This window comes from Girardinichthys multiradiatus, chromosome 3 (genome assembly GCF_021462225.1).
Source record: "Girardinichthys multiradiatus isolate DD_20200921_A chromosome 3, DD_fGirMul_XY1, whole genome shotgun sequence".
In the NCBI taxonomy this organism is placed as follows: Eukaryota; Metazoa; Chordata; class Actinopteri; order Cyprinodontiformes; family Goodeidae; genus Girardinichthys; species Girardinichthys multiradiatus.
This window is the reverse complement of record NC_061796.1, coordinates 10,902,804-10,974,892: the sequence shown is the minus strand read 5'-3', so window position 1 is coordinate 10,974,892 and position 72,089 is coordinate 10,902,804.

Sequence of the window (72,089 nt, the reverse complement as noted above, 5' to 3'; positions counted from 1 at the left end):
TAGATGGCCCTGCCCCAAGCAGGTCATTGAGGTGCTAACTGTCATTTGGAGGGACAGAAAAGCAATCATAGCTTTTTCATTACTTACTGTTTTCCCTCCCTCCCCCTCCACATTTTCACTCTCTTTTTACCCCCAGTAGTGGGATCGCCTGACATATTATGGCTTCTGTGATTTAACTGCACTCTTAAATTAAGTGCTGGAATATCAAGCTGTAACTTTAGAAAAATAAACTCTGTGTCAAGAGATCAAATACCCTAGAGGTCAAAGTCATGAACTTGTACTGGCGCTCTCATCAATTTCAAACTTGTATGGGCTTGCTCTGTTTCACAAACACAGGAGGGAGGAGAAGGTCGTAGTTTGATTAGAGTTGTCTAAACACGAGTTTCATTTTGCTTTGCAGTGTTTCTATAGAATACAGTATAATTAGTAATCCAACCGTTGAAGGTAGTGAATAAAATCTGTGTAATAATCAAGTATTTTCATGAATATTTTAATCAATAACAATAAGGGTGCTCTTTCTCTTACAGTACCTTGCAAAAGTATCCACACCCTTTCAACATTCAACATTTTTTCACCTTACGACCGCAAACCTCAATGTATTTTATATACAGATCTACACAAAATTTCAAATATGAAAAAGATACATGGTTTTCAAAATCAAAAAGTATGACTTTCATTTGTATTCATCCCTCTGAATCAACACCTTGTGACACACCCTTTGCTGCAGTAACAGGTTCAAGTTCAAATTGTATTTTTCTTTTTTTTGATGTGTCCATAAATTTTGCACATTTAGAGATTGAAATAGCTTCACATTCTTCTTTGCTGAAACTCAGTCAGATGAAATGGATAGGATTGATGAATATCAACGATCAGGGGTTGCACAGATTCCCAATAGGATTTGAATCTGGAGTTTCATCTGGCAACTCTAATGCCTGAGTTTGCATCAATATGACTTTGCTGTAAGTTTAGGATTGCAGTTCTTTGCTGGATGCTTAATCTTTTGTTCAATCTAAATTCTTTGGAGCCCCTTATGAGCTTTCTACAAGGACTGGCCTTTATTTTGTTGCATCCACTATCCCATCAACTTTCCTGTTCCTAATGAAGAAAATTATCTGCACAGCATGATGCTGCCACCACCATGTTTCACAGTAATGATGGTGTACTCAGGCTGATTTACAGTAATAGTTTTCTGTCACACAGTATTTTCCACGCATGTTTCATCTGACCAGAGCATCTTCTTCCAGTTGTTTGTTGTGTCACCTATTTGACTTGGGGCACCCTTTAATAAGGAATTTTACAACTTTCTTTAAACAATGGCTTTCTTCTTGCCACACCTCCACAAAATGACAGATTTATTGAGTACCACCAATAGCGGTCCTAGTTACTTTTTCTACCAACCGAGCTATGGATCTCCACAGCTCTTCCACAGTTAGGAAGAACCTTTTTTGCTATTTGATTAATACTTTCCTATACCTACTTAAGGATAGCAGATTTAAAAGAGCTAAATACAAATGAACCCCACTGTATGAATTTAAAAACCAGGCACACTTTTCCTTTGACCTCAAAGTTGTGAACTAGCCTATATTTTGTTGGTCTATCACATAACATCGCAACAAAACACATTGTAGGTTGTGATTGCAACATAAAAAAATATATATATTCAAGGAGTGTGAATACTTTTGTATGGCTCTGTATTAAAAAAAATATCAGAATAGTTTATTTTCCACTTTTCAAAATCCCACATCTTCAGTTGGAGATTCTTAAAAACACAACTGTCCTTTGTAAAATTACTTAACTTTAGTCAAAATAAACCAAAAACTACTACAATTTGCGCAATGCATCTATTATTTCATTTTGGTGAAAATCTAAACCAACAAACAACCATTGTGCTTAGAGTGAATGAGCTCACAGCTAGATTTCTAAACTGCATATTTAACTCGTCATCTATTTGCCTTTCATGACATTGTGCTTACACAATTCAGGGAAACCAGACTCATGTGGTGATTTACAGCAAGCACTGCACATTCTCAGAGCCCATGAAAGAAATCAAACTGTAGATCTTTATTATAATGCCACAATTAAACTTATGGCAAACCTCTAACTCACTGGATATCTCAAACTTTCACAGTGTAAGGTAATGGAATGTTGTCATCAGATGCAATAGCTTGGTTTACCTTAATATGTGCAATAATCATTGTATATTGTGCTAAAAGAAATAAAGAATGATCAATAAATAAATAATAACCTTGGGTTTAATGTAAAACATTTACTTATTGTTACGCTTTTTTCTTTATATTTTTCTTGTAATTTTATGTCTTCTCTTTTGTAATTTTTGTCTTTTTCCATTTCTATAAAAAGCCAGACAGAAAGCCTTGCATGGTAATTTCAGTGTACCCAAACCTTGTGTGTGAGTACAAGTGGCAATTAAGCATCCTTATCCTTATCCTTCATTTTCTGTTGCCCTAAATTGGCTTCTTGTTACAATAATAGGTTCCAAAACAAAGTTACAAAGTCATTATTATTATTATTTTTTTTAAAGATTTGTTTTCCAACAGTAAGCACAGAGGAAGTGGAATGGAAAGAGGGGGAAAACATGCAGCACACGTCTCCGGGGTTGGGACTCAAACCCGGGACAGTTGCGCCAAGGACTAAAGCCTCCGTGAAGGGGTTGAAATGTAGCAAATGCGACACATTTGTTTTTCCACTTTTTTAAAATCTTTTTATAGAAAGTGAGTTTTCTAAGAACATGATTAGTCCAAGGAAAAAGCTGCTGATTAGGCAAAGCTGTTTTCTTTCACAGATGCAATACCCACATACAGAAAAACAGGTTGTAGGTTTGCTTCAAAATCTAAGATTTGACCATCTAGTTTTATTAGAAGTACAGAATGTAACTAATATGTAAACTTATCTAAATAGCTAAGCTGATGATTTATGTAAATAACTAGTGTTCCTTTACAATTTCAAAAAGTCTATAAAAGTATTGAATCTGATTTGATAATTTTCCATGTCTTCATAAGGATGAAAAAAAGGAAAAAAGAAGATTGAAAACAAATCAAATTTCCATTGTTCATTCATTAAATAAAGTATGAAAACCAGCATTTCTTAAAAATAGAGTTGTTTTTTTTATATTTGTTTATGTCCACATGATGTCCTTTATATTTAATTTGTGAATCACAGCTTGAGTCCCGTGTAAATTATTGATTGTTTTGAGAACCCACATATAAATAAGCACATGCTCAAAAAAAACAAAAAATATATTACACAGCTTTTTTGCCTCTTGACCCTTCTAGGATTAACATTTTACACTGAACACATGTTTACATAACAAAAAACACCAAACCACCAATGCAGCAAAGCGTTCTTCCTCATTTTGTAACATTTTAATATGTGTGAGCAAATTATCGTTTATCTAAAGCCACAATTACCTTAAAAATAAAGCTCTGCTGCTTTCTTGGATAGTGAAACAGTAGCAGAAAGAACATTTTATTTAATTTTTTTATTTTGTCCAACAAATCATGCTTCACTGACTTGTTAGTGAAAAGTTGTCATGTTTGTTTTAGTTTGGCAAATAGTTTCAGGAATTTTTACAACTTAACCTAAAACAGCATAAACTTAAATTTTTTTAATGTCTAAAATTGAAAGAAAATTCAACTTTGTACTAAATCATTACTTATTAGTTTCAGTTTTGTTCTGGTGTAAATTAAATTGCCTTGTTTAAGGAAACAGGTAATTCAGTGTAACTATCACTTTAACAACAGCCTTCAAACCTTAATCAGGACATCAGTTTGGAAGCAAATACAACACAATGGCAATATGTCATAACAGTGACTCATGATTTTACCAAACTCAATGGCCTTCATTTCCCCCATATTTGTAACAACCTGTGGTAATTTAGCACATGACTGGGATTAAAAACCCCAAAGAGGGATCATTATCCATCTACTCCAAAGAAGTGAGAAAATTGAGGTAATTGAAAACTGAGGAAGCACAGTTTTCTTTCTGTGCTTAGCTGTCAAGCTGCATACTAGAAAACTCTAAACATTAAATTTGGTCCAAGAGTAAAATGTTGTAATTTGTGCTTTTAATAACTTGTAAGACATGTATACCTTGAAAAGTGGAGAGAAGGAGCACAGTCTCTCTGTTATAGGTATTGTCATTTATTGCTCTTGTAAAGGGAATCGGGGCACTTCCATGTCCCAATTGTACACCTGCTATCACATAAAAGGTAGAATGCAGTCAACGGAGACAAGATTAAAGACTTAAGAAATGTAGCTGCTAAAGGTAGAACTGCTGCTCCTGCAGAGTGGTAAAGTGTCCTGTTTGGATTTAATCAATGATTCTACTCAGTCCCACAGCCTTGCAATAACTCTCATCGTCTTATTGGGAACTTAATCACCTGAGCCATTTGGAATTCAGAGGTAGAAGGAATGAGGGTGATGTCACTGCTTCCTTGGGTTACAGTAAACGCTTGGGAACGATGCCAGGGAAACAAAATCGCAGATTATTCACCTTAGCCAGAAACCTTATTTACTTTGGGTGTAATATATACACCCAAGCATATATATATATACATATATATATATATGTATATATATATATATATATAGGTCCTTCTCAAAATATTAGCATATTGTGATAAAGTTCATTATTTTCCATAATGTCATGATGAAAATTTAACATTCATATATTTTAGATTCATTGCACACTAACTGAAATATTTCAGGTCTTTTATTGTCTTAATACGGATGATTTTGGCATACAGCTCATGAAAACCCAAAATTCCTATCTCACAAAATTAGCATATCATTAAAAGGGTCTCTAAACGAGCTATGAACCTAATCATCTGAATCAACGAGTTAACTCTAAACACCTGCAAAAGATGCCTGGGGCCTTTAAAACTCCCATCCTGGTTCATCACTCAAAACCCCAATCATGGGTAAGACTGCCGACCTGACTGCTGTCCAGAAGGCCACTATTGACACCCTCAAGCAAGAGGGTAAGACACAGAAATAAATTTCTGAACGAATAGGCTGTTCCCAGAGTGCTGTATCAAGGCACCTCAGTGGGAAGTCTGTGGGAAGGAAAAAGTGTGACAGAAAACGCTGCACAACGAGAAGAGGTGACCGGACCCTGAGGAAGATTTTGGAGAAGGGCCGATTCCAGACCTTGGGGGACCTGCGGAAGCAGTGGACTGAGTCTGGAGTAGAAACATCCAGAGCCACCGTGCACAGGTGTGTGCAGGAAATGGGCTACAGGTGCCGCATTCCCCAGACCTGGGCTACAGAGAAGCAGCACTGGACTGTTGCTCAGTGGTCCAAAGTACTTTTTTCGGATGAAAGCTAATTCTGCATGTCATTCGGAAATCAAGGTGCCAGAGTCTGGAGGAAGACTGGGGAGAAGGAAATGCCAAAATGCCAGAAGTCCAGTGTCAAGTACCCACAGTCAGTGATGGTCTGGGGTGCCGTGTCAGCTGCTGGTGTTGGTCCACTGTGTTTTATCAAGGGCAGGGTCAATGCAGCTAGCTATCAGGAGATTTTGGAGCACTTCATGCTTCCATCTGCTGAAAAGCTTTATGGAGATCAAGATTTCATTTTTCAGCATGACCTGGCACCTGCTCACAGTGCCAAAACCACTGGTAAATGGTTTACTGACCATGGTATCACTGTACTCAATTGGCCTGCCAACTCTCCTGACCTGAACCCCATAGAGAATATGTGGGATATTGTGAAGAGAACGTTGAGAGACTCAAGACCCAACACTCTGGATGAGCTAAAGGCCGCTATCGAAGCATCCTGGGCCTCCATAAGACCTCAGCAGTGCCACAGGCTGATTGCCTCCATGCCACGCCGCATTGACGCAGTCATTTCTGCAAACGGATTCCCGACCAAGTATTGAGTGCATAACTGTACATGATTATTTGAAGGTTGACGTTTTTTGTATTAAAAACACTTTTCTTTTATTGGTCGGATGAAATATGCTAATTTTGTGAGATAGGAATTTTGGGTTTTCATGAGCTGTATGCCAATATCATCTGTATTAAGACAATAAAAGACCTGAAATATTTCAGTTAGTGTGCAATGAATCTAAAATATATGAATGTTAAATTTTCATCATGACATTATGGAAAATAATGAACTTTATCACAATACGCTAATATTTTGAGAAGGACCTGTATATACAGGGGTAGCCAGTCTTCATTGATTGCCCATTGCACCAGTAAGAGCAGAGTGGGAAGGTTCAATTAGCAGAGTAAAAGCAAAGTTTTGCTCAAAATATTGAAATGCACACAACATTATGGGTGACATACTAGAGTTCAAAAGAGGACAAATTGTTGGTGCACGTCTTGCTGGTGCATCTGTGACCAAGACAGCAAGTCTTTGTGATGTATCAAGAGCCACGGTATCCAGGGTAATGTCAGCATACCACCAAGAAGGACGAACCACATCCAACAGGATTAACTGTGGACGCAAGAGGAAGCTGTCTGAAAGGGATGTTCGGGTGTTAACCTGGATTGTATCTAAAAAACATAAAACCACGGCTGCCCAAATCACGGCAGAATTAAATGTGCACCTCAACTCTCCTGTTTCCACCAGAACTGTCCGTCGGGAGCACCACAGGGTCAATACACACGGCCGGGCTGCTATAGCCAAACCTTTGGTCACTCATGCCAATGCCAAACATCTGTTTCAATGGTGCAAGGAGCGCAAATCTTGGGCTGTGGACAATGTGAAACATGTATTGTTCTCTGATGAGTCCACCTTTACTGTTTTCCCCACATCCGGGAGAGTTACGGTGTGGAGAAGCCCCAAAGTATCGTACCACCCAGACTGTTGCATGCCCAGAATGAAGCATGGGGGTGGATCAGTGATGGTTCGGGCTGCCATATCATGGCATTCCCTTGGCCCAATACTTGTGCTAGATGGGCGCGTCACTGCCAAGGACTACCAAACCATTCTTGAGGACCATGTGCATCCAGTGGTTCAAACATTGTATCCTGAAGGCGGTGCCGTGTATCAGGATGACAATGCACCAATACACACAGCAAGACTGGGGAAAGATTGGTTTGATGAACATGAAAGTGAAGTTGAACATCTCCCATGGCCTGCACAGTCACCAGATCTAAATATTATTGAGCCACTTTGGGGTGTTTTGGAGGAGCGAGTCAGGAAACGTTTTCCTCCACCAGTATCACGTAGTGACCTGGCCACTATCCTGCAGGAAGAATGGCTTAAAATCCCTCTGACCACTGTGCAGGACTTGTATATGTCATTCCCAAGACGAATTGACGCTGTATTGGCCGCAAAAGGAGGCCTAACACCATACTAATAAATTATTGTGGTCTAAAACCAGGTGTTTCAGTTTCATTGTCCAACCGCTGTATATATACAGAATCAGCTTTATTGTCAAATTTTTATAGACAAACAAGAAATTTGACCACAGTACACTTTGCTCTCAATAAGTAATATCTTTTTAAATGTACAGTACTGTGCAAAGGTTTTAGGCAGGTGTGAAGAAAATGCTGTAAACAAAGAATGCTTTCAAAAATTGAAAAGTTAATCATTTATTTTCATCAATCAACAAAATGCAGTGAATGAACAAGACAAATCTAAATCAAATCAATATTTGGTGTGACCACCCTTTGCCTTCAAAAGAGCAATTCTTCTAGATACACTTGCACACAATTTTTGAAAGAACTTGGCTGGTAGGTTGTTCCAAACATCTTTGAGAACTAACCACAGATCTTCTGTGGATGTAGACTTTCTCACATCCTTCTGTCTCTTCATGTAATCCCAGACATACTTGATGATGTTGAGATCAGGGCTCTGTGGGGGCCATACCATAACTTCCAGTAGTTCTTGTTCTTCTTTACGCTGAAGACAGTTCCTAATGACTTTCGCTGTATGTTTGGATTCACTCACTTAGCATTTTGTAAATTGATAAAAATAAACGATCATCATTCATATTTCTGAAAGCATTCTTTGTTTACAGCATTTTTTCACACCTGCCTAAAGCTTTTGTGGAGTACTGTACATACATACACAAATGACTTTACAATAGAATATAATGTGAGATCAAAGTATGCATGGTGTTGTTCTGGAACTTTGACAGTTAATTGTTCATCATGAAAACAGCCTGGGGGAAGAAACTGTCTCTGTGTTGGCTGGTTTTAGCAAACAGCGCTCTGTAGCACCAACAAGAAGGTAAAAGCCTAAACAGTTTGCGTGCAGGATGTGACGGGAAATGACCTTCTGTGGAAAGTGGGTTCATACGCATTCACTGAATGTGATCCCTATCGGTAACCTGATTAGACATCCTAGGGACACGGGTGGTGCACGTTTATATCTGAGAAGCTGACAAGCTTCCCGGCTCACCCAGCTTTCCCCACTCACCTCATTTTATAGAACACTGACTAAATCTTTAACACAAGCAGAAATTGGCACACGCATACACTACATACTCAAGAAAAGGAATCCAAGCAACATTTTGACACTGCCTATGACCATTGTGCCACTGTTATCAGCAAGACCATTCCATGGATGGCTGCCCTAATTGAGAATAATGAGGGTCACATTGAACATATGGTCGCTGTTTTGCTCCCTTTCCCCCCTTCTTCTCTCCTTCCTTCTCTGTGTTTCTGTCTTTCCCAAACTTGCACAGACAAAAGGTTCAGTCAAACTTTGCCTCAGTAAAGACAAAGATCTGTGTGGCCAGTAGAAAAAGGATGTGGAATGTGTTTCTCCTTTTCCTCTGACTCATTAGTGTTTACAAATAATAATAAGGGCAGTGAGAAAATGTTCACCCCACCAGGACAAATAGTGGTTGTTGGAAATACTGGAATAAGCATTATGTTTATATCAATCTTCTTTGTTCTGATGTTCGCTCTTCATTACCAAGGTCCCTGCTGTCAGTGGGAATTTAAGAACAGATGTGCCAGCAGATTTCATCATCATATACCTCGCAGCTGGTCAGTTACCAGTTTGCTGATTGTGTTCAATCTTGCATGTGTATAAGATAAAATACTAAATGGTATTCAACCAAACTTTAAACTGCATTCATTGTCTTTTTGTAGTTTCTACAAAGCAGATAGTATAGAAAATTACTTCTACATTCTCTCATCATATACTTGCCATCCAGACCATGAAATCAAATTAATGTCTCAAGACCTTTGTTTAAATAATTTAACACAGTCATTTTTTAGAAATAATTTATTTCAACATGTAAAAAATAAACGTGGGTGCTGTGATTTTTTGGAATATATGAATACAGTATACATTTAAATATGTTTTTTTTTTACTAGGAAAATAATACAAATGGGATATCGCAAATAAATGTGGAGTTTCTAAAGGAGTTAAAAAGGAAGTGCTTTTATTCTGTAGAACAAGAGGTGTCTTTGTAATGAAGCTAACTTTACAGTGAGAGTGTAAGATGTCACAGATGAGGTCATTGTTATGATACTATGATATACAGTTACAGGTTGTTATTAATCAGTAATAGCCTATGGTCTATGAATGTCCCTGGTTTATAAATTAAATGCACCCTTTCATGGAAGAATATGTTCATCCTTCCACAGAGCACAGCTAACAGTAAATGTATGCTCAATGGTAGCATTAAATACAAACAGCAGAACTTGGAAGCTGTCATTAAACTCCTTTTTCGGCATACATAGTCAGGAAACAACACAAAGAACCATTACATATACAGGGGTTGGACAATGAAACTGAAACACCTGCCATTTTAGTGTGGGAGGTTTCATGGCTAAATTGGACCAGCCTGGTAGCCAGTCTTCATTGATTGCACATTGCACCAGTAAGAGCAGAGTGTGAAGGTTCAATTAGCAGGGTAAGAGCACAGTTTTGCTCAAAACATTTAAATGCACACAACATTATGGGTGAAATACCAGAGTTCAAAAGAGGACAAATTGTTGGTGCACGTCTTGCTGGCGCATCTGTGACCAAGACAGCAACTCTTTGTGATGTATCAAGAGCCACGGTATCCAGGGTAATGTCAGCATACCACCAAGAATGACTAACCACATCCAACAGGATTAACTGTGGACGCAAGAGGAAGCTGTCTGAAAGGGATGTTCGGGTGCTAACCCGGATTGTATCCAAAAAACATAAAACCACGGCTGCCTAAATCACGGCAGAATTAAATGTGCACCTCAACTCTCCTGTTTCCACCAGAACTGTCCGTCGGGAGCTCCACAGGGTCAATATACACGGGCGGGCTGCTATAGCCAAACCTTTGGTCACTCATGCCAATGCCAAACATCGGTTTCAATGGTGCACGGAGCGCAAATCTTGGGCTGTGGACAATGTGAAACATGTATTGTTCTCTGATGAGTCCACCTTTACTGTTTTCCCACATCCGGGGGAGTTACGGTGTGGAGAAGCCCCAAAGAAGCATACCAACCGGACTGTTGCATGCCCAGAGTGAAGCATGGGGTGGATCAATGATGGTTTGGGCTGCCATATCATGGTATTCCCTTGGCCCAATACTTGTGCTAGATGGGCGCGTCACTGCCAAGGACTACCGAACCATTCTTGAGGACCATGTGCATCCAGTAATTCAAACATTGTATCCTGAAGGCGGTGCCATGTATCAGGATGACAATGCACCAATACACACAGCAAGACTGGAGAAAGATTGGTTTGATGAACATGAAAGTGAAGTTGAACATCTCCCATGGCCTGCACAGTCACCAGATCTAAATATTATTGAGCCACTTTGGGGTGTTTTGGAGGAGCGAGTCAGCAAACGTTTTCCTCCACCAGTATCACGTAGTGACCTGGCCACTATCCTGCAAGACGAATGGCTTAAAATCCCTCGGACCACTGTGCAGGACTTGTATATGTCATTCCCAAGACGAATTGAGGCTGTATTGGCCGCAAAAGGAGGCCCTACACCATACTAATAAATTATTGTGGTCTAAAACCAGTTGTTTCAGTTTCATTGTCCAACCCCTGTACATATTAAACTTATAGTAACCTGTCATTAGTGTATACTATAATTGCATTCATTATCCATTTACTCAAATGATCTACACTTAAAAACCTTACCTTCAAATCTGAATACATAAGGTAAATAGTTTTCATGTGTCTTAAGTCCCAAGACCTTGGCTCCAAGTCAAGTCTCAAGTGTTCAGCTTGCGAATCTAAATCACATTTCTGATTCTTAAATCACAGACTACAGTGCCCATCTCTGGTTTAGTGTAGATTGTATTGAATGTCAGATGAAGTCAGCAACTAAGTTTACTATTCTCAAAGCAGTTATCTGATCTGGTAAGACTTTTTTATAAAACCTAGTGGCATGACACCATCATGTCATGACTTTGTTATTTGATATGCTTCTTAAGCAGATATTCTCTATAAGCAGTTAAAACATGTACAGATTTATGTTACATGTGATGATTTAGGCCAATTCCATTGCATTGAGTGGTCTCATAGATGCCAAAATAAATAAAACGACTAAAACAGCTCTTCCACTGGGTAAGTTGTCTCTCATTTTCTCCTGCAATAAGAACTGATCCACTACTTCATAACTGTAAGAACCTATACCATTTTCCATGAAGTTGTCATTGATCCCCTGATCTGTTGATAAAAATAAAGCTAGTGATTGTCAAAACAACAGACATGCATATTAAATTCACTGAACACCAATACATTTTAAGATTAACATTTGCTAATGCACAACATTGGCCTGCTGGTTTATGTAACACATCCTAGTTTGCGATGTCATTCCCAGGACCTCCCTTTGCATGAAATACTGTTCGTCTCTGTTTATATAGGAAACATTCTGATTGGATTTAGATGAGCTAGTAAAGTCACTTTATGAGCCCACTGCCAAACTGCGAATTGATTTGCTGGCATCTCAGTTTCTTGTGTAATTACGTTAGCAGGTTGGATTTATGACTATCATTGACCCGGTTGCATTGTCACTCTGCTTCACAGCCCCTGGATGCACACCGGTCTCTGGTTTCATGTAGAGACAGGTGTAGTCTCAGCATTTGTTGATATGAGGGACACATGTGTGTGCAATAGACACATGCAGTACTGACATTCAAGTATATAGCTCTGGCACTGACGCACAATATACGTGCGGCAGATGTGTGTATATAAAATAAAAATGCACTTCAGAGATGATGGAAAATAAATCTTTCACTGCATAGTCAGACTTAATATGTGGAGCATATGTATTTGATGTAAACTGTATACATAGAAGCAAAGTTTTCAGCCCTTCTGCAGATGCTCATGGGAATGTCTATATGCAAGGGTTGAATAAAGCTAAACGTTTTTAGTGAGAAATGTATGTCAAATACAGCCTTTTATTTATTTGTATCTATCTAATATGCAGTGCTATTATATAGCGATGGAGACATTTGTTGGCACTTTTTGTAAATAGGTGTAGAAGGCCTTAAAATAAATCTGTTGTCAATGTTAGCGGTGGTGAAGAACCAAAGCGGCAACAGGACATCGGCAGGTGCATAGTGGTTAGATAAATTTATTGAACAAATGATGAACTTACAGGACATGAAGGAAACACAGTACTCAGGAATGACAACATGGATTGCAACTATGATACAACAGGGATGGACAAAACTTGATGGAAAACAGGTGGGTGCAATAACAGAAACACAAAGCAAGTGCAAATCATGACATCTGTCTTTTATTCCAACAGCAAAATGTCACTCTAAAAATTACTTAAAAATCAGACAGTTAAATTTAGTACCTTTGTTCAGTGTAACAAAAAATCTCACATTAAAAAAATGTTTTTTTTTTACAAAATCAGCAGTGGCAAAATTATCAGTATACCTTAACATTTCTTTTAAAATAAATGTAACCAAAGCATTTTTATTTCATATTACCTTAAGTAGGCCACAGGTTCTACAAACTACATAGTAAATCATGACTTCCTCTGTCCATGCTGTATAAATATGATGTGTCCATTTCTGGGAAGGGACCTATATTTACTGTATCTTGCCACCACATTATCAGGCGGATGGTAAAATGTGGGTATTTTTTTTTTTTTGTCATAGCTCACTGTCTGAGAACTGTAGCAAAGAGTGGCAACTTGGGGTAACAAAGATTTTTCTTCCCTACTACCAAAAGCCCCTTCAAATAATAATTCTGCAATAAACACACAACCATGAACCCCCAGGTATAAATAAATTTGTCATTTGACATCATACAAGTCAGTCTATCATAAGCCTTGTGTGCTTTCGCACCATGTAGCTGGGATTGCAGAATCAATTATAGGGGTCACACACAGCACTAAGCCCTGTACCCTCAAGCCTACAGTGCTTTCGATAGAGCCAAAGTTGTTGCGTTTGTTGTTGTCATGCTATAATCTGCATCAGGTTCTACTGATCAACATTCTTTGTTTAGACCGACACTGCAGGCTACAACGTATCTGCTCTGTGAACCCTTACAGACTGTACTGCACTGCTGCTCTCTTTGCTGTGTATGTTTTCACACTCCTTTTGTAATTACCCCTTACAGTTCATAGTAATTATGGGTTAAGACTACCTCCGGATTTGTATCAATGTGTAATATGGGTGGATCAACGTTAACCCCCAATTATGTATCAGAATCTTTCAGCTTATAACGAGGTGTCGGGAACACATGTACGAGAAGATGATCTAAAAGAGGCAAAAAAGGGAAAAAAGAAACACCTCGGGGACTTTTACATGGAACCATGTGCTTGGGTCTGATGAGACCAAGACTGAGCGACAAACATTTTTGGGGGGGTCATTTAACATCCTAATAATCAAAAAGAAATTCATAAATAAATAAAAACAGAAATGGTTTGAAAAACATAATGGACATTTCCCCATGGTCATTTCACACAAGATGTAAATCCCTTAGAAAACTTGTTGAGTGACTTCAAGGGAAGCAAGCAAATGAAAGGACCCACAATTATTATTATTATTTTAATTAAGGGATTATTTTCCTTCACTGAATAAACATTCTCAAAACACAGTTGGTTTGAGATCATGTTATGGTAACAAAATGTTCATTAACTTTAAGGGTTTTTCCAGGGATGCTACTAAATGTGTAAATCTTGTGTCTGTTATAAAAATCTCAATAATTTTTTGGTTGCTATAATATTGCTCTAATATATTTGAAGAAAAAAAATAAAGTGCAAAGCTCTATATCAAATCTCCATAAATACAAACAAAGGCCATAAAACATCTCTGTCAAAAGGATAGATTCATCCTCTCAACCTATATAATATTGCTACTGTACATTAGGGCCGTATTGAAAAATTTTTGTCTTCATTTGTCTGACCGTTGAAAGTATAAATGTCCATACAGGCCCTCAAACCACTGCAGGAGCCAGCCGTTGACATTTCTCCACTTTGGAAACACAATGAAATCTGAATATTGCCTCGAATGAGCAGATGCCCGTGGGGAAATAATCCATGGTCCCCGAATAGTCCCTAATTGAATTGTCTTTTACTAAATAGAGTTTCCTCTAATGCATACTCTCATCAGAGAATATGACAGCCGGTGATGCTTCTCATATCTGCCTAAAAGAGCCCCCAGATCCAAGGACCTATTAACTGTATTACCCAACCCAATATGCCTGCCTAAACCCATTACCCTGAACCCTTTGTGTATTTTTGTCACTACATCTTTGCACAAAATCCGAATCAGCTTGTGATGGATGCTTAACAAGACTACACTTTTATCACATATCCTGCTGACCTTCAACAAATTGCTTTGCAAGTTTGCCTCCAAGATGAATGTGACAGAGCTGCTTTCTTAAATGCAGGATCCAGGGTGAAGAGGGGGGCTGTGTTTTAGTTTTTCCATGCTTGTAAGCCCCTAACCTTCACTTGAACCCACGCCATCTGTCAAAGGCTGTTTCTTTGAGGTACAAAATTCATTTCAGTCTTTTACTCAGGCCACTGCAACTGGGGGACTGTGAAGATGGTTTGGCCAATTAGCCAAAGTTAAAAATAAACAAATGACCACCTACTCCCGAAGGAAGAATGGAAATTGTCCAAGCCAAGTTTGACAAAGAACAGGTTGGATACCTGTGTTGTTATTTCTGGATAAGGGCAGACGCTTGTAAAAAGTTCATTAAAATGAAAAATCTCTTCTTGGTGCAAGACCTCTTCCCTCTGCTCCACTTTACCCTCACCGACGTTAGGAAGCTTCCAGCAGTGTAAATCACTTTGACTTGCAAACCCCACTAACACTATGTTCTGAAGCATAATGTATTGCGATCTCTTACCAAAGTAAACAATAGTGTTTTATAAAACAGGAGACTGTTAAATAAGTGTGAGTCATGATGTCTGAGTTTTCCGCTTCACTAAAATACACTGCTGAGATCTAGATATTTTCTTATTGTAACTTGTTTTACTTTTAAAAACAGACCTCAGATCATGTCTGACTTACCATACACTATACAGTATATGTTTATTATGATGTTCCATATGATAGCATGAATCTATATTCCAGATTAAGCATGGGACAGTTTCTTGTTTTAAGGTATATCAAAGTTTTAAGAATTTAGAGTTTTGAAACTGCTTTAATTCCCTATCATACAGTTTCTCCAGTTCAAAGTCCTTTTAGTGAAACACAATAAAGAGTGTTGCAATGATCTGAGTTTTCTCCTGGCTGTATGGAGCATAAAGTAATACATCATTCCCCTGCTTCCTAAATATTACTGTTACTGTTATAATATCATTATAATCATTAATAAGGAATATGTTAGATTATTTTGCAGCAGAATAATATTTGTTGCTTATTTGCTTTAAATGAAATTTATTGGACCATCTTATACATTTTTGTGTTCAATCTTTGTGTTAGTACTGTGATATGAAACCATGGTTTTGTTGCTCAAGGTCATACTACTGTGAAAATTTTGAATCAGCCCGTGGCTATTTTAGATTGAACATGACAAGTCATTTGTAGTACATAATTTATTTATTGTGATTTTTTGCGATATTTTTTTAAACCTCTTTGACCAACAAGAATTTGAATAAAAGATGAAAATCTGCTAAAAGCTGCCGTTGGTGCTTTTTATAGCTTTTTAAACAACAACATTCATCCTTATAACAGCAGGTTTCATGCAAGCACTGCATTCCATGAGTATCTCCACCTTAGTTAGCTTTGGAGAGCTATTCCCTCTCTTTATCGGTGAGGACCCGTGTCTTATCATGACTAATGCTGGAAATTCCTCGCAGAGATAAGTAAAGAAGCTTAGGATTACCCTCTTGACTGAACATTGGAAGGAAGAGGAAGGGATGGAGTGCGCACTACATGTTTATCCACGTGTGTATGTGTGTTTGTGTGTCTGTGTGTATGTGCATATGCATCTAAAGACAAGAGAGGAAGAGAACGCAGGAGAGAGTTCAGCTGGCTCTTCAGTATATTTTCTCAGTCTTGAAGCAACCTCGCCATTAGTGTCAGACGTTCAGATTATCCGACCAACGGAACAGGGATAAGTGGATTGATGAGGTGCTTCCATAAACCCTGGCTGCTACAATGGAAACAGCCTCTGCACTCCTAAAGCAGCCATTTTTTTAGGAAAGGGCAAAAATAATGAGCTACTTAACCAGACCATTCACCGCATTTCTGTCATATTACAGCTGGCTTGTTTGTTTATCCCAGACAGATCTATATTTCACTTTTTTAATTAAATTATTCTGATGCACACTAAAAGCCCTCCACTTAATAACATGCCAATTACAATGAAGACCTACTTAGAATAAATATGAATATAATTCAGCAATTTATTGCTATAAATACAGGAGAGGTCTAGGTCCCTTGACACCCATTGATTAATAATTGGTGGCACAGTCTTAAGGGGCAATTACGGAGAGCAATTTTACATCTTCACTTAAAAGTTCCAATGCAATTTGTCAGAGCAAACACATAGCCCTTACCTCTCTAGATCTAGATAAACAAGTAAATCGAATAGATATACTATGGCATAATGTATGCCAATGTTTAAGACATTGGACATTGTGATTGCAGAATTGATAGATCAGTAAAGTCCAGTGGACCTGTTTGTTTGTGGCTGCCCTTATGATTACCTCCTGGCAATCTATTTCAGAGCACTCTGCTTGATGATGCCTTGCATTTGCATTTCTTTGCCATTTGCATGGGTATGCTCTGAAAACCCATACGGTAATGAATGAATGCATTCTCAATTTGTTAATGGAGCTGGCCTTTGCCACTTGTCCAAATCTAGTAACATATGTTTTATAAATATATATTGATTTATATTTTGGTCATAAATTAGATATTTTTTATACAAAAGTAAAGGGTGTGCAGTGGAACTGAATTAATGAGCTGTCTCCAACAGAGTATTTAATTAGATGATACTCAAAAGCATAATGTATAGGTCCCACTATGGATGGATAGCTGTAAATCTGGATTTGACTGTTCCTACAAAAAGGGACTATTAATAATTAGGTCTGTAGTTTAATAAATTAATAATAATTGCCTGTCACATTTTATTGTGAGAAAATATATGCTTACAACTTAGAGTAGGTAACCAAGAATGATGAGATTGTGTACATGCACATTGGCAACAAATAGTGCACCCTGTAAAAGTATTCAAACCCTTTGAACTTGTGTTATATTTTCTGACGTTAAAATAACTAATAACTTACTAGCAATAAGTTCAATGTTTTTTTTTGTTGTTGTTTTTTTTTTTCAGGTTATATGTGATATTTTGTCTCTTAAGTCCCCAGATCAAAAAATGGAAAGAGTACCTCACAACTGTAAATCTACCAAGATCCTCCACCTCAACTGGCAGCCCAGGAAAGGAAAGCATTAATAGTAGAGGCAGCAACAAGGCCCCTGAAATCTCTGGAGGAGGTGCTACACAGCTCAGGTGGGACAACAGGACAACTATTAGTCAATACATTCTACAAATCTGGCCTTAAAAGACCGGAAAGAAGAAAGCTTGAAGAAGTCCCATTTGCAATTTACCATGACCAATGTAGAAGACAAAGCAGGTAGAGAAAAAAACTATTTTTATGTGAGACCAACATCAAAATGTCATACTTACAGTACATGTAAAATGCCATGCATGTGAGAAAACTAATACTGAAAATCCCTTTGAGCACTGCATTTGTACCATTAAACACGGCAGAGGCAGCATTATGCTGTAAGAAGGCTTTTCTTGATGAGGGACCAGGAAGGAAGTCGGAGTTGATATGAAGATGGATGGATGTAAATACTGTGCAGTCCTGGAAGAAAACATTGTGGTGCTAGCAAAAGAACTGAGAATGAGCAAGGGTCACAATGAAATGTTTTAGATCCAAATATGTTCATATGTATCTGAATGGCCAAGTCAAAGTTCAGGGAAAATTAGAACTGAATCGAACATAAAAGTACAAAATTATGCTTTACAGACACTTTATATTTAGTTTGACTGAGCTTGAGGTATTTTGCAAAGAAAAAGAGGAAAAGCATGCACGTAAGAGTAAGGTTGATACTCTGCTCTATGAAAAAGCCTTTTACTGACTAGACATCAAACTGTTAAATTGACTGTGCTTCCATTGGCAAGGATTTGGGAAACTTATGCCTCATAAATAAAATGCAACCATTTGAAAAATAAAATGCTTTACTGCCTTACACAGTGAGCATTATAAATACTGGAGTTAATCATTCCTCCACTGCAGTCTGTAGTTTGTTTAAGACCGTCCTCATTCACAGCATGTTAAAGATAGCAGCAATAACAGTTTTATTGGCGCAACTGTTAACAACTCCCTTGTCCTCGAACCATGGAGGATGAAATAGAAAAACTGTCCAAAAACTACCAAAGTGCATATGAAAGTTAAACACTTTCCTTCTATAAGCAGTAAACTTCTCAATTTTCCTACATTGGTACTGCAGATGGAAACCTTTAAATGTTGGCAATTTATTTTCAATGGGTTAACAGCAAAACCAACCGCACGTCAAACTTCATTTGTATTAAATAAAACACCTTCGTTATATGAGCCAAGTGAAGAATTCATGACCAAATGATTGATCTAATCAGAGAAATGGGATTTATGATGAACACCACAGAGTTTAAGGGAAGTTTTTAAATCAGCAGTGGGAAATTGCCTTTATAAATAAATGAAAAGGAGATATCCCCTAAAATTTAAGAAGCAAAATCAACTAGAAGTATAAGACCCTGCATTCAAAAGTTGCTATCAATGTTTTTACTTCTGAAGTTTTGCTTTGTAATGATTGTTATTATTATTTAAGAAGAAGAAGAATACATGTATATTTAATATAATAATATTTATTTTGTGGAAAAAAGAATGATTATTAATAAAAATGATTCTGGATAAAGACCAAGACTTCCAACCTCTTCCTAAGCTAAAGCCTACTAGCAGTAATGGCTCCTCTGCTTGTTCCTCTGACCTTCCATTTTGACCCACTAGGCTCAGCTGTTAAACCCAACACCCACTGGATATCACACAAATCCTTAACATCCTTCCCAAGGCCGTCATAAGAAAATGATAATGCTCATAACCATAATTCTAATTCCATTATTTGGAGCCGTGTTGTGGTTTAGCAGGTGGGAGTGAGATGTCTGACCTTGTTTAAACCCATAAATCTAATCTAATCATCCATCATCCAGTCAATTATTTGTCATTTGTGTTATGATCAACTGCTTCGGGGGTCGTGTTGTGTTCCAGGATCTCCCAGCAGTCAATCTCAGTTTTCTCTTTGGGGACTTTGTGGTTGTTGTCCCTAACTCAGTGAGCCAATTTGAAAGAGGCACTGTTTGTTTGCTTTGTTGTTCAGTCATACTTGGAACCAAAAAAAAATACCTAAATGTAGAGATCCTCTAATCACAATTTTGTGGCCAATTTTCGATCTCCATAGCTTGTAAAGTTCTCAACTGCTGATATTGATTTGTCTTCAACGACTGTAATATAGGAAGATATAAAAGCAACATTCACCATATTTTTTCTTGCTTTATGGCTGTGAGAAATAGTTATTTATATATAGACAGAGCAGAGATGACATCACACCATGTGTTTGAAAGAGGAATCACTGTAAAACAAGAGTTTAGTATTTTAAAAGGAAGACAAAAGAATAAAGAGTTTACATTTGAATCTAACCACATTATCTTATATTAGCAAATAGAAAGGATAGCGTGGCTATCTCTGAGAGTGTTTCTCGGAGTCTGTAGATCACTTAATTTAAATTTCCAAAAGGCTGCCAGTAATTCCAAATTCAGCATGATCCATGACAGAGGGTGAAACCTAACCTAAGTCTTATTAGTTTCGACTCTTGCTTTCTTTCACTTTCTTGCAGTCCTAATTGACCCGTGATTCCTCAGACCTTATTTTTTCAAACACCTTACTTACTTAAAATGAGTAACTCTGAGTTTTCTTCTCTCAGTAACAGAATCCACACTGAACAGTTTATTGCCCTCCCGTTAGGGCTTAGGTATGGGGCATTCACTGATTGCTAAAAAGATCAGATTTCTGAGTCAGAAAATCACAATCTCGATTTTATCCCTACCATTTTGATCAGTTTGCACAAGTTTGAGACCTTGTGACAAGCACAGGTCAAATAATTAGGTCATTTAATAAATACATACTTAGGACTTGAAAAACGATCAAACTGATTAGCCCAACTCAGAAAATGGATTTTAACTTCAGTGGTAAATGATGACAAAAACACTCACGTTAATGGCACTCCTGCAATATAATAAAGATGTAAAAGTGTAAGAAACAGTGAGAAAACTGTAAGATCTTTAAATTAGAATTATAAAATTTGATATTTAAATTTCAGATCACAATATACTTATTGTAAAGGTCTGAAAGAAGTTCTCTCAGTTCATTTGGTAACATGAATATACAGTTTTCAAACAGAGTAAGACTTGATTACTATTTGGGCTGTCCTACATCTGAATAACAGTTAACTTACTTAGCATTAGCCACTAGATTGCTGGCAGCTGAGGTGTTCTCTCTGAGGACAAACTATTTTTAAATATCCATTCTTGTGTTGCTATAAAGTCCAACACGAGCTAAATTGACATTACATTTTATCCCCACTTCAGGAAACCTAGTTTATGAAGGAAAACAAAACTTGGAAGTCTGACCAAGAACATAGAGCTTCAATGCATGGAATGTGCCCTATTGCAGATCCACTAGCTCTTCACTTTGGAAACTTGTCAATACGTTCTAATATTTGACAATCTTATGTCAGTTTATTGCCAAGCCCTACTCTCAAATTATGCCTAGTATTTTGATAGCCCTTGCAGTTGTGTATTAAAGAATCAAAACAACACAACCATTGCTTTTACATCTTTTATGTTATTACATTTAAAAGAACTACAACATACATTTTGTTTTTACTTTCTACCTCTGTTGAATCTCATCCCAACAGTTTTCACTGACATCTTAGGGAAAAGCTTTAGTGCACATGGGTTGTAGAATGGTGGGAAACAAGGCATTAAGGAGGGAATATAAACTCAATTGTGGTAATGCTCAGGTGTACAATGGGGTAAGTTAAACAAATGCCAAAGGTGAGTTCAGTTTTCGTCTTTTAATTCCTGCTTTATCTTTGTTCTTCCCCAGACTGTCTCTCAGCTCCCTGTCTGTCACAGTGAAGGGGCATAATAGGCCTGAGAAGATCAACCCATCTAAAGAGGGATTTGGACCCTTTCACCTCTGAAAAATCCAGGCTGGGGTAAGTTATAGGCCTCATCAATTTGTAGGTGAAGTACACCTCTTGAGAAGTGTTAATATTCCTTCCTACTCTTGTCAGGATGATCTCCTCACAAGACAAAAGAAAGGATATTATATATATATATATATATATATATATATATATATATATATATATATATATATATATATATATATATATATATATATATATATATATAAAGAAGACAGTTTCGAACAGAAATGCCTACACTAAAGAACCATAAACAGTACGCAGAGTCTTGTTTGGGTAATATCGCATGGCTTCTTATTAGATTACTTTTAAAGAGTTTAGTATTGAGTATTTTGTCAATCTAATCAGATGGGTTATGATAAACTCTTTTAGAACAATATTGGTTCTCTATTATTTTTCAGTGCAATAAAATCCATAAAGCCAATGGGAGAGCTAGGCCTTAAAAACATTAGCAGAATCAGATTGAAGCTCAGAACCAACATGCAAAATGTACTTATGTTATGAGGGATTGATCAGTGCGTGTAGCTTGAAATAATTAGCATTGATTTCTGGGTGCATAGATGTGTGTTTGGACTATTTCTCCAGCTAGCATGGAGCTGTTAAGCTTTTATTTGCAATTGTTTGCAGTTGATAGTATAAAGTGCACCTAGACTGAATATATTTTACCAATAATGGTATATTTTTTACAGAAATGACAAAAAAATTCTCAAATATCTTTTGATGTATAGAAACTGTATAATAGTGTTTGTTTTATTTAATTAGCAAATACAGTACATGTGCTATTTAAAAAAATAAAATAAAAATAAAAACCAGCATCTCCTTTTTTATCTTTTTATCTGCTCAGATGAAAGTGTGACGATGGCATCCCTTACAAGTATGGCTCTGCTTTAGATGAAGGGTAAATATGTGCCTTGTTCTCATTAATTGAGCAAAACTTTGTTATGCCACATGACTCCTTCCATATACTTATTTCAAAATCTACTAAATCTCGCCTAATTGGGAATAGAAGCCCGGTTACACACGGGTATGTTTTTATTTGTGTGCTTATTTGATTAAAGCAGCAGAAGCTACAATACTGACAACCATTAATCATGATATACTAATTACCAGAAGGTTCTTTCATGTCCTACTCAAAGATGTTGGAAAATGAAGTCCCTTGTCATTTGCTTGGATTTTCAAGGCAAAGGACAAGCAAACACTAATATGGCCTGTCCCTTTCAAAAGGAATGCGCTGTGTGTAAACACATTCCACAGATCCTAACTAGGTGTAAATGCCTTTGGTGATAATTTACTGTATATATAAAGAGGTAAAATTGCTAATTACTTTGCCTACTTTGTTACATGAATCTAAATGAAACCTTTAAAAGTTTACAGTTTTTGTATCCTTTTTATTTACACAGGGACAATGCACAACATTTCATTGACCTTTTCAAAAAGAAAGATGCGAGGTTGTGGCAGAAATGCTAATATCCACCTGTAGTCCATGGACAGGCTGATGGTAATTAAATATAATTTAAATTTAATTTCATATACATATACTATTCATATGAGTTCAATGTTACAACCACAAACTTTATTGTATTTTATTGGGATTGTATGTGATGGATGAACACAAAGTATTGCATAATTGTAAAATGGAAGGAAAATCATGTATGGGGTCATTTTATTTTTTAACAAAAAAAAAAAAAAAAGTGTGGCACTCATATATCTTAGCTTGAGCTATTTTGGAAAGAAGAATAGGCAAAAATGTCTTTCATTTGGCACAGCAAGTAGAGACATTTAAAAGACTTGCAGCATGCAGTTGCACTGCAAGGTGGTTCTAATATCAGGGGCTAAATAAATATGCACACCACACTTCAGATTTTTACTTGTAAAAATTTTGAAAAGTATTGTGCACTGCTTCCTGGTTGTCTGTCATGTAAAATTCCAATAAAATAGGTTTGATATTATGGTTGTAATGTGGAAAAATGCAGAAAAAAATCAAAGGGATATGAATATTTTCACAAGGCGCTGTATATGTTAGTTTTGTGACAACATAGACAATGCTGTGTGAGCTGCACCAGTGACAGAGTGGTCGACATATACCTAAATAAATATAATCTCCCTGTGTTTGATGCAATCAGCGGGGAAAATGCATTTATGAAATAAGCTCTGATTTGTTGGAGGCATTTGGCAGATAGCCAACGGCACTAAAGCAACATAAGCAAGAGTTGTAATGTTGTTTACTGGGACCAAATCGGATAAAAAATGACAAACCACAGTGTCTGATTCTAAAAATTACACTGAGCATTACTGGTTCGATTGCTTTTATTCTTTGCTGGAGTTCCTTTTTTTGTAGTTAGGACATTCTGTGGAATAAGTGGACACAGCCAAGTGGTTGTAGATGGCCCAAAGCATTTTCAGTTCAGTTGATAATTTGAGGCAAAAGAAGGAAATGTTGTTGGGTGAAGTTATTACACTAGAATTAGCTGTACTAATGCAGTACTGTGTGTGTTAGAAAATGATCCACAAATGGCTCATGTCATGATTTAAGGTTTCTCTCCTGCCAAACTTGATACGAAAGCCTTTTCTTTCTGAACGTTGTGAAAACATCTTGTGTTTTTGAAAAGCTAACTGGTTTATGGGATACAATGCGAAGAACATGAGATTTAGCCCCGGCACTAACACGGTATGAGCCAGGCTTTGGTAAGAGCAACAATAGCAGGGCCCCCTACAATATCAAATTTTAGAATCAAGGGTTTATGAGCAAAGCTTTCACAGGACAAGAGGACCTCGGGGCCTTATAGCCTGAAGAAAGGCAATTACTTGTGTAGGTATTATTGTGTGATGGATTCTATTTGTTGGTGACCTGAAAAACATGGAGTACAATATACCATGCCTGTGGAAGCTAGCAGATGTACTGGCCAGGCAGTGCTTTTTGTGTGAATTTTATGTAATCAGAGTGCATTTTGAAGATAAAATAAGGGAGCAAGTCATAAGCCAGATATACAAGTCAAACAAAAAGCAGTATGTGTAATGTGAAAGATGGACAAAATGAGGCTAGAGTTCTCAGTTGAACTGTCTCCACAGACAGGCATTTGTGAATTTTTAGAACTCGTGCTGTTCTGATCTACTCCCTGTCTTGCAATGGGGTGCTGATATGAGATTTTACACCTTGTTGAATAGAAGTTACACCTCAGATGGGGTCATTGGACTTTGGTTGTCCAGTCCACAAGCGTTTTGTGGATCGTACATAGGCTCGCAGTCATGCCCTCCTGGCGACATTGAATGCTTCTAAGAGTTCCTCTGTTCATGTATAACCAGCAAGAGCTGGGTCTGTGTACTCTGCACAAAGTCAGTCTTGTTCCTAGTGTGGGTTGGATCCTGTTTGTGGCGTTCATGGACAGAATTTTGAGGTGTAATAATGGAAAGGAGAGTGACTGTTTTAGGAATCTTAGGGTCTCATGTGGTTCTGTTAGGGTTTTTAAGTCACAGTCTTCCATATGAATTACAGCTGTTAGCAGCTGAGTATGAAACACCTGGGATAAGATTCAGCTCCTCTAATTCTGAGACCTACGTTTTCACCTATAAATACGTGGAATAGTCACAGTCAGGGGTCAGTCTGCTGGTATCTTGGTGTGTTGTTCAAGTAATGGTTGGGTGGAGTGGGAGATGGAAAGATTGTGCCTTTGCTGCTGCGGTTGGTTCTCTGGTCTTTGGTGTAGAATAAAGAGCTTAGCAAAAAAACTAAAGTCTTGATTCTTTAGTCCTATATTCTTACGCTCACCTATGGTCCTGAGATATAGATCATACTGTATATCTAGGCTTACACTTAAAGACTGTGTGTTCCATTATCCAGGAGAAGCTCAGAGTACAGCACCTACACCTCTCCAGGAAGAAGATTTAATTGAGGTATCAGGATGATCTCTGCATGCCCCTCTTTGGAAGGTTTTTATGCAAGTCCCACTGGGAAGAGACCACAGTGCAGAGGCAGAGCTCACTGAAGGGACTATATAACCCTTTTAGCCTGGGAACAGTTTGGCATTCTCCATGGTTTATCTCCTGCTACCCCTCTGACCCAATCTCTGATGAGCAGAAGATATGGATGGTTAGATAGCTGGATGGATGAATAAATCCTTTACCAAGTGATTGTGTTTGATAACTTCCAAGGAACTCCAAACTGACATCAATGTCACTATTTGTGGGCAGCTAGGAAAAGGTTGGTGGCACCCGTCCAATCAATGGAGATGAATTACACCAGAAAAGGTCTGGTTTTGCTGCGCTCCTCTCCTCCTACACCTTTGGTCTGAAATCTAAAACTAATGATGGTAAGTATATTTAACTTTCTCATTATATGGTTGGGTCTTGGATTCATAAACTCAGTAGAAATCTACTTAAATGTAGAGAAAACCACTTTCCACTTTTGGTTTAATTTGGATTAATAACCCAAATTTATTTATGATCCTTTTGGAAATCCTTTTGACACCATCAAATGACCCAGAAAATCAAAGGACACCATTTGTTTGCTAACGCTTCAGGAAGTTCAAGGTGTAAACGAGGAGCAGACGGAGGCGGCACGAGAGCCAAGCAACAGCTGAAACAAACGAGAGACATTTTGCCAGAGAGCGACTGTCACTTTTCAACACATTGGATCAGGCAAGACAAGGGCAGCCCGACAGAAGTGGCCTAGCTGCCTACTCTTCTCTTGAACCTTTCATTTTTCCTCATCACAAGGCAGAGAGATGGGTTCTGTCATGCAGATGGCTGTTTATTCCTCTGAAGTGTTCTGTGCACCCAAATTAACTGTTTGTTCATCCCAGTGATTTAACTTGAGAGATGCAGAAGGAACATGATACACCATAAATATACAACGAGAGTTCTAATGCAGCACGATCTCATGTCATTTTGTGAAATTGTAAAAAAACGTACAGAAAAAAAGCTAAAATTCATCTCATCTATCTATCTATCTATCTATCTATCTATCTATCTATCTATCTATCTATCTATCTATCTATCTATCTATCTATCTATCTATCTATCTATCTATCTATCTATCTATCTATCTATCTATCTATCTATCTATCTATCTATCTATCTATCTATCTATCTATCTATCTATCTATCTATCTATCTATCTATCTATCTATCTATCTATCTATCTATCTATCTATCTATCTATCTATCTATCTATCTATCTATCTATCTATCTATCTATCTATCTATCTATCTATCTATCTATCTATCTATCTATCTATCTATCTATCTATCTATCTATCTATCTATCTATCTATCTATCTATCTATCTATCTATCTATCTATCTATCTATCTATCTATCTATCTATCTATCTATCTATCTATCTATCTATCTATCTATCTATCTATCTATCTATCTATCTATCTATCTATCTATCTATCTATCTATCTATCTATCTATCTATCTATCTATCTATCTATCTATCTATCTATCTATCTATCTATCTATCTATCTATCTATCTATCTATCTATCTATCTATCTATCTATCTATCTATCTATCTATCTAAATTACAAAATTTTTGAGAAAGTTAAATTATGGCATTAACTCAATTCACAAAATTAAGTACATTTTGTACAACAGCAAATGCTTGATTGCATCAGGTTTTTGATGTTGCCGCAGTCCCTTAGTTCCTAGTTATAACTGATCAGTTGTTCACAAATATGTTTTAAAACCCAGAGACTGTTTACAAACATTTAATTTTCCTTTGGGAATAAACAAGTATTTTTTGATTTTGAATTGAATTTACAGGACCCCAGTTCCCCACATCCTATTTTTGTTTTGTTACAGGATTGTTTTTGTTTAGTGTCTGTCTACATACCTCTTAACCTGTGTATTTTGATGCAGTCTTTCCCATTTAATAAAATTAGATATACAACAGGTGTGAGAAGGGTAAATATGTTTGATATACAACTGTCCTGACACAAGTAGGCAACAAACTAATTCATATAGAAGGGCTTGAAATGCCAGAACAGGACACATAAAGTGAATAAATAAATAAATGAATGAATGACTGAGTGAATGAATGAATGAAACCCAGGGATTGTTATAAAAACCTGCCTTGGCCCTACCTCCACCAAAAATGGAGAAAAAGAAACAGACAATTAAAATTTTATTATTATAAATTTTATTTATAATTCTAATCTTTTTATAATAACCTTTGATTTTCATAACTTCATGATTACAATTTAGTCAAGCTTGACAGGTAATCATAAATTTAAAATAGACATACACAACATAGATACATATCTTTAAAATGCGTGTCACATAAAACAAACTAAAACAAACCTAAATTAAAAAATAGAAAAAACACAGGTAAGTGGCAATTTAGGCCCATTTCACAGTTTAGTTTGAGACTGAACTGTTTAAGCACTAATTCATAATCCATAGGCTGCCTGGAGACTCCTGCTAGGGCAGACAAGTACATTCTTCACTCTGTCACATGTTTTACACCACCTTTTTCCTGACCAGTCGATCCGGTCTCATCCAGGGCCATCTCTGTCATTGTACACTATATGTAATATGTCCCAACAGAGCACCTGGGGAACTGGCAATGCTAACACCTGGGACACACACATACACAGCCACACACAGGGTCTCCCATCAGATCTTTGGGTCCTGCAGGATAGAATAACACCCTGTGGAGCTGCTCCGACACCACCTGGGTCTCCCAGCCTGCATGCCTCCCTCCCCTCCCCACTCAGTCCCTCTCTCTCTTTCAGTGCACCATCCCTCTGCTACATGGTCATGTCACTGCCAATCAGGCCCTCCTGTCACTGCACTGCGGTGTGCGCGTATGTAAGGCAATTGCACTGCTTCACCCCTGGAGTGGACACGGAGAGGCAGAGTGATGGAGGCTGCCACCTAACCGCCTCTAATAGCACCTGACACAGCGTTACACAAAACTACAATCTCTCTGCTGCCCAGCTGAGTTTGGGTTAGAACAGGACAAGTGGAGGTAGGGGAGTAGGGGTGACCAAGACTGGGGTTTGGGTGGGGAATCAAACACAAAGATGTCAAACAGATGTGAGAATAATAAGATTAAAAGATGATCCATAAAAAGGAAAAAAAGTATCCAATTAATGTAGATCATGTGCATTTAATTTAAAGTAAATTCACCTTTAACAGCTGCCAATAACATTCCTGATTTATCTCATCTATGCAACGTTTGAAACATATTTAAACTTTTTCCTAAACTCATGAAACCATTTGTCTCGTGCACTTCAAACAAGAGAGGGTGCAGGGCTTAAGTGAAGATGACCCACACTGCCTGACTTTCTTTGCCAACTGACACTGTTCCTGACCCTTGAGCAGATGTTCCTTGTAATAATCTTGCAGTTGAGAGAGGCATGCGCGCCAGGTGGAGATCCCAAGGTCCGCTCCCAAAAGATCCCCCCCCCCGCATAAAACAAAAGGACCTTTGAGGGATCGACTTTCCGCGATACAAAGATCAGGGGTGTAAGAGCCTGCAGAGGGGAATAGTTTTAATACAATTAGAGGTCTTTAGAGACAGGCAGCAAGACTAAGAAAGCAAACAGGCTACTGACTCACCAACTACTGGCATGATTATGATGGACAAAAGGCAAAGATGTTTAGACGGGGGTCGGGCAAGCTTTTTAAAATCACAAATAATGCGCTGTTGTGGCAGGTGTTGAGGTAAGGGGAAGTAAAGAGACGGAAATGAGTGAGCAGTTGGAAGATATGCCATCATATCTGTAAAACTATCTGGGGCTCCTTTTAGTTTTGGAAGGTGGAGGAGGAGGGACAGAGGAAGGCTGGGTAGAGGAAGAGAGGCATCGAGTCAAAGACAGAAAAGAGAGACTCGGGGACTGGAGCCGCCTGAACCAAAGTCCCCTAAGCAAGGGCACAGCTCCTGTTACCGCCTGCTAATGGAGTGGGGCTATTTCAGTAGCATTGATTGACTGCTTTCTTCCTCTGAGCAAGCAACTTTCTCATATCTGGGGAAAATGGATCATAAGCACCCTGGCAAACTAGAGCAGGCCAGCTCAGAAAAGAGGATGATGTTGGCAGCAAAAAAAAATGAAAAAAACTCTATGTCTTTTCCACCCTTCTTTCCCTAGTTCTCCTTCCTCCTCCCTGACTCTGTCTGTTAGCTGGGATGGTGAAGGTAGGGTAGATAGATCCAAAGGAAAGCCAACATGAAATTCCTCCTCAGACCTTTAGGGGGTGCAGTCATTCCACCTTGAAAAAAAAAACTAACCCCCCCCCCTCTGCTTGGACAGAACTGTCAAATGCAAATCCTTCTTGGATGATTGTTTTCATTGTGGAAAGAAGGGGGTAAGCCCGAGGTAACTTTGACAGATTCCCTGAATAAGAAATGGGACAGGACACGAGAATGAATCTGACAGGAATACACAGCTGATTTGATACCAGTGTGGGGCTGGATTAGCAGGTCACAGCCAGTTTTGGTACCAAATTAATGATGGGTACTAATTAATTTGACAGGGTGGGATGAGCAAGGGCAACATCACCCACTACTGATGGAAGGATGGCCTCTTGCCACCATGAGAGTTTCTTACAAGAACGAGGGAGTAGATGGTGTTCATAATTTGTAATCGACATTAAATAAATGTATTTCTTATCTATGTTTTTATATATATTAATTTTTCATAAGAAACATATGTCATTTATACACAAAAACAAGTTTTACTATTTGGAGTATGTCATATGTGCTGGAATACGTGACAATTTTTTGTGTGTAAAGATATTTGGAGAAAAGTACAATGCCGAAATAGAAGACACACCCAATTTATTTGGGATCATTTGCCTATTGGATCATTACATCATTTTATATATATATATATATATATATATATATCTAGATAGCACAGTTTAAGGGATGAAAAGATTGGGGCAACTAGTAATCCTGGGGAGGGCACACCAAAACCAAACTCAGAACGCAGAGAGAAACAATTACACAGAATGAAGTAAAACAAAACGAAAAAAAAACAAAAAACATACACCTAAATTAATAAATAAATTAAATAAGTAAATTAATTTAATATGTACTGTTGAATATGTACTATTAAGTAAATGAATAATTGTTGAAATTTACAGAACCTTCTCAAACAATATAAGACTGTATGGCACATATTACATTATAAACTATTATTCATTTGTATCAAACAAAATTCACAGTCAATGTGAAGTTCAGCACCGTTTGTAATAAATACCAAAAAGATATTTTTGACATAAAAAATGTCAGAGATTTTTGTTTCTTTGTTGTCACCTTCCATTTTATTGTGTGTTTGAACAAAATTAATTCAGTTTTCAAAGAGGAAAAAACAGGGCAAATGTGATTACATTTCAGCAATATAAAGTGGGGAGAAGGAAATATAAATTCTCAAAAGAAAGCTGCCTGTACCTGGTGGACTGTATGAAAAATGTGACTGAGAAGCCATCAAAACGTTTCCCTGAAGTTGAAATTGTATATTTTACAAGCCCAGACAACCACAGCAAATATCTGTAGTGATTTTGATAAACCAGTTAGCAAGTGTGGATCAAACCATTCAAGATTTCAAAGGTGTGCCTTTAAATTCAAAAACTTTCTTATTTATCTTCTGAATCAATTTTCCTCTATTAAGCATTACTGTAAAAAAAACAACAAACAAACAAAAAAAGATACATTCCTGTCACTGTAGCTGCAGTTTTCAAATGTGAGGCCCTTCTTCTGAATATGCAGTGTTCTTATTCTGCACTTGTGAGGGACGTGCTTAATGGGCTTCAACTACCATTGCCTTTGATCAAGTTTAAAGAGGAGCAAAAAGGGCTCTGTAGCTAATGCTGGTCTCTATGGCTTTCTTTGCACCCAGTGCGCTCTTGCTCCTGTACAATCATGCACACACACACACACACACACACACACACACACACACACACAAGCACACAGACACACACACATACCACCACTATCCCTCTCTCACAGGAGCGTTCACTCCCACATGCATATGACCCCACCAACCGTGAGGCTACAAATAGCGAGCCAAGGTGACTCAATCGATCTCTAAACAGCAACACAAGAGACAGATGCAGCAAGACTGACTGAGAAAGTGGGCTTCCAAATAGACAGTCGGCGGGTAACAGGTTTTTGATTTCTGTTCATGACCGTTGTTTAAAGTAACCTTGTAACAGATTGCAAGTACAAAAGCCCATGACAAGAGGAATTTACAGTGCTTGTACATGCTGTAAATATATGAAAAAGACAATCCTGGGCATCTAATTTTATTTTAATTCTTTATGTTTGTTAAGTGCACTCCATTAGCTGTATTTGATTAACGATATCCCTGAAACCCTGCTACTAAGATATAGTGAACCCTTCAGCTTGTTGTGTGCTTTACCAATTCATTTAGGTTTTAATGCTTTAATGTACAATCAACATTAAGAAAGCACTGTCCACCCTGCCTTAATGGCAATTTTGTCAATTTGAGTCCACAATATACACAACCCACAGAGAAAAATATAAGACATAATGCTCATCTCAGAGTGAATCAATAGTAACCTGCTCCCCCCTGGACACACTTTGGTTCAGGTCAGGACTTGATTCTTCAAACATGTAAATTGATTGACTGTCGGACATTGAAAATTGCTTTAATGGTCCTCTTTACAAACGTGATTTGTATTGATTGCATTAGATTTTGAGTTGCTTTGAAGCAAGATTTTCTATTCTTTTTTTTTTTCTTGCAAACTGTAAATGATTGCTGGGCTTATGCTGATATGCTGAGGTCTAAAGGCACTTTCGGCAAATAGAATGATAGTTTTTTGTAATTTGTAATGTTCCTACGTTTTCATACACTGACCAAAACAAACAGTTGGAAGTTAAATCAATAAATTTAGTGCAACAATTTATATTATTAATCAAATAGAGGAACAAAACATCTGAAAAGTCAACAGTTCATAAAGATGGATGTCAACAAGGATGAGCTTTTATTTTTCCAAAGGCCCTAATAATTAACTGTGACTATTGTTAAGAGCCAAGGCATTGGCTGAATATAATCTTTCCAAGAATATGTTTAATGATAAATTGTAAATATGATTCTTTTTTCTTTTATCCTCCTCTGGAAGTATTACTCATTGCAGCTAACAAATAAAGCGTGAACGCGTCTGACAACTGAAACATTATATTTATTCAACATAATTGTGTTTTACAAAACCATTGTCAAAAATTGGAAAGATGTTGTATTTTATTGTATGTTTAGTCAGATCATTTAAATTCAAGTTCCAACTGCTAAGAAGAGGTCTGGCACTGATTTCCCCAAACTGAGCACACCGCTTTGACTTCTCTTAATAAATACTTGAGTCCATGCCTTGCTAAAAACTTTACATTCTGTATTAATCTTTCTTTATTTTTAGCATGGGCTGAGATTTCTGAGGGTAACTTGTTGTTAACTGATACAGAGCCTGCTTACAATGGTACACTGCTGGAGGGCTGTTTGACAGTAGTTATATAGGTATCAGGCAAGAAAAGATGTCGCTTTCAAAGTGAAATGCTGTTTTCAAAATATAAGCAGCCTATTCAAATTTACAAATGTAACTAAAGCATCATGCATCTTCACAAAATATGAATGTGGCCTGTGGGTTGTGACATGCCCAGGTCTGATTTAGAGGATCGACTCTATCACAACAGACACCTATGCTTGGTCTTCCTGGGTCGTAAACACATTACATACAAGGATCTGTTTCTTATATGAAGTCATATCTTTGTCTCCATGTTAAAAATAAAATAAAATAAGAACTGGTTTCTGATAAAAATGTTATTGTAATAGTCAAAACTATTCTGAGATAGTAGCATGCAAACCACAAGCTCTCTCTGCTAACAAGTTTGACTTTAGCCATAGTTCGGTTAAAATTAGCTTTAACACATAGACTTTCTCAACCACATGTTTTACAACTGTGTTTGTCTTTTCCATAGTTGATATATTAATTTATAATATAACCCAGTATAATATGTTAGCCAATAGCTAACATATTATAGCTGAGAATAGCTAACATTTGTCTGAACCAACATCTTTAGTTAGATTCTAATCAAAATATTTAGGTAGAATAATAAAAAAAAATGAAGTTAATGTTGTTTGAATTAAACAATTATTCAATATGTAATTTACCAACTAATATTATTGATAAAAATGTTAGTAATTTTATTGACTAATTCTTAAGACTCTGCAAAATTTATGTTTTAGAGTGTAGATGGATTTAATCTTTACTTCAGTAATGGTGTGCACACCAGTGTTAGATGACTATAGCCATTATCATTCTTAATAACATTTGTTTATTTCTGTCCTTAATCTACAAACGTTAATCTACATAAAACATAAATCTAACTAATATGTTTTTAAAAAGTAGAAATAAAAGGACACATTTATTGAATTCCATATTTTTCACATATTTTGTGAAAGCTTGCTCTGTCCTCATTGTCTGCCAAGTTGGGTAGTGCTCTATTCTGAATCCTTCCACAAGATGAAAACTGAGGACGAGAGACCCTGAGTGAAAGAAAGCAAGAGCAAATGACAGAGAGAAAGGGAAAGACAGGGGAAAAAGAGAGTCTCCAGGGGAAGTGAATGGCTGGAATGCACGTCGGGGCTCGTTGAATAAGCTACACACTGCGCTGGGGGGGGGGGTACTGGAGGCATTGTGTGGAGGCAGCAGGGGTCACAGTGGCTGTGACTGACACCAAAACAACATTTCATGGCAGACGACAGTGGTTTAAAAGCCGCGGCCAATCCTGTACCCACCGACCACACCTCATGTATTGACCAGAGTTTTGGGGTGGATCATGTTTTATTTAGTGTTTCCATGTTGAGTGTGAATTAAAACAAAGCTAATGTTTCAGAAACAGTAAATTACAACCATAACATGTTATAACATGAAAATGTTATATATATATATATATATATATATATATATATATATATATATATATATATATATATATATATATATATATATATATATATATATATATATGTAACTATATATATTTTTTGTGTTTGTATAGCATTTTATATTGGGCCAAGAAGAAAAATAAATTGTTATAGTGCAATAATATATTGATCAAACTTTAAAACATACAACTACAATATGTTTTTGGCACTATTTTTTATTTTGCTCAGGTGGTTGTGCAATATTTTCGCAAAGACACAAAAAAGAAAAATCTTGATGTGGTAATTTGTAGAGAAAAATGTAAAAGCTGCACATGAGGTATACTAGAAAAAAAGGAAGAAAGACAAAAAAACACAAAAAGAAAACTGGACTTGCCCTGCTTCATACCAATATAGTAGCTCTTAATAAACTGCAACAGCTTCATTCTGTAAAATCAAAACATTTTATTTATAGCATTTTTCCATAGCAAACACCAAAACATGACAATGTATATCTTATTACATGTTAGTACATAATAGTGACATGATTTTAATGTTTGAAATAATATTTAACAGATTATCCATTATGAACCACTAGCCGCAAAACAAATTTTGAAACTGACAGCACAACACCCAACCCCTTTCTGCTGAGCCTTGAGTTTTCATTGCTTACCGTCTTGTCATATCAGTTCCCTCTAACAGTGAGTTAGCAGCTTGATGGCATAATTAGACAGCTAACATCTATTTTAGGAGTCTATTGAGCTTTCTAATTAGGAGCAGATTAATGGGCAGTGAAGACGGAGCTCCACAGCAGCAATACCAGTGACCCACTGTTACCTGCAGCTGTGCGCTGCCCAGGGGTGACAAAGAGGGGAGAACTGGGAGACTGTAAACTGCATGTGGTGTGTATGTGTTTATGGACCAGGACAGGGGTCTATCAGCTTTACAATCCAAATAGGTATTTTTGCCCTCAGTCCATCTAAATAAATCTAGTTTACCTGTCAGGAATAAACCTAGAAAAATGTTTAAAAAATAAAGTAAAATATCACTACTTGTAGTCACATTCTGTCATGGAAATTCATTGCAATCAAAATCTGGCCTTTGTTGCTTTCTATAACTAAAAAGTTAAGCCTATCATTTTAAGCCAAAGTTATTAAGAGCCAATGTCGAAGAAGGTCCAAAGAGCCACTTGAGGCTCTTTAGCTGCAGGTTTTAGACCACTGGACTCAGGCAATGAGGGAAAGAATTAGAGATTGAAGGTGGGCCTGGCATGTGGGAGTTTTGATATTGTTATAACTGCTGGCACCATGAGAGAAAGGGATCCAGGGCAGTGTGTGTGTGTGTGTGTGGGGGGGGTGTTCAGAGTCTACCCTCAGGTCCTTTTGAGACACCGTGAGGAATTGAAAGTCTCACTCTGGGGTGCCGAAGCACTAATTCTAATTATCACCAGATTACAGAGATAATAGGGGACCCTGCTGTCAAGAATCTAACACCTCTCTTTCTCAAACTGGCTCTCAACTGCTCTTTCTCCCTCATATATTCATTTTACAGGCCAGCAGTCACTATAAACTCTTGGTAAAAGGTAGTGAAAGTGCTTGGGGAGAGAATGAGGTGCAGAGTGAGTAGTTTTCAGAGTATTAAAGAGTAGGTGAGGAGACTGAAAGAGGGCCAGAACTGACAGGAGGGTGAACAAGAGTGAAAAAAAGAGTTAAAGAGAGAGCTAGAAAGATATCAAGAACAATTTAGTGATAAAGAGAAACTCTCAGGTTAGAGGAAAGCACCGTGGAGCTAAGACTGAAAAAATCCCCGTCTTCTAAGTAAGTTTAAAACACACGGCAGGCTCATCTTAATGTCTGTTACTTTGGTGCCATCCAGCCAATCACATTCTTGACATCTATTTATTTTCGAGCCCATCTCAAGCAAATGCATAAAATAAGTATGACTTTGCAAAAAAACAAAACAAAAAACAAAAACGAAAACTAAAGCAAAAACGTTTTGCTGTTTTTTTAGTTGTGTTTCCATCAGTTAGTGATATGAATTTGAACCAAATTTACAAATATTGTTCTGTTGACAATACAAATAGGCTTATGTGCATCAACTGTTTTGATACTTTGTTGTTACTATTTGGTCTTAGGATATCTGTAGAAATGACTGCAGTTGTTTTAGTGTCAATACTAAGTTAGTAGAAATTGTATGATTCAAACGTAAACAAAAACAGCAAACCAAAATATTGACTAGGAGATTCATAATAAAAATACAACAAATATTCAGTGTCCATAGCATATATTCACATAAATTCAACATAAAAATGCAAAGAGACTTGCAATTACATATCACAACATATTTTCTTAGCTTTAATTTAGACAAATCTAACAAAAAAATCCTAACAAAGCCTTTTGATATATCCACTATTTACATTTTTATGATTTGTTTATCTAATGTGAATCTAAAAATGCAGTGTAATGCCTATCTTTGAAAATATTTATTATGTCAATATATTTCTGTTTATTTTTATTATTATTATTGGAACACAAATGAAGGACATAATGCATTTGGGAATGTAATATGTGATCTGCCAGGATAGAAATGTTTTGCTATGATGTGAGGTATAAGGTCAGGGAGTGTCTCCCTGTGGAGCAGCAAGTTAACTGATTTGGTGCCAAATGGTCTACACCACACTGTTCTGCCAATCTGTTGGAGTTTGGCACTAAAACGCACCTGCAGATATGCTGGAGCCTGTGGTGGGGTGCTTTATCATTGCACACCAATGGACCAAACTTTAACTTGATGAGGCACATTTTTATCATTATTCAGTGAGACTATGAGCCAGGTCCACTTTCTACCACTACACAAAAAAAGAAAAAAACAAAAACACAGAACTTACATTTAGGAACACATCAGACAGAATTATTAAACACATAAAGTCAAATGTCAAGAGTGGTGCACTCACTTTAAATGGCTCTTCATCACTCTGATGGATTTACTGGGCCAGCAAATCCTGTTTTTATTCTCAAATGAATCTGTTCAGGTACCTGATAGAGGCCATAAAGAATGACATATTTATCTTCAGGCTAGGTGGTTTGACAAGGACAGGCAGGGTGAGTTATTACAGTACACAGGATGGGGGCTTCACTGGAAACTTGGCTTCACAAGATGTTTTAGGAGTACTTTACTGTGCACACCAGTAGATTGCCAAAGGACAGTGGTTTGTCTATACAATAGGGGAAAAAAATCTGAGCATTCAAGAAAAAAAAAATCTTATAAAAGCTAGTCAACAAATCATGTATTGGCAAGTTTGAACTTTTCATCCACTGTGCTTTCTTACACTGTCCACATTTGGCACTCCTACGGAGAGATGTTATTAGTGCCATTAAAGTTTATCAGGCACAGTTTTATTTCAAACTGTATCATAAATCAGATCAATAATGGAATCATATACCTGTTTGTAGTTTGTTATGGATCTTATATCAATTTCATCACTGGGCATAACCCAGTAGTCTCCCTTTCTACTCTATAAATCAGTTCCCCTTAATTAACTGAGCTGCACAGCAAGAAGCAATTTAATTTAGAGGATTAAATATTGAATATCTATGCATGTTATTTAAATTTTATGTCTATTCAACATCCATGCAATCTATGTATGTTCCTCTTTCCTGTATTAGTGCAAGGGACTACGGTGGTCACCTAGACATATACAATATTACCAAAGGTATCACTCACCCATCTAAAATATTAAATCAAAGAGCATTAATCATTTCCATTGCCCCAGTTGTATAAAGTCAAGCACTCAGTCATACTGATGGCTTTTACCAACATTTTTGAAAGGATAAGTTGCTTTCAGGACCTCAGTGAATTCCAGTTTGGTATCATGATGGAATACCAACTGTCAACTAAGTCCAGTGACATTTGCCTACAACTAAATACTCACAGTCAAATGTTAGTGGTATTATAACAAAGTGAAAGGGCTTACTAATTACATCAACTAAGTCACAGGGTGAGTTCAGCAGACAGGAGGTGCATATTGCTTGAAGGTTGCCAAGTGGTTCTGCAGTATCAACAACTACAGAACTCCCATTTTCACATGGCCTCCAGGTTAGCACAATATGTAGGAGGTGGTGCTTGCAGTGGTTAAAGGCATACAACTAATGGTCTTTGGACCAGTGCAGATATGTTCTCAGCTGTTGCTAAGAGAACAGCAGTTGCCTCACTGCATTGTGTTTGATGTAACGTTTGGTGCAGAGGTTATGACATGGAGCTATTTTCCATGTGCTGGGTCCCTTAGTTCCAGTGAATTAGCTACTTAATGCTGCACCATATGAAGATACCTTTGATAATTCCATTCTCCCCAACTTTGTGGGAACAGTTTGGGGATGGCCCCCTTCCTGTTCCAACTTTACTCTGCACCAGAACACAAAGCGAGGTCCATAAAGACATGGATGAGTGAGTTTGGTGTGGAAGAACTTGACTGGCCTGCACAGTCATGACCTCAACCTGAAACTCTACCTTTGGGATGAATTTGAGAAGAGGGTGCAAGCCAGACCTTCTCTTCCAGCGTCAGTGTATAAAGTTACAAATTTGCGTCAGGAAGTATTAACAAATAAATCCCATAAACACACTCTTAAGTCTTTTGGAAAGCCTTACCACAAGAGTTTAAGTTGTTATAGTTGCAAAGTGTGGACCAACATCATATTAAACCCACTGGCTCAAGAAAGGGATGTCACTCAAGTTTATGTCTGTGAAGGCAGACAAGCATACACTTTGGCAGAATAGTGTATATACATAACAATTCCTACAGTAACAAATTATTCCAAGTAAAATTGTTTTCATCCAAGTTCAATTAAAATAGACCAGTATAAGTATTATGTAGAAATGAAAATACTGACCAATACTTTTACTGTGAGACATCTTTTTCCTATAGTGATTTTATTCTATGTTTTAGTACAATTTATTCATGCAATAGTAAGTGTGAATTTTGTTAATAAGCCAGTGTTTGTGGGTCTGGTGAACCGGCAGCATCAAATAAGACTCTTAACAGATGTTTACAAGCAATATAAATAACATATATTGTAATTAGTTAACCTTTAACGCTTTGAGTGTCTCGTTACTGAAAAGCGCTATATAAATAAACTTACCTTACCTTACCTTTAAACTTGTTTTTTTAAAGATATTTTTTCAACACTAGAGGACTTTATTTTTCATTCTTCAACAGTAGGCAGACACAAAAGAGGGGCAGAGAAAGGGGGAGAGATTCGGCAAAGGTCACTAGGTCCAGGACTCGAACCTGGGACTGACGCATCGATGACTATAGCCTCTATATATGGTTGCACGATTAAAATAGAATCTTTTTTTAATGAAAAGCAATAATAAAATAAAAATAGAAGTAAAAATAAATAAATATAAAATTGAAGCATGGTTTTTTCATAACTATTCATTTTATTTATTGAACATCATTATAACTTTAACCAACTGAGGTCAGTAACCATATCCTCTGAATAATCCATCAGCACCTTTGAACACATTATGTTTTCATAGCAACTGTACAACATATCAGGGGCAGAGTTTTACTAGAGGTTTGTTGCACATGCATAGCACTTCTTGCACTTGATACATGAAAAACTCGAGTAAGAATAAGAAACACCTGCAAGGAAAGGCATGGAAATGGATTTGGAACATCTCCTCCCACTTCTTCCATCTTTCTACATTTGTGCAATCCACAATCCTGGAATCTGTTATGAAAAGCTCAAAAGACTTGATGTTCTGTATATGAGTAACTACTATATATGGTGGCACTGGTCCCATTCTTATAACACATGCCACCGCAAAGGGGGGCTCAATTCTCTGGGCAAGAAGAACATTCGGTATTACCTTTTTTTATATCTTTTTTTTTTTTACATTAACATTTCTTCACGTGCTTGTTGCTATTGTAAATATTCTGGTCCTACAGGTAACTACTGACAGGCTGGTCCTTTGGCCTGTGTTTGACTTGAAGCTGGCTGACCATCAATCTCATCCTATTATTTTAATTCAATGTACGACACTTTATTCATAATCTTCTTCCTTTGCATTATCATCAAAAGCTTAATTCTCAAACCAAATTAATTTTAAGGCTCTTTTAGCAGAGAATCTTTGGGCCATCTAGATTGGTTGTGATGAGAAACCACTCTGACAAGGCTAGATTTATTCAGCCTCCCTATTTGCAGCTGAGAAAGAAAATAAGAATGTATTCCCACACAGGGTAAGATGTGAAGAAATGTGAGCGCAGTTGCTGTTGGTGCTTGAATGTTGCAGTACTTTTGAAACATTGTCCGGAAATGGGGCAGAAACACAAAACTCACACTTAGACTCACAATCTCAAACACAAACACACACTAACATACACATGCACACAAACACTAACTAACTGGGTGAACAACTTCCGCATTTTTATTTGCACCAAGTCCACTGAACTTGAATCCCCTGTCTGTAATATAAATGTGTAAAGGGGGTGTAGAGTTTGTGGTTACTGAACATGTGCCTTTATATTCTTTATGCAAAATGAATCTGTGTTTGAAAGAAAATCTTAATTTTGTAAATTACCATTGACGAAAAAAATAAAAACAGATTCCACGGACAAATTAATATATTTACCTCCTGACAGTCTACAAAGGTGATAAGAGAAGTCCAGTTTCAGGCATATAACACATCATAAATGCTGTTCTGCAATCAGCATGTTTTTATTAACCTTTGTATGGTCACTTGGTTTACCATATTCCCTGTACAGTACATAAACCACCTCACACAGAAAAAAAGGACATAGAGAAACTGAAACCTATTGTGCCTCATACTTCAGGAGAATGGCACATTTTTCATGTATGTATGTATATATATATATATATATATATATATATATAAATATATATATATATATATATATATATATATATATCAATCAAAGGATTAGTCCTGTTGTAAAGCAATCCAGTGTCCTGTAAAGCAATCCAGTGGCATTCTTTCCTTCCTTGATTTGTTCTGTGGGACTGCTGTGTTGTCTGCTATGGCATGTGGAGCTAGATCTGGGGAGTTAAATGGATTAATTACCTTTAAGGTCCTTTGGCTTCTTTTATTTCACAGGCAAACTCACTAGGGGCTTTTGAAATGCCCCCGTTCCACCATTCCTAATGACATAATCACATAATTAGGTGATTTTCAAATGGAATCGCCACATAAGTAGGCGGTTAATTTTCCTTGAGGCCTATTCATCTGATTTACTGGCTCGCTAGTCCGTACAGCTTCAGTTCTGAGGAAATATTAAGGCGACAGTATGTCTAAAAGAGACAGTACTAAGAATTACAAAAGGCAAGATACCCATATTATTGATTTTAACAATATTTCTGTGAAACCAGTTTTTTTTTGTACAAATATGGTGAATTGTTCACAAATCACAAACTGTGATTTCAAAATATATGTGTAAAATATTCATTTACAGATGTGCCTTTCTTATTCTAATGTGATCCCAATGCCAAAAAAACACCCTTCTTGTGTTATTATAATGCAAAATAGGTTTTAAAATTTTAAACTGTCTCCCTGTTCATGAAATTATCTACTTCAGGTTGCATGAGTCTAAATATTTAAGTTTTTTAACTAAGGATAATTAAATCCAGTCCAGAGTCATTAAGAAAACAGAGAAATTGCCCTATCGACTAGTGCTGTTATGAAGCAGATGCTTGGATCTTCAGATGCTTTAGCATCATTTGCAGCTCACAGCAAGTCACAGTACTCTCACAGTGCTTACACATTATTCATATTTTGTCTGTCACTCTATCACCAAATCCTTTTTCTCACTAAGTATTCAAAATACCACCATTCCAAACAAATTACAAGTGACCGACATGTCTTCAGTGCAGATGTAACCAAGTGTCGAGCAGCTTGAAGACATCTTTCTCAACTGAAGAGCTACTTCCTTATATACTTCAACATAAGCCTTATACATACTGGGCTTCGAGCTTAGAGGAGTTTCTTCATAATAATAGTCTACATTTATTTATTAAAGTAAGATGACCACAGGAACAAGATTGCACTTTTTTCCCTTTGATGAATTGTTTTCAATCAAAATAATGGTCAGTAGTGGAGTCCACCTGTGCTTTGGTGCTCCTGGGTGCTGCACGTCTTCTATCGTTCTTGCCACTCTAACAACTGTGCACCTTCAGGTAACAAAATCGCTAACATACACCAACTCTAATTGTGTAATTGGCTTAAAGTCAATCACACATTTAGGATTTAGGATTTTAAGATTCCGTCTTGAGATATCCTTTTTGTAGAGCAAATCTGCCCTGGCACATCTAGGCAACCAGCTTCTCTATAGGGTACGGCTGAAATGCCGCCACAGGACACATAAAAAAAAGGATGTTCCTATTTGGAGATTACAAATATCTGGGGACTGAAAATTAGTCCTAATATCGGAAATGTGAATAGTAGTTGATGTTTTTCGATTTTCTTCTTCTTGTCACAGTACAAGCATCTTCCACTTGTGCAGTACCTATTACCTGATATTGTTGTACGTATTCCTTGTACATTAAAAATGACATGGGTATGCCCTAAAGCTGATTATTTGTGCTCTCTTAGCAATACTATCCAATACCACAAAGGTAAACTAATAAAAGTCAGTATTTTCATGTCATCAAGCATGGCGTAGAGAAACATGAATAGAGAAGACATCCAATTTCTTAAAGAACAGAATCTTGGCTCAAAGTTCAGCTCAATCAATAGAGAGAAAGGAGGAAAAAAGGGCTGGTTTTCAGAGCAGCGGATCTTAAATAAAGATTTCCGCCCATTCTTTGAGATTCTTGGGTGACACGGCTGAAATGCTCTCCTCATTGACTCCAAACAAGGGTCCAGTGCTCACGAACACTTGGGCCAGCATGCAGCAGTCCAATATGTGATGTGAAACAAGAAGGTGTTCTTTCATTCAGTCCACTGTGGGCTTTTTGTGAGAACAATCAACAGCTCTCCGCAGCAAGACGGCATGAGGAGCGATTCCTGTCTCCTCTCACCCACAGAAGGAGAAGAAATCAGATAATTAAATGTGAGAAACAGCACAGAAAGTAAGAAAGGGGATGGACCTTTATGCACGGCTACCTTCCTGAGGCTACCTGCTCAGGCGTGGAGTTAGCGAGCGAGGAGCTAGCCATGGTGGTACACAGCAAAGGCCCTGCAGCGAGAAAACGGTGACGGAGCAGACCGTGACAAAAACGACTGCACTGCCCCTCAATGCTCCACCTAGCAAACACAGACGGTTGTCAGAGACAGGCAAGTCAGGCATGTCCTCTTCAAGTGGCACCACGTCCATCCGAGCCCATTCTGAATGGGGCCCTCTTGCTGTTTGCATGGCCTGAGCTGCAATGATATGCCTCACTCTCCTCAGAAACTCCATAGACCGGTTCCACCGTCAGAGCTATGGGAGGAGAGGTGTTGGGTTGCAGCCATTGTTGGGGACAGATAATGGAAGCGAGAGAAAAGTGTTAAAAATGATTGTGTCTCTGTTGGGGCTCAGTGTTGAGATCTGTGGACTGAATCACATCATAATAAGGAAGTGAAGCAGAGCAGGTCGCTTTTTTATTCTCTTTCAACAAGGCGTAACATGGCGGCCATGTTTTGGTATCCTGGTCTAAGGTGGAGAAGTCATCTGGGAAAGTTAGGTAAAAAAAAAAGGAGAAGTATTTTAAACAACTTTCATTTTAAAGAACATATTCAACATAAAACAATATTCATATGTATTTATGAAAAAACTAATGATGATTGAGTGCATTCAAGTTTTACATTTCACACTGTTTCATGTAGTCATTCTTTGTTTAAATAAGTTTAGTTTTGCATTAACTTTTCTGCTGTAATGCATTATTTAAAATTGCTTTTCAGTAGCAATAAATATACGTTAAATCATTATTTGTTGCGTTCGCTTCCATGTGTTTATGTGCACTTCTAGGTCTCACATTTACACAAATACCCCTGCTGAGTATTACAGAATGAAGAGCTTTCTTCACTCTATCGACTGAAAATCTAGTTGTCTCATCTCTCTAAGCAGATGTCTTCCCCCAAGCATCTGTTTGTATTAGTACTGTAATTGCTGGTGATAATAAGCCCATTGATTCAGTATCTAAGGAAATAGTCAATCAGGGCAGCCCATTTGTCTTACTTTTCCTGACAGTTTTCCCCTCTAGCTAAACAGACAGTGCCAGGGCCTGGGCTTTGTTGACTGAATTGGAAAAGCAGACTGTGGTTGGTTGGGAATAGGCATCCTGTCAACTCTGAGTGAGTGATGGGGCTGGTGCAAACACATTGGTGACCCAATGGCCCTTACAGGAGGCCCAGGGTGATAGATGTGTTGATGTGTTTATGGAAGCTCAAGTCCATCCTCTGTTCTTTCTCTTTTAAACTTTATCCATTTTTGTTTCTTTGAATCTTTTGTCCCTCCTCATCAATTTATTTTCTCTGTGCTTTTCATTTCCTTCCTGAAAAACACAGCCAACATAAACAATGCGTTAATTGACTGCTAAATGACAGCTTGTTTTAGATTTCGATATGGAGACATTAGTAGTAACAAGTTTTCCACAGCAGTATGTGAAGAAATGAAAGTTGAAGTTATTGCAGTGGAACCAATAGCATTGCTTTGTTTTCTTGAAGCATAAATGTTATGTTAAATTTTTACATCTGTTTTAAGCATGTTGTTTTGAGAATGAGACACAGACAATGTCTTGGTGGCATTAAAAAAAGAGATAAAAATATAAATAAATAAAATTAAAACATAGAATTACCGCTACAATTGCAAAATTTTTTGATATAGTGAGAATAATTCCAATGTAATATACCAAGTACCAACAGAAAAAAATAAATTTTATAGAAGCTTGTAATTTTTACTGCTGGAAACACATTCTGAATATAAAAAAAAAAAAAAAAATGCAACTACCTGATTTCTGTCTGTAGAGCCTTATTCATAGTGAGCAAGCAAAACGAGCCTTTTCAGAGTTTTTGCAAGTAAAGAGGCCCAGAGTTAACAACAGCTCTTTATTAAATAATGTCACAGACAAATTGTAGTCTGCTACCTGAACACAAAATAAACTAAACATTCAGCCTGTTGTGCATTTATAAGAGGAGAGGGTTGGGTAAGCAATGTATATTAACCTTTAGAATATGTTACTATGGGTCTAAAGAACTGTTTATATGTATAAACTCTTGTGGAGGATTACAGGAAATTGGGTCTTTGTTCATCTGCTGGACTTACAAAACAGATGTCTATTGTTGTTTTTAGGCATCAAGCCCTAAGGTATAATTTTGGCTATTCAGTTGAGCATTGCCAAAGTCAGTTACAATCACTGTAGTCTAAGGCTGAAACACTGGCAGCAAATTAAACATTCCAGACTATTATGAAGGCAACAAACATCAAGCTAAAAAGTTAGCTTACTTGCATTAATCACCATTTAAGAATTAGTAATCTTTATGGCTGAACTACAGGGGTTAGACAATGAAACTGAGACACCTGTCATTTTAGTGTGGGAGGTTTCATGGCTAAATTGGACCAGCCTGGTAGCCAGTCTTCATTGATTGCACATTGCACCAGTAAGAGCAGAGTGTGAAGGTTCAATTAGCAGGGTAAGAGCACAGTTTTGCTCAAAATATTGAAATGCACACAACATTATGGGTGACATACCAGAGCTCAAAAGAGGACAAATTGTTGGTGCACGTCTTGCTGGCGCATCTGTGACCAAGACAGCAAGTCTTTGTGATGTATCAAGAGCCACGGTATCCAGGGTAATGTCAGCATACCACCAAGAAGGACGAACCACATCCAACCTGATTAACTGTGGACATAAGAGGAAGCTGTCTGAAAGGGATGTTCGGGTGCTAACCCGGATTGTATCCTAAAAACATAAAACCACGGCTGCCCAAATCACGACAGAATTAAATGTGCACCTTAACTCTCCTGTTTCCACCAGAACTGTCCGTCGGGAGCTCCACGGGGTCAATATACACGGCCGGGTTGCTATAGCCAAACCTTTGGTCACTCATGCCAATGCCAAATGTCGGTTTCAATGGTGCAAGGAGCGCAAATCTTGGGCTGCGGACAATGTGAAACATGTATTGTTTATTTACTGTTTTCCCCACATCCGGGAGAGTTACGGTGTGGAGAAGCCCCAAAGAAGCATACCACCCAGACTGTTGCATGCCCAGAGTGAAGCATGGGGGTGGATCAGTGATGGTTCGGGGTGCCATATCATGGCATTCCCTTGGCCCAATACTTGTGCTAGATGGACGCGTCACTGCCAAGGACTACCGAACCATTCTTGAGGACCATGTGCATCCAATGGTTCAAACATTGTATTCTGAAGGCGGTGCCGTGTATCAGGATGACAATGCACCAAAACACACAGCAAGACTGGTGAAAGATTGGTTTGATGAACATGAAAGTGAAGTTGAACATCTCCCATGGCCTCCACAGTCACCAGATCTAAATATTATTGAGCCACTTTGGGGTGTTTTGGAGGAGCGAGTCAGGAAACGTTTTCCTCCAGCAGTGTCACGTAGGGACCTGGCCACTATCCTGCAAGAAGAATGGCTTAAAATCCCTCTGACCTCTGTGCAGGACTTGTATATGTCATTCCCAAGACAAATTGATGCTATATTGGCCACAAAAGGAGTCCCTACACCATACTAATAAATTATTGTGGTCTAAAACCAGGTGTTTCAGTTTCATTGTCCAACCCCTGTATATCCTGCTGTACTTTCACTGCCTTCTGTTTGTGTCTGCATCAAGGCATATGTGGCACAGTGCTGCTGTCACCTGATCTTGTTTTAATGGTAGTATCATATATATACTGTATCGCTATTTCATTTTTATTTTTTTTATCACAAAATGTACCTAATGTAAGCAGTAAGGAATGAGATTATCCAGGCTTTTGTATGTATATTAAACACTTGTGAAATCACATGGCAAATCTACAGAATCCACGGATTTCTCTCCAATAATATGAAGAATAAAATAACTATAATGATTAACATCATCATTAGAAGTGAAAGAACATTCATCAAAAAAATTTCCTAATTGAGAATGTGTCCCTTTTACATATTCTTATTGGTGTTTAACAAATAGCATCTTGAGAAAAGCTAATTTCTCAAGGAAAAGTGTATGTGTTATCCTGAAATAAAATTAAAAAAACTATTAACATCTAACTGAGAGCACATTTTTGGCCTACAGTAAACTAAGTTCCATTAGTTTCTCTCCATAAACCAGCAGCAATCTGGAAAGTGAATGAATTTTAGATACCTTCAAAGGGTTGACGGAGAGTGAAAGCGAACCATGTCCCGTCTAGTTAATAATTGTCCTATTCAGTGTGCTATGTGTCTGGCTTTATGACTTCAGAAGCTGTAATACTGTCAGAAATAAATCACTGAGGGCCAGGCTTAAACTAAATGTGTTCATTGGTTGGGGTTAAAGGTCAGAGCCACCCATTACTCTGTACTGCCAACGGATCATTATTGCAGTGTCAATGATGTTACAAATGAGACTTTGTGATGAATCTTTTCCCACGACTTCAGACAAACTGGAGCTTACAAATGGGTGTTTGCTAAAGATGTACAATCACAGCCCCCTTACTCGATTAGAAACTGCATTAACACCAGTCCTCCATATGGTTTAAAAGTCTGGTTTGAACTCATCACAGGAAACGAATCATTTTTTTTGCCATTCATGTTTGCCAATAACAGGCAGACAAATACCTATATCATCCAGCATGGTAAAAAATGTGCTGAGAAAAATGAACAGCTTTTTTCTATATAAGTCAAAATATATCCACTTATATACACACACCTACACACACAATTATAGGAAAGAAGGAAGAGAGAATGAGATTCTTTATGGTCTGTCACAGTGTCAGAAGTGGGTTTACGGTGAGTGTGTCTTATTATGCACGGCATCTGAAAACTGCGGTAAATTAGCAAAACATATGGCGACTTAATGATATCAATGAAGTGACCGTGAGGGCTGCCTGAGAGCAGCTAATCTGTTAGATGCAGAGTGTTGTTGCTTGCTGTGTCCCACTGTTTCCTCTGACTGATAGAACAAGCCGTTGCTGCGTCCATTAAGATCAATACGCCAGCCATTATGATTGTAAAAAGCACATTTACCAGTGTTGTCAGGCTCATTATTGCAAGCAGATGGCAGCCCTTGCACTTACAATTCTAGACAAGGAAAGCAGTGACAAGACTTCAAATTAGAATCTATAATGCTTATCTATGGCCTGCTGGATCAGTGGACTCACAAAAATGCTTTACACACTGAAAGATAATGAGTATTGGACTAAAACCCTATGGGTACAGATACTGCAGGCTTTGTCGTGCAAATATTGCTACTAACTGCAGCCTTTCGGCATAAATTCTAACACACTGGTGAGCAGAACTCAAAACAGAATACTTATACATTGGAAGCTATTGTATAATACCTGTTATCAAAATTAACACTGAAAGTCTCATTTCTTGATAGTGTTACAACTATTCATGCATACTACATGATTTTTGAATTCTGTTTCAGCACATATTATCAGAGTGTCCTTGAGTTATACCTGAGTCTTTTGCATTGCCTGGATCAATTGTGTTCCTCCCTTAGCAGGTATGAGGTGCGTTCCTCCTGGTCACAGAATTAAGAAGTCATTCTACCACAAAAATAGTCGAACAGCACAAAAGATAGTCAAAGTTACAAGACTGAAACCCTGAGAAAATCTATCTACTTACTATCCGATTATTTAGTTGGGGTCAAAATTCTGAAGTTTGGACCAATCTCAATTTTTTCTGCTAGACTATGGTAGGGCCAAGCTATGAAGGTAATAAACAATGTCAGAACATGTTCATTGTTTGACTTTGCGTTAATTTGAAAGTTCTGTGTTTGTCGGGATAGACAGATGATTTCTTCACCGACTAGCATAAATTCTTTGCCATTTTCTCAAAGAATATATGACAAACCAGGTAAGATTCTTGAAATAAGCTGTATTAATTGCTGGTGCTACACTTGGCCTCTGTTTGGATGCTCTGTATTATTTAGGACTAGAAGCATGCCACAGTTTAACAGTGGACATTAGCAGACATTAGGAGAAATGCAACCAAGGGAAATTACGTTTTAAAACTCAAAATTGAGTTGTGTTGCTTCGCATCTTCTAAGAATCACTTCAATGATAATGATGAAAAGTGGATAAGGATTCAGCTTTAGTTCCTCATCCCATCTTCACTTGAAGAAGGGAGTTGTGCTTTTATCTTGTTCATGCTCCTCTCTATCTGGCTCCCCCTAGACACTCCAAATAAATGGCTAAAAAGAGATCTACTTAAAGCTGTCAGAGAGTGTCAGAGCCAACAGCCGGGCCATTCCACACGACCTACTCCCTGACCCTCTCTTTTCAGGGGTCACTTGTAGGCTGCCTCTGGTGGGAGTGCTGGGTAGTCATGCACTGAATGACAATGTATAAACATATGAATCACCCTCGCTTTCTGTTGCTTTCTTAAACAGGCTCTTTGCAAGACTTCTGTATTTGTTTTCATTTATGGAGATCTGGAGCTTTATTGTGAGCATTAAAAGTAAAATGTTTCTGGTTACAAAGGTTTTAGATTATTTTGCATAAGATGGTTTTCTTTGATTAAATTCTTGAAAAAGCATCAGAAAATCAAGGGGGTTACAATACTGCAAGCTTAATTGTTCATGTGTTCTGCTGAACTAACAATATTGTTAAAGTGAACGTTTTATAATTGATTTGGGTCAGATTCATAAAAAACATCATTTGCAGCAATATTTGACCATGATTACGGACCTGATCCCACATGAGATTTTTGAATTTCAGGCAGGTAATATGGCGCGAATACTAGGTTATTCCATTACTTTCTGTTAGTCATGATGGTGGAGTCATAAGGGCTTGGTCCCAAAGCAAAGTTTTAACATTAATGCTTTTCTTCTCATCAATATTAAAAGGGAGCCTTTGGTAACGGGAAGATATGGGGGAGCTCTTATGATGGAGAATGGATATGCATTTATAACTCCTGGTACATAGAATCATAGCTGTAAACTAAACTAGCAGTGATTGAAAGCTCCAGAGATAGATACTGATATGCAATAAAGTCGGTTGCCTCTTACAGCCCAGCCATGTACATAAATCATACATTTTACTATACATGCTATGGGATTTTAAAATTGTCGTGAAATATGATTGATAATATAGAGTTTAATGGGAAGCTGTTTTAGAAGAATTTCATTTCGATTCTGCTATATAGCATAGTTTTTTTTTTTGTTCAATCATTGTTCTACAATGACCATAAACATGAGTAAATAATCAGGGAAATGGCTATTGGCAGAAGAGATCTGTAAAAGAGAGAAGTAAGTGTGAAATAAGATGGAAATGTTAAAGAAAAATGAAGGAAGGGAGAAGATGCAGGCTGGCCACTAGTGAGGGGCCTGAATTTGACAGATGCTTTCAGTGATGACCATCTGCCCCGAACAGCAGAGGTGCTGAACTGCAGGTTTTAAAGCTGCTCCTTCCAACAGCTCCAAATGAAGCAAAGGAAGGGACCTCTGGACAAAAGGTTATGCTAGGAGAGGAGAGAGGGCCACACCACCGCTGTACAACTTTAATTTATGATGGATGAGATAGGAGGAAAGGTCAGGTGGTGATAAATATGAGAGCGTTTGTCCCAGAAGGTCATCAATTATGCTGCGGATTCTAACTTTCGATCTTCAGGGCGAAATAGATCTCTTCTTTGCAAGAAAACTATCTCACAGAAAATTGGAATGTATTAATCAAATTGATAAGGAAGAGGGAAGGAGTGTGGATGAGAGTCATATCCGTGTTATGTATCCAACAAGAGGTCTCATGCTGTGGTTTCTTACCTCACTCTTTCTGAGATGGAAGGATAGAAGGATATGTCTTCAGGATCAAACAGTTAACCATTAAATTACACATTTCCAAATGGCAAACATTATTAGGACTCCATTTGGAATTCATTGAGTAGCAAATTATCCCATGAGTTTCGTTATGTGAGGAATACGATAACAAAAGCAAAAATCTAAAATGCAAAACCTCAGAAATGTCCATTTGGAGTTTCATGCTATGTAAAAATGTATTAATGCTATGTTATTATAGATATGCTAGGAATATGTAGCCAATTTCCGATCTTGTTTTTTTGTAAAGCCTTAACCTACCAGTTTTGATTAAAGTTGATTCAACTTTATCTTCAACTATAAGATAAAAGAACGGAATTCCTGCTGTGGCATATTATGAATGAATTATATTAGGAAAAGGGGTGATGTCACATCGTGTGTAGGAAGGAGCAGTAGCTGTAAAGCATGGTTGTACTAATTTAATACACAGATAAAACAATTAGGGAATTTAAATAGCCGTTGACATCTTATAAATTTGCACAGCAATCTTATCTCCACGTATTCCCATGAAATATATATATATAAAAAAAAAAAACAAGGTTCTTACCTTTAAACATTTCTTAAAGGCTGTCAACATTTTCAAATCCAACATTTTCCCTTAGAGACAAAGTTTACAAGCTCAAAATGATAAAAAAAAACAAAAACACAACTGTGCTGTAATACGTTCTGCCATCCTGCTCTCTGGTGAACGTCTTCCTCTCTCTCACTCTCTTTCAGCCTGGATGATCCACAGATATGCTGTAAAGAAGCAAATTAAAAGTAAACTGTATCTTCTAAGATATCTGGAAAGTTTATTTTTAACTTGCTTATTTAGAGCCTTTGTGCTTCCTCTGACTTAATTTTAAATACACAAAACCTGAAGAAGAAGAAGTGGAGATGGTGGAGGAGTATTAATACCCTGTTGTTTACCTGGCAACAGACTACAGCAAAGATGCAATTATGAAACTGTCTTTAATAAGTGACAGAGCAGACTGTAGTTCTTGATGGACCTTAGGTCATTCAGTCTTTGCAGTAAGATGCTGCATATCTTCTATAACTCTGTGGTGGAGAGGGTGATCTCTTCTGCCATCATCTGCTGGGGTAGCGGCATCAAAGTCAGGGACTTAAAAAAGCTCAACAAGCTGAAAAAGAAGGCTGGCTCTTTTCTGGGGAGTCCTCTGGAGCCTCTGAAGATCATTGAGGAAAGAAGAATTCTCCATAAAATGAAGAACATTATGGAGAGCTCTGAGCATCATATTCATGAGGCTGTCCTACAACAACAGAGTGTCTTCAGTCAGAGGCTTCTTCAGATCTGCTGTAAGACGGAGCACTACAGGAGATCCTTCCTGCCCACAGCCATCAGCATCTACAACGGCTCTTTGAAGAAACCTTCATAATATGAGCTACAACAACATTTAATTTCTTTTTGAGATTAGATTAATAAAGTATTTTGAATTTCCTTTAATTCAAAATTGCCAACTTTTTGTATTATTTTTCTTAATTTATATATATATATATATATATATATATATATATATATGTAAATAATCACAAGACTGCATATCTGAGTTTTAGGAATTTCATAAAGCTAGCTTTTGTTGTTCACACAACTGCAACTGGTTTAATACATTTAGAATAAGATATAAGATAACATAAAAATTACTAATTTTTCCAATTTATAGATTAGGCTCAAATGTTTACAGCTATAATTTATTTGAAACCTCCCGGGTTGAATTCCATTCTAGGGTAATGAAATAGAATAGTCTTTTTAAAAGCATCAAAAGGAACAACAATAAGATCACTGTGGCTGACCTTTGACCAAGGCCATTGCCCTTTTATCATCCCAGTCCTTCCCCTTTCTTCCTGGTGGCAAAAAAAGCTGCTGCTCTGGGAAAAGTTATTAGCCTCCCTCTATTGTTTCACAAACACAAGCTGGTAATGTAAAAAAGATTGCAATGATTATGGGACAAACTGAAGTAAAAGGACACAAGAATGAAAGAAAGAGAAAAAAGATATGGGTTGATGGGAGTGGAGTAAAAAGTCCTGATTCTTTCTTGCTGGGGGTGTATATCAAGGCAGAGCTGAAGGAGTAATGGTCTTTTTATTCAGCTGACAAGAAGCAAGGATGTCAAGCTCTCTTCCAATCGATGGGTCTCCATTGTCTCCTTGCTTGCCCACGTAAACCAAAGAACCCTGACTTGAATTATCTACTACAGCCCCAAACAGCTGTTTTCAACACAGTTGAAAGATAAAGCAATATATTAGCAGGGCCTCTGTAGCTGTGCTACCCCAATGAAATAGAATTACCCCACCGCTTCTTCTTTCAGCCCCCAAGTAGCATTATGGGTTTCTAATTGCTCTCTCCTTTTGTTCAGTGATCGCATGATTCATTCTTTGTTTTTCAGTGACTGACAATGGACTTTAAACACACATGCTATATTCTGTTACAAAATGCAAACTGTCAAATATGAGAATGAATGCATGAAACATTTTGAGTGAATCAAATTAAGCATCAATAGTGTTCTATCACACTCTTTAAATGAAAAACTTAAATGTTTTTAAACATTTGATGAGCATTTGGGACCAATGCATTTCAATTAATACATTCACAAAAGGTCAAAACACCAGTTTATGTATTGGTTTAGTGGGTGGGGGTTGGGGAAACACACAGTCATTGCTTTCCCTGTGTCTAAAGCAACATAGAGTGATTCACTTTTAATTGCTTATCTTACCTCCCCACCTGCCAAAGTCTTTGTTTGCTGGAGGACATCTTGGCTCCTGGAATTCTGCAAGAAAACTAACAAAAACCAGCAGTTACAATTCCGGGTCAAGATTTATATTTATTGCGTGACTTGCTGTGACAATAAATTTCAGCTGGAAAAACCTGAGAGACAAGTGCAAAATAAAAGTTTATATAAAAAAAATAAAATAAAACAAACCAACACAAAAATCTTGCATTGAAGCAAGGATATGGGCTGGGCCAATGTAATCATCATCGTCACCCCTCCCCCCTTTCCAATCAGCAAAAAGAGAGTAGAGGTGCTGCATTAAGTGGATTCCACTCTTGCCTCCCGAGTCCCAGGGTATGGTGTAGGGGTCTTCAAAATGTGCCATGTTGTATTGATCTGTATGATCTTTCTAAAAAAGAAAACAGCTAGACTAGCACTCACAGACAAACCCAGCTGAGTAAGGGTTATTGCTGTAATGCTCTTCAACAAAGCTAATCAATCGTCTCTGTATGAAGTGGTGTGTATTCCTGCTCATCACAGTAATCAGTGATTTCTTACATACTTATTTTACTTTAGGGACGTTCCCACATGCCCAAGGATGAATGTGCAGTTAATTTACACGAGTATTAATGTTTATCAATTTATTTTTTGACATTCACGTTCCTAGTATGTGTAAAGCAACATAAATTCCAAAACTCGTCCCCAAAGTTGTTCATATCCATTTGCTCTGTTGCAGTCACAAAAATTGAATTTTATATGACTGAGCAACACAATTAGCTCATAACCGTTAGGTGGAAAGAGAATGACAGAACGTTTTCAAATTGATTTCCAGATAAAAAAAATGAAACAGTGTACTGTCAAACACTGTACTCTGATACCCCCCAATAAAATCCAGCACAATCACCTGCATTCATAAGTAACCCAGTAAGCCCACCAGTATGTAACTGAATCTCTGTATAAGTACAACTATGTGAAGCCCAAAACAGGCTTCTTAGCTAACATTACAGAAACAAACAACATCATGGAGAACAAAGAAGACCTGAAATGTCAGCGATAAAGTTGTGGAAAAATATACGGTAGGATTAGGATGTAAAACAATGTATCAAGCCCTGTTTAGTAAAACATTCAGAAATGGAAATAGTTGGTGCAATAGCAAACCTATTGGAGACATACTGTAGCTGTCCACCTAAACTGACTGGCTGCATCATGCTGAGGGACAGGGGACAGGGAAGCAGGTCAGAGTCAATAGGAAGGTAGATGAAGCTGAATACAGCAAAAGACATACAGCTGGAGAAAAGATTCTCCTTCCAACAGGGCAACAAACCTAAATATAAAGCCAGAGCTACAAAATTAGATAAATTAGATTATTTGGAGAAGCTGATTTATTTTCGTATATCCATCACTAAGTGAAAGACATTTAATAGATTGATTACACACAGATTGATATCTTAAAGCTTTTATTTCTGTTAATTATGATGTTAGGTTTTTCAGGCTACAGCACAATTAAGATTACAATTTTGCATTCCACCATTAAAAAAACATTTTAATACAGGAATGTGGGCTTAATGAAAACTATTGTATGTTACCTGCTTAAAGGTTGTTATTTTTAAAAAGTACTGTTCATCTAACAAGGAAGCCTCATTGGGATAGATATTCTAATTTGATGAACATTCAATTCAATTCAATTCAAAAATACTTTATTAATCCCAAAGGGAAATTAAATGTTGTTATAGCTCATATTATGAAGGTTTTCTCAAAGAGCCGTTGTAGATGCTGATGGCTGTGGGCAGAAAGGATCTCCTGTAGCGCTCCGTCTTACAGCAGATCTGAAGAAGCCTCTGACTGAAGACACTCTGTTGTTGTAGGACAGTCTCATGAAGAGGATGCTCAGAGTTCTCCATAATGTTCTTCATTTTATGAAGAATCCGTCTTTACACAATGATCTCCAGAGGTTCCAGAACAGAGCCAGCCTTCTTTATCAGCTTGTTGAGCTTTTTTAAGTCCCTGGCTCTGATGCTGCTTCCCCAGTAGATGATGGCAGAAGAGATCACACTCTCCACAACAGACTTATAGAAGATATGCAGCATCTTGCTGCAAACACTAAAGGACCTAAGCTTCCTCAAGAAGTACAGTCTGCTCTGTCCCTTCTTGTAGATGGCTTCACAGTTGCATCTCCACTCTAGTCTGTTGTCCATGTGAACACCGAGGTATTTATACTACTCCACCACCTCCACTTCTTCTCCCATGATAGAAATAGTTTTTGACTTATTCCTGTTTCTCTTAAAATTAAAATCTACAATCATCTCCTTTGTTTTAGTCACGTTCAAAATGAGATAATTGTAGCGGTCCACCACCTTCCTGTACTCAGCTTCTTGTCCATCTCTGATCCACCCCACGACTGCAGAATCATCCGAGTATTTCTGCAGATGACATGACTGTACTATTTAAAATGTAAGGTGATTCATCATACAATTTAGTCTGTAATGCAACTTTTCTTCACTTTCCTTTATTATGCCACTGCCATGTACTTTGGTTATGTCTTTTTTTTTCTTTCTTAGGTTTTCATGAGTCCTGTGATGAACTGGTCACCTTTCCAGGGTTTATCCCACCTCTCGTCCTATGACCACCGGAGATAGGCAACAGCCCTCCGCAATCCTGCATGGAAAAGCGTTTAATGGATGTTTTCATTGCGTAAAGCACATTGAATTGTCTTTTTACTGAAATGTGCTATACAAATAAATTTGTTTGCTGCAAACCCATTTTAAACTTTGACCAAACCAATTGAAGTTCATATAAATGAGTCATTAACCAACCAACCAGATCCAGCAGCTTGCAACATGATATGGTTTTATTTGTAGTTATGCACAGTTTTCTTCCCACAAAAATGACAAAGAAAGCAACTTGTGTCTGAAAATGTTTGGTTCCCACTTCATGAAGCCGATATAGAAAATACATGTAGGAGACACAGATGAAGAGGCTTTGTGAAGATTTGGTGAACCTTTACCTTTTTATACAGTTTTTAATATTTGAGTTCAACAAATACTACCATGGCTCTGGTCACTGTGTTATCTAACAAGTTTATTTCAAGAGAGGAAACATGGTGATGGAAAATGATAAAAGAATAAGACTAGTTTTCCAGCCTGCCTTGGAATTTTAAGCACATGGGTTCATAGTGTCATCCTCGTACCTGGACTGAGCAATGTGAGCAAAAGGAAAAGGAAGAAAAAAAAATTGAGTTCACAGTCTGCGTTTTGTGAAAGCTAATATGTGACCCACTGATGAAAAGTTCTTCCTTCGGAATTAAGTTGAATGTCCAGCGTTATCTCTCTGTTGGAATTTCTCTTATCACCTAGAGGGAAGCGAGTGACAGATTGATGCAAGTTCTTACCTGAGCCTTTCCACGTACCCTCTATACGTATCCTGGAATGGACAGATACTGTTAGTGCACCTCGCTATTTTATACTTAGACCTCTCAAAAGCTGTTGAGAGATGAGGGTAAGAGAGATAGTCCTGGGCATCTGTGTGCTCGGGTGGGAGGGGGATTTGATTTCAAGAGATGTGGGGTTTCTGTGTGCACACCAAAATAATATTGTTGCACACAACACAGAGCCATATTAGAAGAATCACAGCAACACATTTCATGTTCTATTAGTGTTCATAACTTTCTTTGTGTTATTGCCTTTGTGTTTATTGTACTTCTGCTTTAATCACATTTGATCTTCTTCCCCTAATGAACATATTCTTTTGTAAAGAACAGTATGCAATCATAAGCTACAGTGCTTGAATCTGGACTTAGCTTTGTATCTTCCAGACCTTAACTCTGAAATCAAAATTCTTCAAAAAAAGCAATTTGATATTATTGTAGTTTTTTACAATACATGTTTACATTTATTGCACACCATAAAATAAAATGTAAAGATTTTCACTTTCAAATATGTAAAATACGTGTAACATGTCCGCACCAGGAAATAAATAAGACTCACAGTATTCAGAATGTTAAATATGATTACGTTAGACCGGAAGTGAACAAAAAATAAGAGTATATTCCTATAAGGCCCTTTACTTAAAGAGTTAAAAATGGGACTCTGGCTTAGAAATGACTTGTATAAACTAGTTGTATGTGATACTCATGATTTGCCTGCTTTATATTTGATGGTATTAATGTTAACATTATCTACTAATTTAAATGTGAATAAAACATGATAATGTTGAATTAATTTGGTCAACTGCAAAGTCTGCACGGTAACAAATGTCACAAAGTGCTAATCAAGCAAACATGGATCTAAATGAAGAGTGTCTAGAGTGCGGCCTGGGGGCCATTTGTGGCCCCGGGACAAATTTTGTGTGGTCCCCCACCCTAATTCAAGAATGGTCTAAAGTTTTTCCTGTTTGCACATGCTGTTGATGCAGATGGAGATATTACATTTTTAATTAGGACAACATCATTCGTACCCGTCGTCTTCTGCCTTATCCGGGAGACGACGTGTTAAAATCGACAATAATTAAAATCTTCCTACAAAGGAACATATAAGGTATAACATAGCATTTATCTTTAATAATCACACTTTTTTCACTGTAATTTCATAGTAAATATCAAGTAACTTAATTTATTAAACTTGGCTAAATACAACAAATGCAACTCAAAAGGTGACCCAAATCTTGTTCTTATTGCTGAAAATCGACTAAACTTCTTTTTTCATTTTTTTCCTATCAATTCCAAATTTGCAATCTAGATATCTGTCTTTTAATAAGACAAATGTGCAAATACATTTTTTTAAATTTTGGATCTGCAATCATTACATATTCCTTTACTGCAAAACAGAGTATGTATCAAACGATACCATGTTTTGGTACCTAAACGCATCATTGACACTGAGGGAGTGGAAGAGTGGAGGATTTTCCGTGCCGGACATGAACACAGCATTGCACGCACAAGAGCATAATGACGTCAGTAGCCGCTGGTACCGTCATACTATGCATTCAGCAGCTTTAAAAAAGGTTACAGTGACTTTGTTTTTTCTATCAGCTAGGCATTATCTCTTGGATATAATATCTTCTACTGCTCATCATGCATGACACTTGTGCTGCTGTGATTTGCAACAAATCTTTACAAAAACAAATACTCCTGTTTGTCACTTGTCAACTTATATATTATATTATTACATATGCTAGAATGCTTTGATTTTCGAGAACTTTGAAAAACATTCATTACCCAACTTTTCTGACAGCGAAGCAGATGCTTCATCTGCCATTTTTGTTTTAGAACTGGAGTTCAGAGCCCACCAATGACAGGTAGCAAACTTGACTAACATATGTGGTGTAAATATGTCACACAATGGTGCAAAATAATAATAAAAAAAGAACTGTTGAAACGTTTGCTATAAGGTTTAAGGAATATAAAAAAATAGATAGAAATTTGTGTTGACCAAAATTTTTGATGCTGAGTTGCAGCAACCCTAGAATATTTAGATAAGCTCTATATGTACATATATGTACATGCAGGGAAACATTTTTGTGCAAAAAGTAACACATACACCTTCCAAGAAAGATATTCAATTTTATTATTTTTTTTACCATTATTGTGTTTGAACTACTTTGGTTATTTTGTCCAGGCTTTAAACAACATTGTTTTATTTTATACTATTGACATAGAAAAAAAGGGGTGCGTTTTTTTCGCAAAAATATTTAAGTGTAATGCTGTATCTTATTAAAGTTAGCTATAGTGTCAGTTATTATTTTCCACTTCCTCTTTCACAAAAACTGAAGCTTTATAAAAGAAGAGCTCAAGCTTTTGTATTATAATACATAATATGTGGCCAGCTGTGATCAGAAAATATATCTTTATCAGACCTAGAAAATATTTCATGGTTTCATGTGGAGACAAAACATTTTTTAATATTTTATATTATATATTTGCACGTTTCTAATTCCTGGTAACATCTAAGATGCACAAAATTAGAACTGTATAAAAGAGTATTAATGTGACAGAGAGTACTTTTTGCTTCATGTTCACTCTTTGAATTCTTTGAATTGCTGCAACAGCAAGGAAAGCAGGAGGCAGGCACATAATGAATAATATAACAGATCACAATTATAGTAGAATGTCTGCAAGTGGCAAACGAATGACTATAAATTTGCATAAGGATGTGTAATTTGTAAATTCAGCATTTTATTTTAGAGCATTTTTTTACTGCAAGCATTTAACATATTTTTTTTTAGAAATAATGTCACATTTATTAATATTTGATTGATTTACTGATAAATCAATTTGCCGATGTTTTTACCAAAATAATCACAACTACGATTTTATTGAACCCAATGAGCACAAATCCACAAAGTCACAACAGGTGTAAATGCACTCATTGTAGCCTAACAGACCAAATTAAGCAGTACCAACCCGGACCATTTTGCTAATTTAACGAAACAAACCAAAACATACTTGCCATTTTTAAAGCTACAATACAGTGAAACACATGCGTGTTGAAACTATTTAAAATTGATTGCTTTCCTCCCCAAGTTGCAGATACTTAAAAAGCCTCTGTCACCCACTTCAAGATGCACTTAAATTGGCTGTGGGTATAGCCTAATTAGTCAGCCTGCCAGAACAGCTTTAGACAGCTTTATTCACTGGTAGAAGTGCTGACTGCATGCCCCTGAACCAGGACCACCAATTACTGTATAAGAGGTTATGATCCGAGATCAGTATTTCTGTTTAAAGATGCTTTGGGAATACGGATTGTGACAGCTAAGGTCTCTACTTTTACAGGTAACTTTATAACCTTTGTTGAGCTGTGAACGGAGTTAAACTTCTGACTTGTACATTCAACCCCTTTTAATGGTGCAGCGACTCTAAAGCTCGTATTGTTTGAGCTCAGTGTTAACTTATTGTAATTACAAAGTTTTAGAGTGTGCAGACATTTGTGATATTTGAGAAAACCTGCATTAACAGCGATCAAAACTTGACATCCCAACACTATATTTTAAACTTCACTGCAGTGAGCACATATGATGGCCTTTGACCTTACATTAGTCTGAAGAGATCAGAACAGCAGAATACGTCTAAAGCTCCGCTGCAGAAGTTGAGTCCCCTTTCCCGAGTTTATCGCAAAAATCTTTCCTCTTCTGCATACCAACACCAACACACGGCTTACACTCCACCAACAATCTGCACCTGGACAATGTTGTTCTACTTGTGTGCTTATCTGGAAAGTCATACATTTTATCATTCACCAGCTGCAGCCCGGACAGACTATAGGTAGACAGAATGTCTTTTATCGAGGGAATATATCTCTGTGCTGGGGTTTCAACGAAGAAATAAAGGCATTGCAACCTGCTGCAAGACATAATACACTGCTTGTTGTTTTGGTTGGGAATCAAGGCAAACATTCATTCTAAATGGATGCAAATTTAAATAATGAAGCAGTTAAACAGGTATTGCTGTTAGACCTGTAGAATCAATCAATCTAAAGAGTAAAGTCATTGACATATATCAGTCTGGAAAGTGTTATAACACAATTTCATTATCAACAAATGGAAAAAAAAAAGCAATATCTTCGTGGTCAAGTGTTTAAGGAAAATATTTTGTGGATTGATTAAACAAACGTGTGGCTTTTTGGAAGGTTTGCTGCCTCTGCTAGTTTTATCTCACATAAAACTAACAGAGCTTTTCAGAAAATAAACAAAACACACACAGTCAAACATGGTAATGGGACTGTATTGGTCTGGGGTTGGTTTGCTACTTCATGAACTAAAAGATTTAACGCATTTAGCAATGTAAATTCTGCTCTCTGACTGAAAAACCTTAAGGAAAATGTCAGGTCATCAATTGCTAATCTTGAGTGCAGATGGACAATGATCCATAGCATACTAGCAAATTGACCTCTGAATGGCTCAAAATAAACAAAACGAAAATTTTAAGTGGCCTAGTCAAAAGTCTGGACTTCAGTACGATTGACATGCTGTGGTGTGACATTAAATGGGCTGTTTGTCCTTATAATCCCTTCAAAGTGGCTGATTTAAAACTATGTTGTAAAAGAATAATTAACAAAAATTCCTCCATGTGATGTAAATCACTCGCTGCCACTCACTGCAAATGATTGATATTAATAGCAGTTGTTGCCTCCAAGGGTGTAAATCCGTTATCAAGTTTAGGGGCAAATTATTTTGTGAATGGAAGGGCTGGTTTGAATAACATTTCTCTTAATACATGAAATCAACATTTGAAAAATGCATTGTTTTTTATTACCTTAGTTATTGTTCTCTGAAATTAAATTTTGATTGATGATCATTTAAAAAAAATTGTAATAGGGTGAATACTTTTTAAAGCACTGTACATCATTTAGCCACATACCTACCTTAAAAAATAAACAAGCAAAAAAGGGGATGTTTTGGTGACTCTTGGTGACTCCAACAATGGGCAGTGTTATTACAGAAAAAAAACAAAAAACATTCTGAGAAGAAACATCTTAAAACCTTTAATGATTTTCTTCATATATACAGATTATACATCTAGCTTATTCCCCAACGAAGTCACCAGGTCCCTCTTTGGCAGAGAAATAGAGAAAACAGAAAAGCTGGAGTCCATCAGGTGATGTATTACCTTTTAGGCATTGTAATTTGTTATATAAGCTTCATGTAAGCTCTGCAGCAAGATTAAAGACCTCCAGTTTGGTGTATCAGTCACCTGTCAACTGCTAGGTCAATTTCCCTTTAACCCTTGTTTTGTGGTTCATAACCCTCTTACAAATATGACACTGTCAATCAAAGAGTAGTGGCTGGGCAGTCTTTGACCATCCCTGGGTTTCTCTTTCTGAAATTCATGTCAGAATAAAAGAGAAAATAACAGTAGACCAACAGCATTGGCTTGCTATATTTTCTTTGTTTTCTCAGAATTGTACATTTAAGATTTAGATTTAAGATGTTTGTCAAAAAATACATTTAAATGTATAGTAAATGCATATTACTGCTGGTGGTTTGCCTTCCAGTCAGTCATTTATTTCCTGGATTTAAGAAGCAGGCATCTTGAGAGGCTTACTAGTCATTAGCAGCCAGCAGACACTGAATGCATAACACACTGTGACATAAATGACTAAATGAATCTGCGCATCTATTAAAGGGTGTGTTCCCTCCATGGTGCTGTGATACGATAAGCCCGTATTTTGTTTTGACTCCTAATGACTGGCGTAGGTGTGCATTCATCATGGATTATTGGGGACTTTAATTTAATTGAGCTGAAGCGATCGCCTGTAAATCACATTATGCTGTCATTTCTCTTTACACCAAGGAGACAAAAGCCCCCGCTGGCTGTGACTTGACAAGACACCAAGGTGGGTGTTCCAGTAATATTCCGCCAAAATAAAGACGGAGTTATGAGGATTACAGCTTCGTATTTTTCATTTTATTCAAAATAAGCCCTTTGGATATCAACAATGAAAATGACTGCGCACACAATGAGAGCTGTTATAATGGTTGATTGTTGTCAGTGGATATCTGCTCAAGCTGCCGTTGTAGCTCTTTGTCTAAATCCAGTTAGCATGGTGATAAACTGGGCTCTGACGGTGTTTACTCTGGAGTAGCAGCAGTGTGGCTGGAAGAATGCTCTTATCGCTTTTATTGCTGCAGCTTCACACACTTAACAAACTGGATGGGAAAATAGAAACTTACAGTAGTTGTCCCCCTAGGTGCCTTTGACCTCATTCATTTGGCTAATGTGTATCAATATTTATCATTATTTAAAAAAGATAAATAAGATATTGCTAGAAATAATAGCCAAGTTGGTGTGCTATTTTTACTTATAGTAGATTTTGCCGCCTGACCCTCCATTTCTTACTAATAGCTACAACTGCAAGTCTAAAATGTACTTGTTTGGACAAGATAAAAGGAACTTTAAGAAAATGCAAAAAAGTATTATTATTTTTTTATAATGGAACCAATCATAATCATACAAAATACATTATAGCAGTAAAACTAATAAATGACTAAGGCACAACACATTTGTTAAATAAAAGTTTAACAAGAACCAGTATACATCTGCTAAAAATTGTGTATATCACCATTTTGTAAACCCCTGAACATAAAAATACAAGCCCTAAATAACACCATGATGTCAAAATCAGAACCAAAACTCGAAGAAAAACAAAGACTTTGAACTCACCTAAAAGGGAACACTTTATAACTTGAAGGAGATGTGAACTGCTAACTGTGACACCAAAGGAACTGAGGCGAAGATACTGTGCATAGGCCCTCTACACTGAGAGGAGGAGGCCAAGTGTATTGTATCCATAACCTGCTGTTATTGCCACACAACACAAGCAGCGGTGGCTGCCCCAGCCACAATGATGGAGCACCCTTCTCCTCCTGAGAAAGAATGTTTGCTTACTATTTCATCATCCCCTGGGGCCACAGGAAAATAAGCCCATCAGTTGTCATTGTGACAGGATAAAAATGGAGCCGTCATATTTCAGTAACACAATGCAGGAGAAAGAAACGGGTGAAAGGGACAGTGAGAGAGAGCGCCATCCGGCACCAACAACCTCTCCGGCAAATGAATTATGGACCAGCGTCTTTCTCACGCAAAGACTATAAGTTAATATTATCTCCTCAGGATAATTATAGCAAAGTTCAATTACTGACACAGCATTAACGTGTGGCCCTGCACCGCAGGTTCTGACACACAGTCGGTTTTCCACATTTATCTTTTCACTCCAACACAGTAAATCTGCATGATGGCAGTGATTTATCTACTGGTGCCCGGTCCCTAACTCTGCCACCATTCTTCTTTGCATGCAACGATTGGCCCTGGTCCCTCGAGACCCCTTCAGCTTAATGTAAGCTTCTCTTTTTACAGTGTGTTCTCAGACCAATTTGTGTCCCCACTTTTGTCTTCAATGAATGGGGCAGAGGTAAGGGATTTTGAATTTACTCTTCAAGATGTATGACCTAGTGATCGCTATAAAAGGACGCACATGAACTCGACTGCAAATCCACTGGGTGAGCCATAACAAGTGCATTGTGTAGGACCTGAGCTCCTAACAATGATGCTTTTGAAGACATTGCTAACAGATTTTTGTATGAAAAACCTTGACACTGACTGTAACTTGAAACAATGTGTCCTCCTGTCTGCCTGTCCTACCTGAGGACATTTTCTCTGCTATGTTAGGATTAGGGTGTTTTGGTGCTTTTAAAAATAAATAGCTTACAGTTAAATTGGAGCTACCTCAGAGACATGCTAGCAAGTTTTCTGTATACAGCCCATACAGTGATGTTTGAATGAATGTTGGACAGTTGGACAGCGAGTGGCGACACAGGTTGGAAATACCATTAGTACACTTAATTGTTTTGTTTTTTCCTGATATGGGGATACATTTTTTTTCTTCAGTTTTGTAGTTATACTCTACATCTAGAAGGGAAAGAGAGGCATACATACAAGAAAACGGTTCACTTTTCAATGTGAAGCACTTAATAGGAAAGCTAGAAGTCTTTCAATTCTGGCATCATCTTGTCTGCATAGTTGCCCATTTGTAACTAACAGTAACAAGTAACTGTAACAAGTAACTGTAACAAGTAACTGTAATGGAATGTGGATGAGAGGAATAACACTGTAGATGAAATGAAAAGGGAAAAAAGTACCCTTAATATATTTAGAACTCCAAATGAACTTTGTTCTGTCAGTTTCTGGTTCTGTTAGGAACCTACAACCAGCAAAACATCAAGGTAGGGCAATATAAGCCAGAGGTGCCTTCACTAATGTGAGATTCATTTGCGTAAACAAAAACCAAGTTGTTATTAACATTGTTAGCAAACTCGTAGGCATAAAAACAGAGTGGCATAAACAAAACATGATTTTAAGAACACTCACCTGGAGAAAATGATCAAATCTTAAAGCAACAGCCCAGGTTGTATTACTTCCCTCCACCTATTTATCTGTTTTAATTCTTTGTTCAGAAAACAATGAAAAGGCTGGTTTGTGTCAAGCGTGAGTAAACCATTTAAAGTAATTTGTCGGGTAATTTCTTGTTTTAAATGGAAACCAAACAAAGTGATAAAATAAAGGCAAACAACATTTTGACATTCACCTCCTATCCTCAAAACATTGGTCCAATTATTTTTGTTTTGGGCATAAGCTGTAAATGCTGTTTTTAAAACCTTAAAACCAGGAAGGCAGCATGCTCAGTTGGATATCTATCCCAGATTACACCAAATGTAGCTTTCCAGCAGAGTTGAAAGGTTGTGCTTTTATTTGTCCTCATAAACATTTTGCCTAGTTGTCATTAAAATCATTTAAATACGTTTTTTACCAAATTAGGCCTAGAAATAAACATAAAGTTAAATATGATTTTGGGATTGGAGACCAGAATGACATGCACACATTAGTTATGTCAGTTACCATCGTGTTTCATCTTTATCATTCATATCAGCCAATAACTGTTCAAAAATTGCACTGACTATCTTTTGCGGCTTTACGGATGAATTTCTTCTAAAAGATAAAATAGAAATATCAAATCATGAAGCATGTATTAAAGGACAATATGTAAGTCAGCCTTTTTTATATCACACAGACTCTTACTCCCAGTGTGACATTTGATCTACAGCATATTATATCTCATACTCAGTGGCAAGCTATTTGCATAAGAATTGACTGTCTGCCTACTAAGCAATGTCCTGCTTAAAGACTCAGCTGAAAACGTATGTGTGTGTCATGAATATGAACATCTAAATCATGTCAGAGTCTAACCATCATTTGCTGCAACAATTATTTGGCCAAACCATGATAGTCACTTTCAAACAAATCAAATTTCATTCTTATGAAACACATGTTAGTGAGGTGTACACTTTCAGTAATTATTCTGTAAACTTAAGCCCATATTTCCATGCATATGTGTTAGATAGTGACAAGTGAAATATGAAATCCAATTTGTTGGTTATGAAACACGTGTAAGGAAGAAATGTGTACACTAATTATTTCTGGGGCATCCTGCTCCCTCCCTCCATGTGCTTCATACACAAACTGAACTGGATATTACATTTGCTTAAAACTCAATCATGAAAAAATGAAGACTCGATTTGAGAAATTTTAATAAAGATAAGTTGCTTCTATCATTGAATCAGGGAATGCTAATCGGTGCTTTCATTCGGGTGGTGGCAGATAATGTCACTCTGGCTCGAGGCTCTTATTTTGCAATAAAGCATTTACATTCTAATGATTTTATTATAGCTTATACAGGCTGTCAGCGACAGAGCAGCCGAGCAGCAGCCCCTTCCTCCCCGCCTCTCCCATTCAAATCGCTGGCAAATTGTATCAGCTATCAGCTCATAGTGCTTTTATCAAACTCACCCAGTGGCAAGCCAGGGCCCACCACAATGAGATGACTATTGCTTGAAGAGCCTGTATTTAATCATTTTTGCTCGCCGGTATTGTTCTGCTTACAGTGCATAAATAAGTGCTTCAAATAACCCTGGAGTGCCACTGACAATGAAACAAAGTATCTGTCTTATTTATCTGCCTTGTGTCCTTCACTGCACACCTTAAAATATAAAAAAAAAAAATATATATATATATATATATATATATATATGTCCTTTTTTCTATTTTTCTCTTTCACCTACTTTCTTTATTTGCTTCAGGCAATGTTTTATATTCACTGAACTATCATCTTGAAACAGTTTGAAATTACATAGTGATGACTGGAAAGCTTTTGAGATACAGATAACCAAAAAAGCACTTTTGAATGGTCAAACTCTGCAGTCTTGGACAAATCCATTAAAGTTACCACTCTGGGAATGAACTCAAACCATTTCCACTGGAGCCTGCATATTATTTGCTATGTCTGGAAAAATGAAATAAGAAAATTACTATATTTTAGTATTGTTAACTGTCCATCAAATTCTTCATTGTTAAATGACCTGATCTAATGAAATGTAATGAGAGCATTGAATTTTCTTCGACAGAGCAGCAGAGTCTACTATTTGAAATTTTCTAGGAGAAAACAATGGTTTATTTGGACTAGGCTCAACTGTGATCTTAATTAAAATGCATTTTGAAGTAGAAGATCCTCATATGTCATTGTGTTTGACACAATGTGCTGTTATAAAATCAGTGACTCAATGCATTCAGCCCATGATAGAATACTTTTTTCAAAATTGATTGGGAGCGCACCAGTACTACCTAAAAAAATATAACCTATCTGTCAGTTTCAACCTGAAGACGTGTTCTATTGAGTCATGTCCATCTGATGGGGAGTTGTAGCCCCCTGCTTGATGTTGAGCATAGGACTACTCAGATACTTGTTTTGTGCAAACCTGCATTGCATTTGATCTTAGTTAAATAACATTTGTAAAAAGTTATTATACAGTTAAGCCTAAAATCATTTACTCCCCTGACAGATTTAGGTTTAAAGCATTGACAGATATAGAAAATAAAATAAAATCTTTAGACATTGTAGCCTAAATGTGGCTTGATAGTGTAGGGAATGCCCCCATGACGTAAAAATATAATGTATTTCTTTACTGCTAGCTACACTATGCCACTAGATTGTGTGTATTAAGAGTTCACAAAAATGTCAACAAAACTTTCAATTTGAATAAATTACATTTAGTGTTCTTCCAGTTTTTTGGCAAATATGTATCTTACCAGTATCCCTGATATTTTCTTTTAATGATTTATGTTGTTATGACATGGATAAACAAATGATAAAGGTGTAAATAACTGTTTATTATTGTCACCTTCTATAAACTACAGTGAGGAATCACAGAAAGGAAAATGCTAATTAAACTAAGTTGTTTTAAGTGTAACATGTAACATATCATATCATATACCCTTGTTACTTCATAATGATTCAACCCATTTAAATGTAATTTTGTCCTTAACCTGTGCCTTACCCTCTATCAAAAACCTCTCATAATAAACAAAATGTTCCTTTTTCCAATTTTTTTCCCACATGATCTTTTGTCTTTCTTACTTTTTCCTTCTATCTCCAACTACCTCCACACTGTGTCTTGGCTCACATGCTATGTAGATGCATGATACCCAGAAAGCACTGCGGTGTTACTGGGTATGATGTTTAGGCCCATACCCTGTTTATATCTTGCTTGGGTCTGTATATTGACGTCACAGTTAGGCCTCATTGGAAGTCAGTGTAAATTAAAAGAAAAGAACATTTTGATTTCTTTGTTCAAAGTATGTATAGATGAATTTGTTTTCAATATATATTCTCCCCAAACTGAAATTGGATAAAAGGGGAACTTAAACGTACATGGTACAGGTTAGAAAAACATCATGCCTTGCATTAACTGCATAAATTATAATGTTCCTGCTATCACATGCCAGGTCTACACCCTGTGAAAATACATTATTTTGGAAAAAATGCTGAGAGGCCCAACATATTTAGGATTCTGTGCTTAGATTTCAAACAATAGATTCCTGTTTTTTTGTCTAGTTTACAAATTTGTTTGCTGAGACCTTGCTGGATGATTCCACAGCTCCATTCAACAAACTCAAACGATGTGTGTTTAGAGTCCAGCATCAGTTTAAATTGAATGTGAACTAAAAAGCACAAAAGTCACATACCTCTATGAATTACTTGATCTCTATCACACACAACATGCATTCCTTTAAATTTCTACTCTATGCTTTAATTGTAGAACTGCATGTTTAGGTTGTACCTGTACCTTTGGCACTGGAGGATTGTGTTCAAAGTTTTAACAAGAGTGCTTTGAACTCACTTTGGAGTTGTATCACCTAACCCAGAGGCAGGTTTGTCACCATTGCCTCATGTATCAACACGAGCTAGAGAATGCCTCAGAGGGACTTTGACTAATTGGAGGGGTTAAACCTCTGCTCATGAATCTCTGGCCTCATCCCTTCAAAATATAATGAATCTGGCCATTTCTCGAAAAGCCAGGAAACACTTCTTGAGACCTAAGATGCGAGGCATTATTTCAGGAGACGTGACCGTAAACCCATCCCTCTTCTCCTAGGGCAGTTAAATACCTGCCATTGTGCACCATTGTTCTGTTATTGCTGTTGTCCCATTTTCTTTCAAGCTCAATTCTTTATTTTGCTGTATATTGTTACTCCAAAGGAGTTCTTTTTATCCCGAAGGCAAAAATCAAACTAAGAAACAATATTGGCTCCACAAAAGACCTCCCAACACCATCATGGTTTTTTTCCTGTCTTTGCCTCTTTCGCTCTTCTCTCTTGTCCAGATTTTACAGAGTATCAAAATTCTGTCTTAAATTTACAGAAATATTTTGTTCAGGATGTAGGTATGTTCTAGTTACACGATCCCAATGATGTCATGGTTTTCTGTGATTGTAGAGGAGTGAATAAGACATATACCACTGCCTGAAGTGCATTGAAGTAAGCAAACATTGTTATATGTAGTTTTTCTTGAGTACAGTTTTTCTTGTGCGTATACTGGTTTTGAACCATTGCAGTTTTTTCATTCATATGTCACCCAGCCTTGGTAAAAGGTGATAAATTCCGCTTTAGACCCAGTATGACAAGCCAATATTTTAGCAGAAGATGAAAGTTTTTTATTCCTAGAAAAAAAGAAAAATAACTCATGGGGGGAAATTTACATTTGGTGCATCAATACACCAATCCCCTCTCCATTCAGTCATTGCATTATTCACTGTGTTTTCATTTCCTGTTGATCAGATTGACTGTTTGATGTATTCCCCTAACTTGACACAATGATGCTGATAAAACAGTGGCAAATTTACTTATCCTGGTGACAGACGGCAATTTAGCGGGAAATGAAGTTGTCTCGACGACAATGCCGCATTACACATGCACCTTGGCAAATAGCCTAGTTTGAATAATCACCACAATTCTCAGTTTAAATGATTTTTATACCCATTTTGAAGGAAGCCTTTGATGTGATAATAATAATTCCCTGGCTGTGAGAGGGGAGGTGTTGAGAAAGTGGAAATTATTTCAGTATTAGGATGTCAGTCAATCCTTTACCTCACATAGCCACCTTATTAACTGACCTTGATTTCATTGCTTTAGTGTGCAGTATGCTTGATTTCAAAAAAGGGTTGTGGATGCTTTGATCTTCACATAACTTTCTGCAGGGTATTTAGTGGTATTTCTTTCTCGCCTATATTATTTTATTTAGCATCTGAACTGTATTGCTTGAGACCATAGACCAAAATTAGAAATATAGAATAGCATGTTATTGAAAAATTACAAGAAAAATACATGTCAAAAACCCAGTGTGTTTCTTTATAATTTCCCAAAACATGCCATAAACTCTTTATCATTGTTCATTTTGAATGTTTTGGCTCACATAAGAAAAGTCTTGTTGGCTCTCAGTTGAGTCAATCACTGTCTGTTTTACATAGCACAATGCCCTAATACAAGATTTAAAAACCTTTCACATATTATATGCATTAGGATAAGGGAAATGAATAATAAAACTTTCAGTAGCATTAACGTGTGATGCATAAAATAAAACAACAAAGGGATAAAAATGTTTAAAAGGTAGAACGAGAATGTGATAAACTGAAAAGGCTTCAGAGTTTACATTTTTCATTTAATCAACACCACTATGCCGCTTTTTTATATTTAACACTGTCAAATATGTTTCTTTAACATTAAATATGGGCCAGAAAGTTTAAAAATAGCCTTTTTGAGATAGAAATACTAAACAATACATGATAAGTGCTTTTGTTAAGCTTTCCTTTAAGAAGTATCCCGCTATAACACTTCCCTGATTTTAGATTTCTAAGAGGCATTATCCGTACTACTTAAGGCATTTAGGGTAATTTTATTATCAGTAACTCATTAGTTAGAATGATGTGTACTTATGTTGGAGTTTGTAAGACACTGCTTTTAAAAGCCAGCCATACATGCAGAGATGGTGATTTCAGGAAAAAAAAAAAACTGTAGTGATTT